Source organism: Pyxicephalus adspersus, chromosome 1 (assembly GCF_032062135.1).
Source record: "Pyxicephalus adspersus chromosome 1, UCB_Pads_2.0, whole genome shotgun sequence".
Lineage (NCBI taxonomy): Eukaryota > Metazoa > Chordata > Amphibia > Anura > Pyxicephalidae > Pyxicephalus > Pyxicephalus adspersus.
In genome coordinates this window covers 141,473,340-141,538,244 of record NC_092858.1, presented here as the reverse complement: position 1 = coordinate 141,538,244, position 64,905 = coordinate 141,473,340, and the positions used below count along the sequence as shown (strand labels likewise).

The 64,905-nt window shown below is 38.2% G+C and overlaps 2 protein-coding genes across 2 annotated transcripts in view; one reads left to right on the top strand and one right to left on the bottom strand.

Moving 5' to 3' along the window:
• Positions 1-4,169: 4,169 nt before the first annotated feature.
• On the bottom strand, positions 4,170-32,413 carry SCARF1 (scavenger receptor class F member 1). Its single transcript, XM_072429312.1, has 11 exons — positions 31,949-32,413; positions 23,183-23,244; positions 22,368-22,469; positions 20,757-21,279; positions 18,843-19,061; positions 17,891-18,019; positions 16,930-17,033; positions 14,832-14,949; positions 9,845-9,969; positions 9,536-9,673; positions 4,170-5,359 (listed from the first exon to the last, which is right to left on the bottom strand). The coding sequence occupies exons 1-11, from the start codon at positions 32,059-32,061 to the stop codon at positions 4,305-4,307; spliced, it is 2,688 nt and encodes an 895-aa protein (XP_072285413.1). The 5' UTR covers positions 32,062-32,413; the 3' UTR covers positions 4,170-4,304.
• Positions 32,414-48,340: 15,927 nt separating this feature from the next.
• The window catches only part of PRPF8 (pre-mRNA processing factor 8), a 23,491-nt gene continuing 6,926 nt past the window's right edge, over positions 48,341-64,905 (top strand). The window contains exons 1-28 of the mRNA XM_072429304.1: positions 48,341-48,470; positions 52,025-52,135; positions 52,941-53,109; positions 53,224-53,388; positions 53,874-54,092; positions 54,222-54,434; positions 54,528-54,653; positions 54,741-54,846; positions 55,765-55,955; positions 56,039-56,158; positions 56,242-56,431; positions 57,211-57,330; positions 57,587-57,721; positions 57,811-57,940; positions 58,034-58,230; positions 58,387-58,593; positions 58,702-58,865; positions 59,402-59,528; positions 59,628-59,820; positions 60,572-60,759; positions 60,956-61,194; positions 61,291-61,437; positions 61,830-62,040; positions 63,284-63,400; positions 63,547-63,794; positions 63,929-64,108; positions 64,202-64,337; positions 64,433-64,602. Coding sequence (XP_072285405.1) covers positions 52,036-52,135; positions 52,941-53,109; positions 53,224-53,388; positions 53,874-54,092; positions 54,222-54,434; positions 54,528-54,653; positions 54,741-54,846; positions 55,765-55,955; positions 56,039-56,158; positions 56,242-56,431; positions 57,211-57,330; positions 57,587-57,721; positions 57,811-57,940; positions 58,034-58,230; positions 58,387-58,593; positions 58,702-58,865; positions 59,402-59,528; positions 59,628-59,820; positions 60,572-60,759; positions 60,956-61,194; positions 61,291-61,437; positions 61,830-62,040; positions 63,284-63,400; positions 63,547-63,794; positions 63,929-64,108; positions 64,202-64,337; positions 64,433-64,602 — 4,508 coding nt within the window. The 5' untranslated portion in view covers positions 48,341-48,470; positions 52,025-52,035. The remainder of the gene's footprint in view (positions 48,471-52,024; positions 52,136-52,940; positions 53,110-53,223; positions 53,389-53,873; positions 54,093-54,221; positions 54,435-54,527; positions 54,654-54,740; positions 54,847-55,764; positions 55,956-56,038; positions 56,159-56,241; positions 56,432-57,210; positions 57,331-57,586; positions 57,722-57,810; positions 57,941-58,033; positions 58,231-58,386; positions 58,594-58,701; positions 58,866-59,401; positions 59,529-59,627; positions 59,821-60,571; positions 60,760-60,955; positions 61,195-61,290; positions 61,438-61,829; positions 62,041-63,283; positions 63,401-63,546; positions 63,795-63,928; positions 64,109-64,201; positions 64,338-64,432; positions 64,603-64,905) is intronic.

Here is a 64,905-nt window from a genome sequence, read left to right as displayed (position 1 = left end):
GAGGAAGGACACCTTAAAAATGGAAAGAAAGGAGGCAGAAAGGCTAAGGGTACTTGTAAGGCCAATGGAACACAAGATCATAGATTTTCCCGTATCCTGGGAAGTGACATGGGTACTACATATCTGAGCATGAGAACATTTAAGGGCTCATAAATAAACATAGTTATTGGTTTGGTGTTAAGTCCCACTGGATTCCAATCAAGAGAAAACAGGTTCCGGAAAAGTTTCCAAAGAAGCATGAACAAGCAAAATATTCCAAAAGCTTCCCCTTGATAAATTAGCATAGCTAGGGGTGGAGGAAGGCACCAGAGGACCAGTCAGTAACTGGATGGAGCACACTACGTATGACCAGAGATGTGAGCTTCCTTCAGTCTATAGTCTAGTTGGTCGACACTCCTATGGGGATGTCAATGCCTAGGTGCAAGTCAAAAGGGAATGGAAAACTGAGGTTCAGAAATGGTCCCATCTACATTTTTAGATCTGTCATGTCACATACAAAGCCATGGTGAGCGACAACATTCAGAGGAAACTGCAGGGTAATGAAGAACCACAGGAAACCCCACTTGTAGGACAGAAGAATTTACTCCAGTTGTTCAAGGTAAGTGACTCTAGTGGGGTTTTCTACTACCGATGGTACTAAAACATCATTCAAGTGATAAGACCATGGGGCAAATTCCTAAAACCATTTCCTACATAAAGGCACCGGCACCTAAAACTGCTGGAAGTGTCGCTCTAGGGGCCTTCAACTGCTGCTGTCTTTGAGGGAGAGGGGGTAGCCACACAGGGGAAGAAGATCCAAATGAAAAGACTCAATTATACAGAATTTGTCCCTAATTCCCCTATATTCAAACGGAATAAAAATCCCCAGCAATAAGTGGCAATAGCCTCTGTAATTGTATAGCCAGTAATGGCTTCAAATTAAATCTGGAGAGTTTTGCATGACACATCAGGTAGGTGTGTGATGTGGGCTCCGTTGAGCTCTTCTTCTAGGCTGCTCTCATGATAGTCTCCTTAATGTTATGGCAATAAAATCTGCATTGGATGTGCGGCTTGAGGCACTTTAGGATTCATGGAATGAGAGCTCAGCTTCTGTTTCAAATGACTTACAGCAGGCATGTCTAAAGTTCGGCCCGGGGGCAAATTGCAGCCCATGTTCAGATTTCCACCGTCCCGCAGCCTCTGACACAGGGAATCCCCTACGTCATAATAGTGAGCGTGTGCTGTGCCGGACCCGCAATGACCACGCCTACTCTGATTCCAAGAACGTCCTCTGCACAGAGCTCACACTCACACTGCACGTGCACAGGTAATTCCCTCTCGTCACCCTTGTTGGCATGTGCTGTGCGGGACCTGCTCAGACCACACCCACACTAACCCTGAGTACATGCTGAATGGTCGGCCCCCACACATTTTCACCTCACCAAATCTGGTTAGGTGAAAATTTATTTGCAAAATGTTTGGACACCCCTGACTTACAGTCACCCGATGAGTGGTCTCTAATTTAGCAATCAGGGCTTCCATGTCAGCTCTGGTTGGTAAACCCTGAATTAAAGTCTGCAATTCCCTGAACATTGATAGTTTTTTAACAAAAGTATAGTCTAAGAAAGCTTCAAACTTTCCAAGCACTCCTAAGATTTTTTGTCTTTAGATTCTGTGTTTGTTGTTACCATGTTAGCTCAATGTGTCAGAGTTCTAATAACTCCCAACTTGTGTTTTAGTCGGTGGTGGGACTTTGGTTTTACACTTGTTTGCACATGTATGAGAAACAAACAAACAGAAAACTGAGATTTTGACAGGGAAAATGTTGGAAGCAGTTCATACTTCATTTTTTATGACAGCTAGCTGGATTAGGATTGGGGAATTTTGTAATGTAAAAGTCTAATGACTTTCCTCACCTGTTCTATGTATACCTCTTCTTTGCTGGTAATAAAATTTGAGAATACATTTTTTTCCCAAGAGGTTCCTAACTCATTATAAATGCAAAAACATGTAGGGTAGAAAGTTGTGAAATCTTGTTTCATGACATCAAAGGATGTCATATGTTTGCCATGCAAATACGTGGGAGAAAAATTTCAAAGACAGATCTGAAAACTTTAACAAAAATTGCAACAATGTCAACAAAACAAAATGTTAAAGGACTTTGACTGAGGTGTGAGATAAAAAGTAGTTACTTAGTGAAGAAAGTAAAATGTTGCCTAAAGTCCATCAAATCTTTTTTTTTCCCCAGCATAATACACATACACAGGCTTTAAAGAAATGTATTTTGTCTTTTTTTTCAGTGTAAATGTGAATGTAGCTGAGGAGTACTGAAGGACATGGCTGTGACTGTGCGCAAAGCTAGGCGGGCCTGTTCACTGATAGAACTAACACGAATGCCTCAGTGGTTAGCATTCTCACCTTTGCAGCGCTAATTCCCAGGTTCCAATCTCAGCCAGAACACTATGTGCAAGGAGTTTGTATGTTCTCCCTGTGTTTGAATGGGTTTTCCTCTGGGTACTCCCATTTCCTCCAACATTAGGTTAATTAGCTCACATCGTGAGCCCTTTTCATGGACAGTTAGTAATATGACAATATCACTATATAAATAAAGTAACTAAATAATAAACATTTAAGTATCAACACATGATTGTACTGCAAAAGAAAGAACGTTGTCACCAAATTAAATAAAGACCCCTTTTTAGTCTTGCAGTTGCAGAACGTTGTTGGGAATGACTAACAACCTCCCCTCATCAAAATTGTAGGGTTTAACCCTGCCGTTGTTGTGTCACCCGTAGTTGCACCTTAAGCTCTGTGTCATGTGGTTGAGGTTTGTTGCTGTTGGTTTTTGTCTAAATGTATTCAAAATAAACAAATAAAGAGACATATATATATATATATATATATATACATATATATATATATTGTTGTAAACATGTTATGGTTGAAGTGACTATTTCATAAACAAATACATCAAAAAAATGTAAACAGCTAAACATCAACGATAATGTATATAAATTAACATTCAATAAATATTTAATATTCTTAGGTAGTTATATTAGAATAATATACAACTGAACAGAAGAAAATAGTATCAGGTTATGATGTGTATACAAAGGAATAGTAATGATACTTTAAAATTGTTTGTGTTTTGAATATATGGTTTTCACATTCATATAGAAAAAATTGAATGATAACACCGTGATACTGAAAGGCTGATAGGGTAATACATTCAAAATGAAGTATAGAAGGCTGGTATATGAAGGAATGGGCTGTATGTACCTTTCTATGAATAATAATGGGTTGTTAGTGTACTCAGGTTTGGCGAGTATAAAATAGAGAAAGAGTAATGAACAGTTTTATGACTTACTTTTGGATTAAATAGGCTTAAGGTAAAAAAGTGAAGGAGAGTAGCTTTAACTTAGTTCAGTGCTTCCATGTAGAACCTTAAGGATTTCTTTAAAGAAATGTAAAAGCAGAGGTTCATTTACAATCACCATCATGGATAAGTAGACATTTCTTAAGAAAGCACTGTGGTTCTTTTTGATGTCAGCATACAACTTAATTTAGTATGATGACATTAATGAAATTATTATAATAAAACGTTTATCAAAACAATATTATTATGTGGCTTCTGAAGCCTCCACAGTTGATTGGATTGGAGGCTTTTAGTGGCCAAATCTGAAGTGGTACACTAGTAACATTTGGGTTCTTAGACCTCCAGGGTACAATGGCTGACTAATTCTGTATAAAAAAAAAATCAAACAATGGTATAGGCTTCAGTTTATACTTAATGTGTGCGCTTTATTAGTGGGGCTTATTTTCACACCATCTACATGGCTTACCATACCTATATGCTCTTGCAGCACCAATCGTTCATTGTAACAGTTTTACCTGAAAAGTAGGGGGAAACCATAGGAGGACCAGATACAGAAAGGACCACCAACAGTATGTAAGCTGGGGTACCTAAACCATATTTATTTTGTGACTGCTTTTCTGAGATTTTACTTCAACAAACTGCATTATTTTTACAATATTAAAAAAAATAGGACGTCTATATTCTTCCTATTCTTTACTTATCTTATACTGTCATTTATTGTAAGACAAAATCATAACCTATCCAAGTCCTTTAAGGTGTAGTATCAAATTAAACTGATTAACAAATTTCATTTGTAAAAAAAAAACACACATCTACAAAAAAGGCCCCACCAAGGGAGTTTTATTATACATTTTTGTATTAAACACAAGGAAATGGCTCATATACCTCAAAGTTGATATAAAACCACATATAACTATATGACTGTGTTTTATATACAGTATATTGTCCTTTAGGAGCTGGGAGTCTCACATGTCAATTGTGCATCTTCATAAAGGGAAGCTGGATCTGGTTCACTGTCCGTAAAACTTTTTGGTATGGTAACATTTTCATACTTGGGCTCTGAATCTTCTCCTTCATCTGGGCTTTGGTAAATGTGTTCACTGTTTAAAGCTTGTTGCATGGGTAATGGTTCCTGCAGGTTAGAATACATGTTCTCAGGCTTCCCAGAGTTGCTAGTCCGCTCAGATCCATGTCCATCTTCAGGAATATTTTTCCTAAGGATGGAAGATTTTTCAATAACTGATTTCTTAGTTGTATTGTCCTGTAACTTACTAGCAAGAGATACTTTATTTGTGGTGTTTAAATCTTCCTCGAAAGTAGATTTTATCTGTGAAAGTTTGGAGTTTGAATGCTGCAACAAGCTTTTTCTAACAGGTTTTGGAATCCCTTTCTGAAAACTGCCAAAACGTTTCAGAACAGCCTGGACTGCCCCATCCATATTGCCTTCTGACCTTCTACGAGGTTTGTAAGGCTTCCGAGGAGGACCAACACTCACATAAACAGTTGTAAGGTTATGGCTTTTCTTTTTTGCTTCAGAACTGATATCTTTCAACCCAGAATCAGTTGACTCAGCTTTAAAAATTGGCTTTTGAGCATTAGACATTGTCCTTCTTCTTCCAGCTGGAGCACACCTCTGAAGCTTGGGATGATCTTCTGACTCTAGATTAGGGCTTACCTTGTCATAGAGATCAGTGCTGTCCTCATAGTGCTGTGAATTGTTTGCATTAGGTGTCTGAGATTGTATAGATGGCAGTTTTGGGAGGCTTATTGCCAGTTTTGGTTTTCTGGCAAGATTTGGTGTATCAGTTGTGGAAGATCTTCTGCTCTCAAATTTGGTCCCTTCAGCAAATGACACAGATGGTCTTTTGGCTTTGGCAATACTTGATGTCCTGGGAATAGAAAATGGAAGGCAACCCTCTTCTGCATTGAGAACCATTGCTTCGGGAAACACATTACATTTAGAACTTATTTCTTGAAAGCCATCAAGGTCAGCAACAGATACTCCTAAAAGGTAGAAGAACAGTTGACACTGGGTCAAATATCCAAGCATTCTTTCAATATATAGCTCTTTATATTAGGACTATTCCCTAAATAAATGCACACACTGCATGCATATCCCTACTACCAACATTCAGCTTTTTAATTTAATTGTTTGTCCACCAGAGAATGTTTAGTAAATGTCAGATTTATTTCTTTATAAATACAACTCCCCATATGCATGTTAAGTTGTTATTAGAAACTGATACCATTGTCATGAAAAGGTAATACTCATCTCAGACTGTCCTTTCTTTGTGCAGTGTGATGCATTCTTCTTCACAGTTTACAGGTATATAACATTTGCTGATATCTAGACAATATATTTGGGGGGGGGGGTAGCAGAAGTCTGAAAAGGTTAACTACTCTCATGGTATTAGGCTCGATACAAACTTACACATTTGCGCATAAGCTTTTAAGTGAGTTTTAGAAATTTGTCACTGATTTTAAGTAAAGAAGAAGAGAACACAACTCTAATACCCAGGTCTAGGGGATAAACAAATTAGTTTTACTGCCAGTGGGTTGTGCCAGTCTATTTTTATTTGGATGTGTCTATATTTTTGGAGAAAAAAAGTTAAGTATAGTAGTTCCACAAATGATATAAAGGTGATATATATTTCTAAGCCCTTTGTAATTATTTATGTATATATATTTTCAACAGAGTTTAAATAAATACAGTAAACTGGAATGTCTTTTGTGCCTGTCATGACGGCCATGTCTGTAGGCATCCCAGAATAAAGATGTTTGATGCCAGTTATTATTGCATTCTCTCCCCTACTGGCACTAGTTTACCTCACTACCAATTGCTTGTGTACCAATAAATTTCTCTACTTTTACTCTTCTCTATAGAAGGCTATTCCGTTGGCAAACTTCTCCATTGAACGCTACTGAATTTACACAATTTTCCATAAAATGCCACTGTACTGATACACCTCTCAATATAACTCCATTGTGCAGGAACAATTCTTCACTCTATGCCCTCGTGCTGGCACCTTTCTTCACACTATACCACAGTGGTGACACAATTCTCCACTTAACATTCTAATACTGAGACACTTCTCCACAGAACGTTGCAATACTGACACACATCTACCATGATACAATACTTCTCTATAGACAGCCATTGTACTGATAGGGGGATAGTTGCTTAATCACTGCTTCCTCCCATCAATTTAGAGTAACATTTTTAAGGAACAAAAAAGGAGGCAAATTATGCTACGGGGGTCATAAAAATTACAAAATGAAAAAAACTTTAAAATAAATAAAAGAAAACCCTTTTTTTTCAAATTTTATCTAAAACTACATACCAAGGAAATTACTGGCTATAAACTTTTACATATTACTGAGGAAACAAACAAGCAAAATAGCTTTTATTTCTAATTTCCTTTATAAACCATGCACACACCCATGCCGTGCAGCCACTCGATACTTTCCTATTGTTAAACCTCTTTGATTGAGCTTTGCACTTAAAACATTGCCCCCCTATTGGTTTATTTCACTGCCTTAGTTATAAATAATACAGCTGCAGCTGTGAACATCAAAGAGACTGATTACAGGATTCAATAAACAATATTAAAGGATAATGAGGAAGCTTAATTTATTTGTGATATATTCACGGCATTAACACATTGACACTTTTTAAATTAAATATCCACTTTCTGAACTTGTACTCACATGTATCTGGTTCTCTAATTGCTCACGTAATCAAGAACAGGACAAATAAAGAAGGTTTGTCTTCAACTTCCAATACTGCCAATAGGTCCGGTTTTAAACCTTTCATGACTTTTTTTGGCCAACCAGACCAAATTTAGTAGCAATGGTATATATCAGTTAACTTGGAAAACTGGCTGAATATTTAAAAGTTCCCACAACTAGGAATCCATAAGGATTGTTTTATAAAGCAGTAAATCTAACATTCACTGAAACATTCCCTGGTGAAGAAATGATTACTGTCATTGAAACTGGAAAATTCTCCACTGGGAATGTTTCAAATAATGTCACATTTTCTGCTAAATAAAACGACCCCGTAGAGTCACTCATTCCTTATTCTCTTATATGAAATGTATTAATATTTACATGACTAGGGCATTATATATTCAAATGTATAAAGTAATTTTGGGGTCTTGAATGAATTAAGGTAAACTCCAGTCAGTTAAAAAAAGCACTGTTATCTTTTGATAATTCCTAAATACCATAAGTATGATCTCAAAAATTATTTTAAATTGTCATAATTTCCTGCAATGACAAAAAGGAAAAGCGACTCTCAGCGCATGCGCAGAGAGCGAGTTGTCAATCAAATGGGAGGAACCTCACAATGGTGATGTCATAATGCCATAACCCAGCCCACTACGCCATCGGAGATCTGAGCCTGAGATGGGAGTGTGGGCGGGTTGTGTCGGGAAACACAGCCCGCCCACTTCCCTGAACCAGGGATTTGCACGGGGGACATGGTCCGTGGCTCTGGCTGGTGCGTCCCCCCGGTGGGGTCCTTCTCCTGACCCCACTCAGGGGTGCACCGGCCAGAGCGGAGGACCACCAACATCTTCTTGCAGACCACCAGTGGCTCAGGGACCACCGTTTGGCAACCGCTGGATTGGAATATTACATGTATCTGGGACTTAACATGTAAAACTGTAAGGAAAAATGGGGGGACATCACTGAAACTGTTAAACACATTTAAGGTATAAATAAGCTTAAGTAAAGCAGTATTTCGATATAAATACAGTGACAGGTGTCACACTTGGAAAGACAAGGCGCAGAGTCTAAGCGGCAACCAGGTCTTCCCTGGAGCCTCTAGTGGGGAGAATGTTGCGCTGCTGGTTTCCGCCAGGTTGCAGTTCTTGGGCTCACCAGGGTGGGCAGGAACATACAAGTTACCAAATTACAAGGCAGAAGAATTGTCAAGAAAGGCTGGTGTCAAGGCAGGCAGCAAGAGAGGTCAGGTCACAAGCCAGGGGTTAAATACCAGGGATCCAAGAAAATAGAAACCAGTGACACAGGGGCCACTGCAGACAAAGGGAACATGGGGGACACTGGAAGCAACAGGAAGCACAGATGACACATGAATATACACAGACAGAGAGGAACACTAGAACAGCACAAGGGAATAGGCTGGAAACAGCAGACTGGGCAACAAGGGGTAAGCACAGGAACAGGGTAGGGAAAGCACTGAGTTAAGCAACAGTTGTACAGCAACTGCTCAGCAGAACTTGGAGGCTTGGCACTAGTGGAGACTTATTGCACAAATGCTAAGTGCTGTGTCTGAGTCAGATAAATAGCCAGGAATGTAGAAAAGGCTATTTCTTGATTGACCGGCGGAAAGGGCGAAACTGATAAAGCTTGGGAGTGTAGGCACGCCCAGAGTCAGAATTGCCCCCATGCACAGGAGAAAAGTGCCTGCGCTTTAGTGAGGAATGGGTAAGTGTGACAACGGGACCTCTAAGAAAGGAGGGGGAAATTTTGAAACAAGCCTTAAAAAGTATTAGTTCACCAAAATAGTAGTTTATGTTTTGGGTAGACTCTCAACTAAAGCAGTGGGTTGATCAACAGTAAGTTATTACAAATTTGCATTGTGTAAACCCAGATCTATGCTCAGACAAAAAGGTTAAAAAACCCTCAAAAATTTTAAAAAGTCATGTATATTTACCTTTCTGGTATCCTGTGTATTTGAACTTTGTGAATATGCTGTTTCAAAATGTGCAAGAGCCTGTGTTTTTTCTTGCTTGTATGCCACTACAGAATGTATGAAGTGGCAGAAGAAACATCTGTGTGCTTTAGTAGGAGCAGGTACATGACACCTACCTGCAGTGTCCAGGGATCAACAGCACAAATTTAAAGACAAGAGTCACCAGAAAGGTAAGTATTTATGTCCCTCTTTTGAAGTGCTGACTTCACTTCTTCACTTTCGACACTGTTTTGACAGCATTTTGGAACTTGTGACATATTGACTATCGGAGAGCAACATTTGTATATCCTATACAGGTTATCTATACTATTATTTGTCCAAGACAAAGCATTTACAAACCTTAAGGCATTAATTAATATTACAAATATTTGAAATATTTCTAAAATATAATGAAAATTGTTTATCTGTAATTAGAATAAAGTAAATGAATAAAATCTATTTAAATTAGAATAAAAAGTTACCTTCTCTGGGAGGAACACAATAAACTGGACCTTCCTCATCAGTCTCAAATGAAGAAAATGAGTTCTCAGAAATCCAGCCAGTGGAGGGAGATTCAATAAAACTATGGTTGAAAGGAAGTTCTGCATCATGGTGAGAAACTGAAATATAAAAGCAACACAAGCTTATAAACGTATACCTTCAACTTCTCATAAAAGTTTAAGATAAAAATAATCATTGCTTGATATATTTATTTATTTTTAATTCACTATTGGAGAGTGCCATCACTAAGTACAGTAATCAATGATAAAGTACTGTTTCATTTTTCTTACCGGTAACCCAGGAAACTTTATTGTTCCCAACAGAACAGCACGGCAAGAGGGAGCTTATATTCACTAAGGCACCCTGGAAATTGTGCTTCATTCTCAATAAACACCCTTCGTCTCCATTAGACACGCTATAGAAAAAAGCAGATGGTAATGAGTATACCTCTGGGAGCCAGAAGTCAATACAGTCTCTAAAACAACAAATCATAATGAATATTTGTTCAAAGGAAATAAAACTAATGGAACTAAATCTAATATAAGTAAAACACAAATATTGGATCCTGCTGTAGATATACATAATAACATTGACTATGTGTGTTTGAGACATGGTAAAGTTTAACTCGGGGGCAGGAGTTGTTGAGTGGATGGAATAAATTAGGAAATGGGTAAGAAATCTTAGAGTGAATTCCCATATTGAAGCCATATTTTTATATCTATCTATTACTATCTATATATATCTATTTATATTTTCATATCTATTACTATCGGTGTAATCACTCAGTATTGCTTGTATTATGGAGAAGACACTATGCTTTTCCCTGACACATGATAGCCCAATACCTTTAGTGAACAAAAGCAAAGAGTGTATTTGAAGTCTTAGGGGATTGAATTAAAATTAATTTGCCTCCAAACTAAGAAATAATCCACAAACATGTCGGTTTTTAACATCTTTGCCTAATCCACTTCCTGTTTCATTGTCTTCAGCCATCATATTCGATCAGTTTGGGGTTATGAAACTCTTAGGCATGTTCATGCCCTATAGTATAGGGCACGAACAAACATAGGGCCTATACAAACATAGGAATAGGGCCTATACAAACATCTAATGGATTTTAGAGAATTGTTGCTGGAAATTATCTTTCACGATTGTTTCCAATGCCAGATGAACAAACGAGTAATGTTCACACAGTTATTTTGAACAGAGAAGCGGAGGATGAGTGAGTGGCAATCTGCTGTGCGCTTCTCCATAGAAGGAACACTGCGGTGGATCGATGAACAACATCACACTGTCCACCATTCGCCTGATGTGCGTGCATAGCTTTTAAGAGGACCAATACTAAGAGATTATAAATTGTGCCAAAGCTTTACTCATTATAAAAAATGCTAAATGCTTGGATGTAAAGCAGATCCTTTGGTTTCAGAAGTTTCAGTCACACCTCTAATACAAATATGCAGAGAACTGTACAGCAATGTGCCAAACACTTAAGCTGCATATATATTCTGAGTCAGTGATTCAGAAAGTATTAAAGATAGAAGATCAGAACACCAATAGACAAGCTGTATTTTTTGTAATACTAAAAGCAATGGTAGTTTAAAAAATATTTTACTCTAGGTCTTCCTAAACTCATCCTGGCACCAGGTCATTACATTTAGGTTTACTGTTAAGGTTTGGTGTTAGGTATTAAGTGTTAAGCATAACTAAATCCACGTGGCTCATCCATCCAGATTCCAATGTTGGGAGCCGCCATCTTTCTTCTTTTCTTCCTCTTCCAGGGGATCTTCAGCCATCTTGATTGGCTGTGCTGGGATGATATAATGTGCAATTAATTCATCCTAGTGCAAGGGATTTCCCTTGCGACCAATACTTGCACTGCACTTGCACAGCTCAGCTTTGACTTCAAAAACCCGGACTGATTAGGCAGATAAAATGCATTGTTGCAGAAAGGACATCGCCTGTCCCTTTCTGCAATAATGACCTAACTGATCATGCAAACTTAAAAGTTGAACTTTGGTACCACAATTGTCTATATTTTTCTGTGGTCTGACCTGTTACAATGCACCTTACTTTTTCTAGTTATACATTGATCTGAATACTTTCAGCTTTGTTTGCTTTAGCTATTTAGCTCTGTAAATAATGTGTTTCTTTCATCGGAGAAGGAAATCACATGTAAAACATTACAAAGGAGAGTGAAACATATAATTATAGAAAAAATAGATGCAGATAGATAAATAGATAAAGAGAACATTATTAAAAAAAAATATTTCAGTGTGTGTGTGTCTTTTTTATTAGTATAAAGCAGAGAAATGTTATAACCTTTGTCAGGTTTTTATTACTCTCAGAGTGCTAATTGGAAAGATCTTCCTATTTGTGGCAATGACATAAAAGGAGATAAATCCCTGTAACAGCAATACACACAGTAATAAAACCTGTCAAAGGTCCACATTGAATCTTTCACCACACTATACTTTTTATGATATACACCCTTAAGTGTAAGTATCTTTCACTTTCAGCCTCTGTGATCACACAGGAAGTTAGGGTAATCCCGCAAAAACCAGTATTACCCACATCTGCACACTTTACAGTTTTATAACTAATATTGTGACAAAACATGAGTGCTTTATTGTTTTCACCTGCAAAATGAAAGGCAGCTTGTTAGTGAAGTATAGGACAGTTAATGGTATATAGGACATCCTGACTCTTTTAGCTAAAGTTTTGGCACCCTATAAATGGCTTTTCCCCAGAATTAAGTATCAGTGTTAGGTTCAGGTTCAATGTTCATACACCTAGCATACAAGAGCAATCAGGCAGATCTAATGATCGGCAAACTATGTATGGGTGCCTGACAATTGTGATAAAGGAATGCCAAGCAGTTGTAACAGAAAATGGGGTGTTAATGGGCTGGCAAATCTGATACAAATTTATTAAACTGCAGGCAAAACTAAAATATATTAGGTGCTGCTACAATAAATATTTCTGTTAACAGATCCAGTTTATTGGTGTATGACTGTTAGGGCAGGTTTAGAACTGCCATGATTGATTGTCATGCCATGATTGATTGACTGATTGTCATGACTGAGCGATCCTGCACGGCTTCTGGCACCTTGCAAGTCACTTGGTCACTTACACTGCAGTACTGTTTTTTTTTTAAGAACCAGCATCTGCATATTTGACAGCTGGTGGTAGTAAGTGGTATCATTTACGCTCCAATGCATATATGGGGCTGCTGCAGGTAGAAGATAATTTCTTCCCTTAGGCTGCATTTCATTGGCAGGTGGAAGCAGTAACTGTACAACAACCTTACTGACAGTCTAAACATAGACTTCTTATTTCTCTTTTAAAACACTATACCTCCCCCAAGTGTTTCTTCAAAGTCATGTCACCTGAGAAATATTTGTGTTTCACATTTTGTTCTAAAAGATGGATAGAGTCCAAAACTTATTCACATTTTATCTAATTTTTCAGCATTTGGAAGTAGGTAATTTATGCCTTTGTGATCTTTAGTAAGATTATCACAATGTTTATGGTTAATTTTTTGCAGCTATGTTCAACAAACATTTTGAAACCTGAATAGATTACCTTCTGGTGTAGTTTGTTAAATCACCACGAGGTGACAGTCTGACACCATGTGCTGGAATCAATAACCTCTATTATCTAGCATCACATTTGGTTTTTAGCTACCATTGTATATGCAATATATCAGTGTCAAAACCATTAGAAATATTTGTTGTTTGCTATGTTTCTTTTACATTTATTATGGTTTACTTTCCCCCCTCTCCCACCTCACATTTGTACAGTCTCTCCTGTTGAAAATATAATTGTTATTGTATAATTTGTTAAATTTATAATATTATTAAAATAACATTTCTGGTACAGAATAAAGTTGAAAAAATGAACTAAAATGTGTGCATGGAATAAGTTAAAAAACAAAGTGAATTCAAACAGTTAGGTAATGGTTTAAAAAACAGAAATTAGGTGCAGAAAAAAATTATCTTGAGTGAGGGTAATGATTAGAGTTAACTAGGGGTAGGGAATTAACAAGGGGTTTAACATTTTTTCAATAATGTCACCAATTGGATGTTTTCAATATTATCATTTAAATCTAAAGTAACACATCTGATACAAAGTAAATACATCAAAACAATAATGTTACTTTGTATCTCTATATCACACCGTGTACTGTTTTTGAAAAGCAGCTGCAAGAGCAAATTCTGTATTTACTCAGCATGTCAGCAATTGCCCAGGAAGTGCAAGAAGGGGGAGATAGGATGTACCTACTTCCTGTGAACTTTTTCTTATGTTTTTATGGAGGCATAGTAGCATGCCTAATGTCTGCAAATGGTTCAGAATTATTTTATATTTCTCAGATTCCAGTTGACAATTTGGATCTAATATTGGAATTACTAAAACAAACAGTACAAAGTGACAGTGATACGATTTTAAACAATCCCTGGAAAAGTCTGTTGATTTTCCAATAACTAACAATGTCAATGTTGCTGAAAAGGCAGAGTAAAGTATTAAAACTTTAATAAATGCTCAATATGTACAGATAGAAGAAAAAAAAAGGTGGCTTTTTGAAGGGAACATTTAAAACAAGGTGTATTTTTAAATGGTTAAAAATGGACTCGTGACTAGACAAATTCGGCCTGTGCTATACAATAAATATTAAAATAAAGAAAAATAAAGCATACAGCAGAACACAATATTGTACTGAGTCCTTGTGTGTTTTTTTTGTCTCTTAAGCCCAACGCGTTTCGCCTATTGGCTTCTTTAGGGGATGTTTTTGGAGACTAGTATTGTGTTTTGAAGATGGGTGAAAAGCAGAAACAACTTTGTTATGTGAGGATTTGGGTACTCTGGCATTAGTATGATATTAGAATGGTTACTTATTAAGGATTGTGACCAATTAAGGTGATATTCCTAAAAGAAGTGTTTTGTTTTTTTCAGCATAGTTTAGTTTGTAGATGGTAGATGTGTAAACAGTCCAATTTATAGGGACTGGTTAACTTCCCAAGAAATGTTTTGTGTAGGAGGTGGTTTATTAGGTAGTTTGATAGGTCCTATCTTTATAGGGTTTAATTTGCATCCAAGTGGTTAGCTTATCCCAGTGGGGATGGCTTGGGTCCAGAAATTCCTAACGGATGTTTGCCATCCTTCCAGGCCTGGCTACTTTATTATTAACCCTACCTTCCTGGATATAATACCTCTTTAGTCTCAACTTCATTAAATGGCTATAAAAGACAAATTTGATTTGCAAAGTTGATTGCTACTTACCTGTGTTTACTGTCCATTTGATTGTTCCCACAGAAACAACAGCAGCAGCAGCAGAGGATGAACAGCAGGCACATGGGGACCAGAACTCCAGCAATTATTGCTCCTTTCTGGCTGGATGCTGTGCAGGAAGATCAGAGGTGTTTATTAAATATTGAATAATAAATACCACTATTGTCACAAAAACAATTCAAGGGGCTGATTTATTAAAGCTCCCCAAGGCTGGAGAGGATACACTTTCAATGGTGAAGCTGGGTGATCCAGCAAACATGGAATGGATTTCTTCAAAGCTACTTGACATTTGCTAGCAAATGTTTTGAATCCTTGACTAGATCCATTACAGGTTTGCTGGATCACCCAGATGCTGATGATCAGATGCTGATGAAGCCGATGAAAGTGTAACATATCCAGCCTTGGAGAACTTTAATAAATCAGGCCCAATGCAGCAATAAATCAAATGGCTATCCAACATTAGCAGAGAGCTCAAATGTCACTGACAATTGCCCAGATTCATAAAAGGCAAAGGAGTATGCCTCCTGATATTTGTGGATGTTGAAAGGTGGTAAACCATGTTGTTCTGCAGGGTCTGTACACTTTGATGGTTTCCAACAACAAATAAGAGACAACAATTTCTCTCCAATTGATTGGGAGATAAAACTTTAGTTTTAGGGCTCATGTAGAACAGCAGCTTTGTCAGTATAGTAATACATACAGTTAGGTCCATAAAATACTCGGATACTGACACAGTTTTCATCGTTTTGGTTCTGTACATCACCACAATGGATATACAAATAAACAATTGTGATCTTGTTGAAGTGCACATTTTTGGCTTTAATCTAATGGCTAGAACAAAAATGGTGTATAAACATGAAACTGGAGTCATTTTTATCCACAATTCATTTCAGGTGCTCACAGGTGGGTGTATTTGAAAATACCAATGTTAAATGTGTGCTTGATTTGGTTGAGATCAGGTGAGTCACTAGGCCATTGGAGAATATTCCTTTGATATAATAAACTCCTGGGCTGCTTTCCGTGAAAGTTTTGGGCTATTGTCCATCTATATTGTGAACTGCCACACAATTAGCTTGGCTGGACTTGAGCAGACAGAATGTCTCTGTAGGCCTCAGAATTTATCGGGCTGCTTCTGTCCTGTGTCACATCATCAATAAACATTACTGACCCAGTACCAATGGCAGCCATGCACGCCCAAGCCATCACACTGCCTCCACCATGTTTTACAGGTGATGTAGTATGCTTTGGATCATGAGCTGTTCCAAGCCCTTGGTAGAGATTGATCTTGATTTCATCTGTCTAAACAATAATCTGTGCTGCTTTTTAGATGTTCTTACCAAAGTCCAAACTAGCCTTCTATTCCTGAGGCTAATGAGTGCTTTTCACCTTGGGGTGAATTCTCTGTATTTGCTTTTATAAAGTCTTCTCCTTATGGTAGACTTGGATATTGATATACATACCTTCTGGAGAGTATTCTTCATTTCTCTGTATGTTGTGAAGGGGTTTTTCTTCGTCATGGAAATCATCCTGCAATCATCCACCACTGATGTCTTGCATGGACATCCAGGCCTTTTTGTAATCTTCATCAGTGCATTCCTTTTTTTTCACAAGTGTAGCGTTTGACAGTCCTAATATTCTTACAATTTTTCTGTTTTCACAGTTTCACCTGCATAGAGAGCTCCTTTGACCACATGTTGTAGGTTTACAGTGCTAACAACACACCTGGAATCATTCCAGATCTTTTATCTGCTTTATTGATGATGAAGCAAAGCTTATTTAGGTCCAAATATGTTTGGTTCCTTCAAAACGATGATAGTACATAATAAAGAGCTATAATTCCTGAACCCTTCTTCCACTTTGAATGTGGATACCCTCAAATTAAAGCTGGTAGTCTGCACTTTATGTCTTCATGCTTTTGTTACATAACAAAACTTGTGTGAGTATCCAAACCTAACTGTATGTCATATACAGTAGTAATATATACACTGCATATATTACTTAGAGGAACCCAACAAAATGACAGACGCATCCTGTACAGATACAATAATATGAAGACAGAAATAACATTTGTAGCAGGAAGAGGACTTACTGAGAAGACAAGTTCCATACATTGGATTACAAGGCCCACCATCACATTCACAGGGACTTGAACAGTTAGATCCAAAAAAGCCATGCGGACATGTTTCATTGCAACTAAGGAAAACGCAAAGATATTATAAAATGTCTTCAAGAAGTTTAACATACCTTTTCATACATAAAACATGGAGAAATCCATTGCAATCTGCTATATTATATAAAAAATGCACACTAGAAGACAATAAAGGAAAGTTGTGTGTGCTGCATTGGAATACTGTACATTGCTTCATTTATTCACACCATAGCATTAAAATATCATGGTAAAATCTGCATCGTACTGCAATAGTGCAATGCTGCATAATCCAACACATCTATAGAACTCACACATACAAAAAACAGCACATAACACTGCTTGGGGAAGGGGTAGACTCCAAGAAGAGTAGGAAATCATGTTTATCATTTTAATATTTTACACTCCCCACTACATTAACACCTTAACTCCATCAAGTCTAAAATATAATATCTAAAATATTCCTAATAATCTAATACATAAAAAAAATAATAAATAGCTTTGTTTGCTCTAAAATGAAAAAATAGAAACAATGCAACCCTTTAGTATCACAGGTAATACCATAACTGGAAAATGACTAGGCCTATAGCTGAAATCTAAAAATCAAGCTCAATTTGTAAAATAAAATTTGCAAATACGTAAAAACAATTTTGCAAGTGCTGGTTTTTGCCACCTATCAGAAAAGTCATGTGGACTGAAGCACAGCTGATTACTTCATGCTGCACTATTTTGTACTGGAAAAGGCTGATAGCAAATCAAACCATTATATCTTCCTGAAGTTCTATTTTAACAGAATGTCATGCCATAATCATAATTGTTTGATGGCTGACATCCTAATTTGTATTTTTTTGAGTTCTTTTATTTGTACTTGTATGTTGACTTTTTGTATTTGTATGTCTTTTACCTTGGTTTCCAGTGTCCCAAGTCACAGACACAGTCCCCCGTTACTGGGTCACAGATTCCGTGAATGCACAGTGGACACAGATGCTGGCATCTCTCGCCATAACTTCCCTCTGGGCAGCTGAATTCACACCTTAAAATGAGAATTGCACCATTAACACGTGTACCCTTAACCAAGAATTTCTAAAAAAAGGGTATGTTACTTTACCAAAACTTGTCATCTACACAATTAGGAAATCTGGTTTACAGAGTTGATGTCGTGCATCAATGACATTTGGTTTCTCTGGCACATTATTTTTATGGAGTGTGCCTGAAAATCTGGTGCTTCATATTTGTGAGGGTTGTGAGGTGAGGGTTGTCAGCACTCCAAGGCACAGCCCTGGCAATTAATTAGCTGGCAGGGTGCCTTCAAAAACATTGTCCAGTACACACATTAGGTATAGTATGCTCATGTCTACCAGTTGCAAACGCAAAAAGGAGGCTTTTTCTATGTATAGCTATGAGCCACTTATAATGAATAGAAATAACCCTTTTGAATAAAGCTATGTATACAATATCACAATGTTCTAAACCAGGTAAAGATCAGAAAAGCAAGTAAAGGTTTTGTATAGAAAATGTGATCCTAGCAGAGTGACGCTATGTAAGGCATTGTACATTTTTAACCTACAGGCTCCAGTTGTGAAAATCCAGCATTGGAAGAAAGCTTAAAAACCCAAAATGCAGTCATGATGGAGGTGTGTGGTACACCCATTGTAAGAAGTCATAACCCTCTGAATCGAGCCAGGAAACTCATATTAACCCAAGACCTCTACTTATAAATTTCTGGCATTTATTTTGGAATGTGCCCCTGCTGGGGGCCCTACAATGACTCTGAATAGAGGCGCCATTGTTTGCATTTATACCTCCGGAGCTGTATATGTAGGTCACCTGCTGTTGGGTTCAGTTATTAGACATACCGGGGTCCCATCCTTCCAGGATCACAGTTCTGACAGGTCCCTGTCCCTGGGCTGCATACTTCATTTGCTCTGCATTTTGGACATATTTGCGCACAGTTCTCTCCATAATATCCAGTTAAACAGGGAGTTTCACATCTCGTACCATTCCAGCCAGGTTCACATGATGAACAGAAGCCATCCACCGGGGAACACGCTTGTCCTTGTTTACATTTTCCACAGCTAAAGAAAAGAATATTGTTTCATATGCATATTTGTAGAATAAATACTATTGATAAGCAAAAACAGAAAGTCAATTTACTATTTTTCTGTACGCAGGTATTATTTTACCTTTTGAACATGCAAAACTCATGTCAGCCACATAGTTGTTAGGGGCATACTGAAGGGCTGGCAGGGGATTCAATGTGCCAATAGTATTATCAGCCTGTCACCTAAGCAAGGGGCCAGGCTACACTGGCAACATGACAGTGATGCTGGGCCAGATTCAAAATCCTGGCAGACTGGATTCAGTCCATGGGCCACAGTTTGAGTTACTCTAGCTGAAATAGCAATACAAATATTTAAAACCTGATAGAGTTTTTAACTTGTATTCCTATTAGAAGGTGACAAGTATGTCTTCCCCTTGATCAGGGGTGTCAATCTCTTGCCTGCAAGGTCCTTTTTTGGCCCCCCAAAGAATTCTGGAAATATATTAGATCTGGCATGCCCGCCTGCTACTACATATTGCAGCGAGTGATGCCGCTACTACAATTCCCGGCATCATTTGCGTCTATAGACCAGCGGCCTATGCGTGGCCCCGCATTGATGTTCTGTTCTATTCACTGTTTTATAGACGCAAGTAATTCCAGGATTTGAAGTCTCGGCATCACTCACGTCAATGGAACTGGAGGTGAGATATCTCTGCCCCTCCCCGCCCCCCTCCCACACATCACAGGCGCCGACAGTAATACATTGTAACTGTAGTTCTGCAATGCGGCACAGCGGTTAATTTGAATCTTCTATATCAGGCAGTACTAGCAGCAGCAAAATAATGGGTTAAATCATCCCAACTGTATTTCCTTTGATTGTAGTACATAGCTGGGAGGACTTACAGTCAGTATTAGGCTGAGGATCTAATATAGTATGCTGGAACATGCACAGAGAATCTCTATTCATTTCCTTACACATGGCAGGATCCACATGAATCTCTATGTTACCACCTCACATCATCATTTTCAATACATGCAATACATAAACATTATTCCTGTACACCCATCATGTGACACAAAGCCTAGGCAATGATCACATGGAGCCTAACTACCAGGGGCATTATGTTTGTTTCAATCCATTAGAGACTGCATAGTGTAATATTTAGTGTGAGACAAACTTGTGATGTGAGAGGATGAACAACACAAGGCCTGCATAGATAGATATAAATTAGTCTTTTCAACCCTAAAGTGTGCATAGAGGGGTTTGTTTTTGTTAGGTATGAATGAAGTAGTAAACTTCCTCATTTTTTTCAATAAATTTCAAGTTTGCCCTCGACTTGGTTTTTAATTTCGTCCCTCTGTGTATTTGAGTTTGACACCCCTGCCCTACATACTGCAGATCACCTCTATCATGATGGGATTATACCATGGAGTGGAAATGTGTATCTAGTAGCTGAGTGTTCACAAATGGTGGTTATCTGTCCCGGGTATTCCTAAAGATCAAACATAATAATAAATATAAGGCTGTGATTATAAGATGGACATTTTTGGGCCTGATTTATCACATCTCTCCAAGACTCCAGAAGACAGACTATCGTTGAAGATCCTGGCACATGATAGTCTATCTTCTCCAGTTTTGGACAGCTTTAATAAATTAGGCTCTTTCTGTCTAATATCCCAGCTCTCTTTGAGGTCAATGTCTATCTTCAGACTTACTCATGTCACTCACCTCTTTTCACATTTAGGTCCATAAGTTCCAGGAATGCAAGGCTCTGCACATCTCTTTCCTTGATAGCCAATGTGACAGTCACATTCACCATTTTGGCTGCATTTCCCATGCACACAATCACACTGGGATTCACATCTAGGACCATGCCAGCCTTCACGACATTTGCAGATTCCTTTGGTTTGCAGACAGGGTGATTTGTTGCAGTTGCACTTTATACCACATCGCTGACCCCACCATCCAATGTTGCATACACACTGCCCATTGGTCTGATTACAGTGTGAAGTTTCTAGGTTACATAAACATGGCTTATTGCAATGCTGGGCCCACCAGCCTGGCTCACATTGGCATGATCCAGTAAGAGGATCACAAGTTCCATGTTGGTTGCAGTGGCAGGTGTGCTGACAATCTGGACCCCAGCGGTTTGGATAACAGATACATTGTCCTGTCACTCCATCACATTTCCCATTAGGATAGCAGGAACATCTCTTTTTGCAGTCTGAGCCCCAGTATTGGTCAGGACAGGCTAAAAGGAAAGAGGATAGACATATTATTCTTCGTCTCTTCTCCTGGGTTCTTCATCCTACATCACCCCACTCAGGCACGAGATCAGGTGACATAGGATGGAAAAAACTTACCAATCTCACTGTGTATGCATAACATCGGCCAATTTTTTTGCGCTGAAGGAGCACTTAGGAGCCTCCCGGGATGCCTGACATAGGTATCCCAGGAGGCTTTGTGCTCCCATTTATTTTTGCTGCCCCCTTTTTTTTTTTTTTAAAGAAAAGGATGTGGCTTTAAAAAAAAAAATCTAAATTTTTACTTTACATAAAAGGGTTGTCTACCCTTTTATGTAAAGTGACATTTCTGAGTTTAGGTACGCTTGAAGTTTTGTAGCTTTGAAGGCTGCTGCAGAGCACTGTGTACCTGCAACAGCCTTCCTCCGCCAACTGAGTACCTGTAAAGGTAATTACCCTAATTCATTTTGCATTATAATCATGATCATGAAAGCCATTTTTTTCAAATCTCCCACATTTTCATGGCAAACTCACTTGTTGGTTAAATTTGATCTTGCAAAACAAATATAAAAATATTTTTCTTTTGCATCTAGGAGACAAGGAAATACTATTGTCACCTGTGAACAGGAAGTGACTGTAAAAGGACCTCAACAGGCTCAACAGGTATTATTTATTTTGGAGCTGTATATTTAAAAAGAATTTTAAATAACTAAGATTATATGAGCTTTATGTGATTGGTCATAAATCAACTTTAGGTCTGTTCTGACAATTACATGTTCATAATAAATGTATAAAATGAATACGAGGTTCTTTAAAAGCAACCAGTCTGCCATTGCTGACTTATCTTAAACTACTTTGCACCTAGCTGTCAAGTTAACCCCTCTTTTTTGCTTTTAAAGACTTAGAGCAGTCAGCTCTATCTTTGCCTGCTTTAAAAAATTCAGTTAGAGAGAGAGTCATTCTTACAACCAACAACTTCTCTTGTGCTCTCTCTGTAAAAACCCCAAAATAATGTTTGACATCAGTATCAATTGTGCTTTGGGCTTTTTGAATCAAATTGATCCCAAAGCATTAATCCAGTAATTGTTGTACTTACGTGAATTGCAGTCAGCACCAAAGTATCCTGGCTTACAGCGGCAAACTCCTGGCCTAATACATACTTCATCTTGCTTGCATTCATCGGCTCCTTCACATATAGCTAGAAGAAGATAATATACAAAATTACTACATATAATAAAAGCAGAATTACAAAGAGATAAATAAAAAAACAAACATGTTTTACTGTCAAAAATGCTGCTGTTACTTTTTGTCTCTATTTCCTAAATATACTAATAACTAATTAAAAGGATCATTTAACAAAAGAGAAAAGAGAAGTTCTAAATGAAATCTGATGAACTAAATCATTTTCTGGTCTTACAAATGTGGACTTTGGTGAAAGGACATCACTATAGCCCTACACATAAGGCCACCTTGACGTTCCTTGGCAGACATTCCACTAACACAAATGTAGCATACTATACTACAGGATATAATCGGGAACTTTATAGGTAAGATTTTACCACCACAATTCCAGGCCAGTTGGTGAATTAGCTTGACAATATCTTCTCTGTTTTGGATGGATTTAGGTCCTATAAAGTTTCCTTTATTATTATTTGCCAATGTGGATTATCTATGGATCTGCTAATAATAATTTATATAAAATATACATACTCACATACCAATAAATTATATAGTTTACAATGTATCATGTAAATTACTAATTTATACAATTAGATCCTGTTCTGAGAGGAAACACTGAGATTTATTCAAACTCAAAGTTGGCCCAGAACAGTTAGTTTCTTGTCATTATTATTCGTGGCATCCTATCATCTCACATTGTTCTGTTCACTTTTAAAGATCTGCATTACTTACCAGCTGTACACGCTCGCCCTTCCTGTTTCCAGCCAGGGCAGCACACTAAAGCCTTGGTGACACTAAGGGAAGGGAGAAGCAGGAAATAGATTAGTTTCACCATTTTGTTTTGATGACATCCTGGAATTAAAGTCCAGGCAGAGGAAAAGAAAGATGCCTCACTATTATAAGCATCTTCCTCTATTTCTTCACTTCCTAGTTCTCACAGTTTCTGGGTTTATGCAGATATCACATACAGATCACCATCATAAAATATTCTCATATCCCAGGAGACTACATATATAAATATATATTTTTTTTTTCTTTTTTTTAAAGCATGTTATTGATCTCTAATAGCTTCCCTAGTGTAGACATTCAAAAACCCTGAGACTACTCTTGGGAGCACCATCTTGTAAAATCAGCAGCCCCAGCAAACTCAGCACTGTCACCCCAGTGACATTCTATAGTAATCTATTTCCCTCCTTCTGTAACAGCCACGGCAAAGGTTATGTATAAATATATGAGGGGCTATGGGACTGCAAACACAAAGAGTAATTAAACGCTACTAAAGAAGAGAAGGCTCTGACATTGCAGGAGGAATTTATAGCCAAATTTTCTAGCAAGTTCAAAGGCATTTTGCAGGTGAATAAAAAGAACTTATGGAAAGAAAAACACTATGTATATATAACCCAGTAAGTAATTAAAATTTTAAAGTTTATGCTTTTAGCTGAATTTTTGTAGTTGTGAAAAAGTTCTCTTTAACTGACCAAACTAGGGTTGTCAAAGGAGATCTCCAGTAATAGAAGCACATAGACTACCATTGCTGACCTTTTTTCTGAAGAAGCTAATTACATGGATATCATTGTAATGCAACACAATCTTAACACATTATTAATAACCCAGAATAACTATACCACTACATTATCATTAGGGTTTGGTGACTCTAAAAATACAGGAGCACTGGGCCTGATTAAATAAAGCTCTCCAAGGCTGCAGAAGGTATACTTTCATCAGTGAACATGGGTATCCAGCATGGCATCCAGCAAACCTGGAATGGATCTGGTCCTAGATTAAAAACATTTGCTAACAAATAGCAAACTACTTTTAAGAAATCCATTCCAGGTTTGCTGGATCAAGCAGGTTCACTGATGAAAGTGTATCATCTCCAGCCTGGGAGAGCTTTAATAGATCAGGCTCACTGAATCAGTATGGCAGCCTACATGTTTTTCCTCCATTAGTTTACTAAAAACGAAACCCATTGGCATGGGGGAATTTAAAGACCAAGTTTGACAAATTTTTTAATCTAGTTTAATGAAATCAGCCTCTCATGACTTCTATTTTCATTCCATTAATATGTAGACTATTAAAGTAGCATGATAAAAAAAGCTAATCAGAATCATTAAAATAACCCTCTCACACCTATGTACTATTCCTGTCTGAATTTCCACAGTAATAATCCCGACTTCGTTTAGAATAAAATCCCCACAAAAGGTCTTTGTTATAGCCACATCAGCTGGGCATTGAATATTCTCTGGAGCTACAATCTGGGATGAAACCTTACATGTCTACCTGTTTACTTCCCTGATGCCAGATGATCAAAATCTGTCAAAATTTCCTCCCTAAAAGCTAGATATTTGGTGGGAAATTTGTGCCTCACTGTTTGTTGTCATCTAATATAATTTCTGCTTTCTACACTTGGGATATTCAGGCAACAGTCATAAAACATGCCCTGTAAACACCTTTAGTTTAATTTTCTTGAAGTGATACAACTTCTTTTAATATTTTTTTGTGTTTGAATTGCTAACTTTTTGAGTTATTTTTATGGAAATGTTTTTGCAGGCTAATATGTTGGCATTGCTCTTTGGCCTTTATCTTCATCACAACCATCACAAAATAAATATTCAGGATAATATTACAGATCTGTAGATCTATACAAGGGCCTACTTTGATTGCCTTTATCTATCATTTAGCATGCTCCCAGTTCTACTGCCACAAGACTGCTCCTTTATAAAGTATGGTGAGTGAGCGATGCCACCCTAGCACAGGAAGTGTATTACTGGCATGAAAAATTAAACGAGAATTAGCTAAAAAAAAAAAAAAAAATGAACAATACTACCCAAATAAAAGCTGAAATATTTTACATTTTGATTATTTGGTTTAGACACAGCAGCATTTAAAAATGGTACTTATTTCAGAGACTTTGTATATCCTATGTAAAGAGTGTAATCAGCAACTAGGCTGATAGGTTGAAGTACAATGTGTAGCCTGCAAGTTTCTTTGACTCTAATTCTGGTAGTAGCATTCTAGTATAGTTTTTGTTACTGTTTATTACTGTTTTGTTGCTGTTCGGACATCCACATTTTGAGCCAGTTAGCAGTGATTTTTCCAGACTGTATAACAATGAAAAAACACTCATGCTCAGCCTTAAGACATTTGTTATGATCTTAAGACTTCTTGATTTCCATAGTTGTATCTCATGCTACATACCACAAAAATACAAGTATGAAAAAAATCAATACTTAATGATATTGGAAGAAATCTAGCTGCAGAGCTTACACATCGGTACAACTACTCCCCCATCATTAATGAAAGTGCATGCCAGTCTGCAACAAATAACCCTTGCTCACTGCGGTAAAAGCTTAACATAACATTCCATTTGTAGGTAATGGCTCCTACTACTTTGAGCTTTGGGATTGTTTTATGCAGCATTGCCTTACTACATTGTAAAACAGAAGATACATGTTATCACTACCAAGCAAGTCTAAGGGGTTTATTATTCATGTTATTAGATGAGGCAAAGCTGATTCTTTTTTAGACCCATTGTAGCTAATCACTTACAACAAGAATTACTCTATAGGGCTTGGGGAGTATGAAAATAGGATAATCAACCTTTGGTTAGTGATGATGCCCATTTTAGTTGGTGGCCCATAGCATGATGTAGGGACAGGAGGAGGCTAGCCAGGGAATGGCAATTGTTCTTCTGTAAAAGGAAGCATTACAGTTATTCTGCCCTGCATAAACATCCCTTGCATTCAGGAATATTGTGCACAGCATATCAAATCTAGTTTGAATCTTCAACATCCAGACATAAGGACCCTGTACAATCCCACAAAGTATCCTTTATTTTGCAAGTTCCTAAATATATTGCACACTAAAAGTCATTAAAAGGGCTCAAAGTTCTTTCTCTGTAATTGGATTGAGTTTCATACTTTTTATTTCTTTAGAAATAATTAATGTTTGTTTATCAGATGTAGTTTCCTTCAACACACACTCCTTATATTTGTCATAAAGAGACGTCCAACTAATTTGCTTGAGATAAGAAATATTTCCTTTGTACCGAGAAATTTATTATAGCCATAGAACATCAGCTACCCATAGATGAGCATGTTAGAGATGAGATGACAGGTGGTTAGACATCTGCCTATGCATTGCATTTTGGTGTTTTCTCAAGCTCAGTTAGCAGATGTTGTTTGCATGTTGAAATAATAACTCCAATGTGTTTGTAGTAAAGTGCGGTTACTTTTATAGAAATTGTCCAACAAGTTAGAAAATCTTTTTGTGTGATAATGAATATTTTTAAATGTAAGAAACCTTTTATCCACTCCTATGAAAGCCTTTTATGGCCTAGTGCATCGGGGACATCTTTTGTGAGGACTGGAAAGTGCATGGACTGCATCAATCTGCTGTTCTTCAAAACCAACCTAAAGCAGCGGTCGCCAACCGGTGGTCAACGAGAACATTTTGGTGGTCCGCGGCTCTGGCTGGTGCACCCCCCTGTACAGATCGCAGGCTCAGGGAAGTGGGCGGGTTGTGTCTCTGGAGTTGGCAAGTTCTGGCATCATGACGTCACTATGGGAATTTTTTTCCCCTTTGAGTGACACCCTGGTTCCCCACGCATGCGCGGTCTGGAGTCAGTATATTTAGTGGTCCGTGGGTCCGAAAAAGGTTGGTGACCACTGACCTAAAGCATTATTACTGAAAACTTTTACAGCAGACCTAATACTTAAATGAAAGGTCTGTTTACACTGGCTAGGTCCCATCTTTTCCAATACCCCTACTATATGCAGGTGAAATATGTACCCAAAAAAGGGTAAAGTTAAAATTAAAATTGCCTTAGACCTACCATCTGGCCACAGCATCTATATGAGAATGAAATCACCATCTTCCTGGGCTGAGTCCTATAAAGTGTAGAGCATGTGAAATTTCTGAAGAAGATTGTTAGCACTGCAGGTCGTGCCGGCGCCACTGCTCCTAATCGTAGGCACGGGCGCCGGGTCCTGTCTTTCAGGTAACCCTCTTCCTATGTTCCATACCTGTGAGACTTGCTCTGGTGTTTGAGCTGGTGTGGGTGTGTCTCTCCTTGTCTAGGAGGTAACACACGCCCTCTGTTTTCCACGGCCTATGGGTGATTACCTGCAGGTATTTAAAGGCACCTCCTTCTACAGGAAGTTGCCTGAGCAATCTCTGGCTTACTCTGTGTTCCCTGTGCTATGGTGTGTTCCTGTTTGGCTTTACCGTGTACCAGACCTTGCTGACGATTTGCCACTGGCCTGGGGATTGCTCTGGAGTGGCACCTGGCAGCTACCCCGCAGCCCAAGCCTATCCTCACCATCAGAGGCTCTAGCGAAGACCTGGTAGCTGCTTAGTCACGCCCCTCTGGAGTATACCCGGTCAGTGGCACAGTGGGTCCACACCCGCTTGCATAACAAAGATTCTCTTTCAATGGACTGTAATATCTTCTCTCAAGGGTTTACTAACTCTACATTCCAAAGGGCTTTACCCAGAATGATAATGACATCATGCGAAGCATGAGATGAAGATTGAAATGAGATGATGATGAAATAGGAATTATTTTACTCTTACACTTTACAGATATGTTTTCACCTCTTTATAAAAGGTGATTTAGGAAAGGGAGAGGAAATGCTATGCATTTCTTCTTCTACCCGTCAAATTAAGGTTATAAATCAAAGACAGAGAAAAGAAAGATTGGACCCGTTATAAACACACTTAGACTTTTTCTTTTTTAAAGGAGTGACTTTGGGGTAAATACTATACACATAGGCATTCAGTGTACTGTTGACATGTTCTTATGGATAGATAAATACCATTTGCTTCTAAGCTAGAAACAACAAAGAAAACCTTGTCATGCAGTAATCATGCAGCAAATGTTATATAGCCATGCTTTTTTATCAATCATGATTGGTTAGGAATTGATAGTACTTGTTTTCTGTAAGATACAACCTCTTGCCAGCACTGCTATAACTATCTCATGTGAATATGGTGCCCTAATCACTGAGGGCTTATACGATGATAGTGATCAATCAATTAGTATACCCACAAGTTATATTCCACTCATGGGAAATTAAAAACAGACGCTAGTTACCTATTGTTCCCAAATATGTAAAATTGACCCCTCTTGCTGATTTTTGTACTGTGCAGTTACTGTTGGATGTGCCTTGTTAAAGCGGGACTAAACCTAAATTGTATAAAATTGCTAGCAGATTGCTTTTGCATTGACATTGACAGGTAATGTCCATTCTGCAATAAAATAAATTTATCTGCTTTGATCACAATTTTTTAATTACACTCACCTGTCCTCTCTCCATTGTAAATGCTGCCATGTTCACACGGTCCTCTTTCAGGTTCGGGATCTTCGTCCCTTGGACATGTGCACATGTGAGAGTTCATTCATTACAGGCATCCTTGGGTATGCCGGGGAAGTATATCATACACATGCACTGGGAGTTTGGGCAGCAACAGAATTGGAAAAAGAGATACCTTGTGCTGAATTGCTTCCTTTTTTTTACGTGAAGTACTGAGTTGGTGGCACTATATGTTGGTTGCTTGTGACACCCCATCTTGACTTGTTTTAAAAAAACTAAAGACTGGCAGGTAAGTCTTTCTTATTGCGTACGGGACATCACCTGTCTCTTTGGCAATAATGAACCTGCCTGCTCACAATTTTGTCTTTCTTGTGTTTATTTCCACTTTAAAAGTGCAGAGAGTAGGAAGCTAGAGCGCTTGTGTGGTGGATGTGTTCCCAGATGTTACAGGCTGAGATATAGGAAGAAGGAATTGTGGGGCAGATAAAGAACAACACACATTTTTTTTAAATGCGCCTGTGTTATATGAAAAAAACAGATCAGATCAGTGTTCCTCAACTTTTTTAACATGAGGGAACACCTTGACATTATTTTCGCGCCTTCAGGAACTTTTGCCATAATTACTATATCCACAGCTCACAGTACATTAGTGTGGGGGGTCAGTGGGAAGAATGTCACCCTACAGGTAGCCAAAAAGGTCATTGATGTCAGTTAATCTGACCTGAGAGAAACAGATTGCTCAAGGAACCCCTAACGGCTTTAGGAGCCCTCTGGTTCCACAAAGCCTTGATTTAGAAACACTGGTTAAGATGTTGTATCACCATACTCTGTGATCAATGCGAATAAACAGAAATGCCATTGAAAAAAATTCCTTCATCTTAATAATGGCATTACAGTGAAAATTTAAGCTATGATTTTTAAAGGGGAATGGAATGACTACTGGCCAGTCTCTGTTTCAGAAAAGGAGGTACAGGAAAAAAGAGAAATGTGAGACATTTAGTGACTACTGAGCAGAAGTGTGGGCTAAGATTCAATAAGAAAAAAGTGAGGAAATGTGATGTTATAGGGCTTGAGACAAAAGAGATTGTTATGCGCATATGCAGAAAAAGATGTCCGGCCGGGAGACTTAGAAGCATTGATTGTGCAGATCCCAGTGTATAGGCGGGAGATAAAGTGGGCCCAGAATACATTACTGACACCACTTTGCATATGTGTAGGTACAGCATAGCAGCCGACTCATGAGATCACATCTCTTACTATCAGCAGGTTCTTGACAGAAAATTTGAGTTCAGGGCACTTGATTGGCTTTCATTGCTGCCCCTCGGATTGCAAGAGTCTGTTATAAAATCAAATTCAGCCTTTTACACTAGTTACTCGGAAATACATTTATTGATAATTATTAAATACAGAACTGCATTATATTGTAACTATCAAAATAATAAATTCCTTTGGCAAAGAATACCCAACGCAAGCAAATGTAAAAAAAAAAAAAAAACTATCTTTGCATATGATTGAAATCAGCAGAGTTTCATCTCATTTACTAAGCTAAGTGAAATACCCATTGAAGCTTGATAACCTACTTGCTTCCTATATTCCTTTAGTAAATTACCACCATAGTGTGGCAGAACTGTACAACTCACAAAACAAAATAATTTCTTAAAGAGAATTTCAAACTTAGGGATCTGTATGTAATAGTAATTTTGGATGTGGACTCCAAGCTACCTAGATCAGTAGTCACCAACCTTTTCGGACCGGCGGACCACTAAAGTTACTGGCTCTGGACCGCACATGCGCAGGGAGCTGGGTGTCACTCAACGGGAAGAAACTTCCCCTTTAGTGATGTCATGATACCAGAACCTGCCATGAGCCTGTGATAGGAGAGTGGGCGGGTTGTGTCCAGAGACACAACCCACAGACCTGCTTGAACCTGCGATGCGTGGTTCTGGCCGGTGCGCCCCCCAATGGGGTCCTTCTCCTGACTGTGCTCGGGGGCCAGAGCTGCAGGCCACCAAAATTATTTTGTGGATCACCGGTGGTCTGCGGATCACCAATTGGCGAACGCTGACCTAGATGATACATTCATTTGCAAGCATGTAAAAACAGTGATACTGTTATAATCTGTTCCTTCACTTATTTTAAATATATTCTTTCTTTTATGAAAACATTTACCTTGAACAGACTACAAAATACTGTACTGATATGCAAATTTAGACTTTTTTTTCAGAGTCAACAGCTAAGTTGCTGCTGCATGCAGAGAAGAGAGACTCATGACTTTCTCAGGAAGGGCTGAAGTGTCTTTAATATTCTGGCTGTGATTGACAACATTACTTCCCCTTCACTACCTTGTGCATATGGCAAGATGGCGGGACCTAGCAGATTGACCAGGTCTTTGGGCAAAATCTGGAAAACATTTTTTGTTTGTTTACCAATTATGAACCTGTTATTTGCCTAAAAGCATATTTGCCAGCAGGTTCTGTAAAAGAATAGCATTTGAAAGAGTTGTTTAATGGCTCCTAGAAGAAGGAAAAAGTCTAGGGCCTGTTAAACATCTTTGCAACGCAGTGTGTTAGGGTAACACGTATTAGCATTTTGCATAGAACCACAGCGGTATAAATGGGCCCTCAATTACAATCAATTTTTAATTATTAGTTTACTGATGCAGACTCCAAAATACATTATATTATTAGTATATTATTTTTAGCAATACAGTTCTTTTCACTGTTTAATAACTAGGCGTATATACATCATCTCAAAATGTAGTTTTCATAATAAGCACTATTCAATTTAATGGTAATGGGCACTGCTTTAGCTCAATCAGTCAGGTTTTCTGAGTTCAATTTTTACAAATAAATCTCTAAGATAAATACTTAAAATGGACCAAGAAAAGGTTGTATTGTCAGTGTACGCTTGAAATAACTAACAGAGTACAGACAATAATACATAGCAATTATATAAATGTAACAATCACAGATGGAGTCTAGCTCTTAAACATAAAGTATACTATTATCCTTATACTCCTGCCATCTACTACACCCAATTATTTCACTTGAATGACCTTAAGACTACACAAAGTATCTGTTTCCAGGAAATACGAAGTTAGCCAGTGTTTTCATTTCCTAGAATATAGCACCATTTCAAAAACAAACCTTATCTAAGCGGTAGCTACAAAGTAATGATAGCTTACCTATCAGATATACAGACATTTTGCCCATTGGGATCCAAATCTTGAGAGTTTAGTCCAGGCAACCAAGTCCAAAATAATACCATGAATCTTAGCTTTGTGGTGTGAATGAGCATTGTCCCTGCTCATAGGGTCAACGTGAAGCCAAGAGTTTAGTATCCTAGGCAGATTGGAGATAGGTAAGGCAGAGGTGGTGCTGGAACTCCCAAATCATATTTACAACAGAGTTGACTCTTCTCTGCACTGTCCCACACTGAATGCCCTGTCCCTGGGATCAAGTTCCTTCTTCATATTTTTCCTGAGGAAGTATAGGAGGGGATGCAGAATTCCTGCCATTGAATCCAAGCAGTGGGAGGGGGATCAATGACACACAGGACCTGAAGTGCAGTAAAGACCTAAATTCCTGTATACAGCAAAATGAATAGATGCAAAGGTGACTCTATGTCTTTGTGTATATATTACAATGGAGTTGTTAATCTACAAAGAACAAAGGCTTGTTCCCTTTCTAAGGAGATCCGTGTACAGATGTTGATAAATATTTAAAATTTTATTAGATGTAAAAAAAATGGGGGTGAGTTTTATAAATTATATAAACTTTTAAATCTTCCTACATTTTACCATTCTACTCAAAAAAAATGGATTTGGGTGAATGGTATGTTTAATTGCTAACAGATGATAGTTGCCTTTCAATAAAGTGTTAGGATTTCATACATCATTTTTGATTTATTGGTAGCCATGAACACTGGCAGAAATTCTTTGTTTAATAAACTCAACTAAAAAAGCTGTGACCCCCCATCTGTTAAATCAAACCAATTTGTAAGTTACCAAAGTGGACTAATTTGTGTGATACAGTAAAGCTACGTACACACGGCAGATTTTTATCGCCCGATAATCGGCATCGGCCAATTATCGGGCGAAAATCTTCCGTGTGTACAGTCGGTGTCGTCCATCGTCCGGACGACCGACCTGCCGGATCCACGGACGATGGACGACAGCCGATCGTAATGAAAGGGAAGGGGAGAGCGCGCAGCAGGGTGCCGCTCCGTCGTTCTCCCCCTTCCCTCTCTATAGAGCATGAACGGTGCTGTATGTACAGCATCATTCATGCATCTTGCAGCCCCTTGTCGTTGGAAAGGATCGTGAAAGATCCTTTCCAACGACAAAAATTGCAAGTGTGTACGTAGCTTTACTTGCCAAATTGTCCACTATCTCATTTTAGTCTTTGTCCTGTGAGGGAAATTAGTTTTTCGTTTTAAGAAGGCTTTGTGAATGACTTTTTTGTTTTCTTTGGCCAGCCTTATCTTGTCTGGTTATACTTTTTATAAAAGTTCTGAGAGAGCTAAATAAATGTTTTCTGAAGTTATGATAAAAGAAATGTTTAAGGAGAACTTAATTAAAGACTGATATCTCTGAAGAAACAAACATTTAATGGAGCCTTGTCTATCTGCCTTTTTATTGTTATTGCAGGCAACCAACTAGCTCAAATAGTCAGCACTATAACATCAACCCACAATAGAAAAAAAAAAGACACAAATGCTGAAAAAATTCTCTGCATAAATGTATAAAAAAAGTGATGTCCCAAATGATATAGCACTCCTGAAAGACTTTTTTTTTTACAAACAGAAACCATGCTTACTAAAAAAAACCTAGTGGAGTGGTAGAAGACAGATTGTGTTTGCCGGAAAATATTTTACCGGTGCTTGATCCATCTCCCATGCAACATCCCACCCTCTGTCACTGTATGACCACTTGAGGTTTGATAAAGTTCTCTCACTCTTGCCAAATTTTCTCAGAAGGCTTAGCACACATGATAAGAAAATGAAATCAATAGGACAAAACATTCACTGAAGAAAGGACATAAGCTACAATAGATATTGGAAAAAAATTAGTGCATTAGGAGAGATTATCTAGTGTGTACTATAGGAAAGAGAGAATTGATTTCTCAAAAAGAGAACAAGCAAATATGTCAGTGAAAGTAACACTCTAGAAATACCAGTCTCTAAGAAAACTAGGTTTGAATGGACCCAAGCAAAGGAGAGTAAAGGTCTCCACATTTTCAGTCAATAATTATAATCAACTCTCTGACTTCAGGGAACCATAAAGAGAAAGTAAAAACATAGATTTCTTGAAGGAGAAAAAAGCTTCGCCAAGTTCTTGGCAAGGAAAACTATTATCCTCGATCGGTTGGCTCCTTCATCTTCTTCCATCGTCTCTTGGCTGAACCTAATGAACAACACTTTATGCTTTCTAAATATACTCTACAAACATAGTAAATGTTTAAAACATTCTGTATAATATGGACTTCTCTGATAGATTCCCCACTACCAATAAAAATATTTGTGACTTGCCACTCTGTCAGTGCTCACTTGTCCCTTGAGTTGTGGCCAAGAAACCTCATCTAATTTTCTTTTTGCTATTAGTGATGATTGTTCTTTTCTCTTCAATGCTTATTAATTTGACCTTTAATCTCACTGGGTTAGTTAAAGGGCTCACTGGATTTAAAACACTGTTCTGTTTTCTATGTATATTTTAGCACTTTAAATATTACTGCAGTATACCAGTTCAGATCTATTTTTACTAGGCTTGTAAAGACAGCTAACGCAAACCCCGGATTAAATGTAGAGTTCAGAGGTGATCATACATAGGATGGGGGAGTGTGGGTCCCCTATATGGGGGAAATGTGTATAATTTGATCTGTACTGATGTCTTGTTTCACCCTGTATTGCTATCATTGTTTGTTTCAATGTCCAGATCGGACGTTACTGTTAAAAGTCATATAAAATTTAATTCTCAAAAACCTAATAAAAATATATAATATTACTGCAGTAGCACATAATACCTGAATCATGATGCAGTATCATACTTGACTGAAAAGATGAAGATTTATTCCAATAAGCACAAGCCTCTTCATCCTATAAAGCAACACAATGCACATAGTCACTGTGGTACTCTCAATGGTTGAAAAATGGTGAAAGTACACAATCGTTCAAAGTCAGAGATGAACAAAATTAAAGTGCAACTAAACTCAAAATAAAAAAAACACACTTACCTTTACCTCCCTAGCAATACATTTCTGTCTAGATTTATATGTCTAAAGGCGGTACATTTAAAGCTAAATTTATTTTAAAGTATAATATAAAAGCATATTAAGTTTGAAACACAAAATCATGTAAAAATAATAAATTAAATAAATTAAAAAAACATTTTTTTTTAAATAAATATTATACTCCTTTATTATACTGTAAAATAAATGTTCATGAAAAAAGTGTACTGCTTTTACACATATAAATCTAATGTATTGCATTCAATACAGTTATTTTGTATTGAATGAGATACAAATGGATTTTGAATTTCCCACCCCGCCAGCAACGTACACACGCACCAACGTCACCGGGCACTCCCTCGATGACTCATCGTGTGCAGAAGACGCCGGAGGAGGCGGACAGAAGACAGGGAATGTGAAGATGGACAACGTGGGACGCCGGTGGATCAGGTAAGCGCTGTATTTACTAACCTTCCCATAGGTTTACCTACCCCAAGTGTGACTCAGGGTTACCGATTTCACCTTTTTCTACCCCGAGTCACACTAGGGGTTACCGCTAGGGAGGTTAATTCTGCAGGTTCGTCGGGAGGTTTCTTCGTTTGGGTCCCGCGTTGTTTCAGTATCTGTCTTCTCTCCGACATTTTCTTCTCTCTTCTTCTGTGTTCTTCTCCCTACGTTACCAATCTTGCACTGCTCAGGCCTAAGATTGGCAATCTTCTTTCTTCCGTTAAAGAAAGGGCTTTTTAGGGCATGCACAGAAGGAGCAGCCATGGCGATCCAGACAGAAAGGGGAGGTGGTGCAGCCTTATTTTTTGTAAAAAATATATATATTTTTCCTTCATGTATAAGGGCTGTCTACCCTTTAATGTAAAGTGAAAATGTTGAGTTTAGGCCCACTTTAAAGTCTGCTAATTCGAATTCAAATAATATGCTTATGGTGGAGGCAAAGCCTTCAGTTCCAAAACAGGGACAACCAGCAATAGGCAATAAAAATGCAGGACCTTTCAGGCCCTGATTTATGCCCATTGGCAATTTCTGAACCATTAGGGTACACCCAGTGCAATTGTCAACTGTAAAATTGTTTTTAAAAGGGCCGCTTCAGTTAAAAAAAAAGACACAGAAAATTAATTATTTTATGACATGTTGTGAATTTGTACTTGCCTCCCATTCAGTATCAGTTATTTTAAATACATTACTAGAAGATATTGGAGAATATTATTATTTTAATTAGTTCCTGACCTAAACGGTTATGGTTTTGGTCCCACACATACTTAACAGACATTGATTAATAGTTAATAGATCCTTGTTAATATGAAAAAAAAATGGTTTATTTCTGGGAAAAGTTCCAGCCTTGTAGAGCCTCAGTGATACACTTTGTAATTTAGTAATACCCCAGCCCCACTGATACCCTTGGTTATTTAGTAATAGGCCCAGTTCATTTTGGATCCTCATAATTCTGCAGCGTTCACCTGTAAGTTTTTGGTTGTATATTTTCCAGAACCCTATGGTCTCCATGGACTCATACAACTCTCTATTATAGGTTATTATTATTATTATTAATAATATTTTTATTATTAATAATAAGTAATAAACAGGATTTATTTAGCGCCAACATATTAGGCAGCGCTGTACATTAAATAGGGGTTGCAAATGACAGACTAATACAGACAGTGACACAGGAGGAGAGGACCCTGCCCCGAAGGGCTTACAATCCAGTAGGTGGGGTTATTTACACACAATAGGATGGGAGATACATAGTGATGGGAAGTAGTGATGGTTTCAAAAGACAGAAGATGGGTAGGCAAGTTTGAAAAAATGGATTTTGAGTGCTTTATTAATTGAGTAGAAAATAGGAGCAAGCTGAAGAGGACGAGGAAGACCATTCCAGAAAGTTGGGGCAGCTCTAGAGAAGTCTTGTATCCGTGTGTGTGATGAGGTTATGAGTGAGGAAGTCAGTAGTAGGTCATTGGAGGAGCGGGGAGAGCGGCTTGGGTTGTTTTTTTTGTACCAGGTCAGAAATGTAAGTGGGACAAGAACTGTGGAGGAATTTGAAGGCAAAGCACAGGAGCTTGAATTTTATTCTAAGGTGAAAAGGAAGCCAATGACGAGAACTACAAAGAGAGGCAGCGGAAGAGGAACGGTGGGAAGGATGGATGAGTCTGGCTGCAGCATTCATAAAAGATTGTAGAGGAGGGCATAAGGGGGGTAAATGAGAGAGCAGAATCAAAGGTGACACCAAGACAACGTGCCTGAGGGGAGGGACGAATAACATTGTTGTTAACAGTTAGGAATATGTCAGGGGGAGATTTGGAAGATAAGGTTTGTGAGGGTTACTGTCCAAAAAAAAGCAACTATCTCCTTATATGTTCCAAATATTTGTGTATTATGATAATCGCTGACCTGCTTTCCAAAAAACAGTCTATGTTGGTTTAACCTTTAACCTTTAATGCAAAAAAACGTCATCTGGAAAGTAATTTGCGACTATGGGCAACACAGACACTTTTGTCTTCTAGTTGGAATACATGTGTCAGCTTTTAATTATAATGCTTCTTACTACAAGATTCCATGGTTTTTTCTGATATTTAGGCATTTAGACTGAATAAGCCAATGTGTCCTTGTCAGGAGTTGAATAATGGTTGCTAGTAAATTTATGAATTTGTGTTACATGGCCAGAAGATATGAGAGATAAGAATACAATGGAACATTTAAATTCTGAGTACAAGGCAAGGTCATTGACAGATTCATGTACTGGAATCTGAGACCAGAGTGCTGCCTATTAATCAGATGCTGGCTAATCAGTAGAAAAAACAGTTTATTTCTTGTAATGAGTATTTTGGAATGTGGCACCCTAGGATAATGAAACTAGCTGTTCACCTTTGAATAAAACAATGGCTGCAGATTTTGGAAGTTGTTGCAATACTTAAGTTATTTTAAAGACAATAAACTTAATATTAGTTAAACATTTTCTGTAAATAAAGCTTACAAATGTGTTTCAAAAAACTTGTGGTTGAAAACGGCTGCTGTTAGCCTCTCCTGGCCGCCCCTTTTCAGTACTATGGGGTTTAACTCTGTAGTAGAACCTCAACTGCACTTAACTTCCCTGCCAAACGGTTGAGTGCAGTTTGCTGTAGTTCAATGGGAAGTTGATATATAAAGGGAGGCAACTGCAGTATTTTTCAACTGTTTTCATATTTTTGGGAGCAGCGATTTAATGAGGTTGCAGTGAATTCAATAGAAGAGGCTGGGCGCTCAAAGTTGGCTGGAAATAACATGTTGTATGTAGCAATCCTAACCCCCTGGCAGACGTTACTGGCAGGATTACCATGTGAAAATAAAGGGAAAAAACCCAGATAGAATAAAATTAATTCAGTTACAAATCTAAGGCCTGGTAAGCTTTAAAATATTCAATCTTCGTTTTGTGGTTTAAATATGTTTTAAAGATGTAATATACGTCAAATGACTATACAGGTAGTCCTTAGGTTACATACAAGATGGAGACTGTAGGTTTCTTTTTAAGTTGAATTTGTATGTAAGTCGGAACATGTACATTATTTTAATAAATGCACTTGGGACAGATGTTTGTCTTAACATATTATTAGGCAGAGTGGGGTCAGTAACTGTATAAAATTCTCACTGTGAGTTAATCACAAACAAAGCAATAAAAAAAAATATGGAGTCTAGACATTCATTACCTTCTGGAACAAGCTGTGCTTTGATATGCAAAAATAAACAACTGCAGAGTTTGTTTTGGTCATTAAAAAGTGACAAGATGTTCAGCCTCAGCTTTGTTTAGCAAAAGATTTCTTCTGCAACTCATGCAAACCACCCCCCTCCATCAAGCCTCTGTCCTGCACACTAACAAGCAGGAAAGCCTTGTTAGTGTGCAGGACAGATGATCCAGGAGTCATCCGTATGTCGGATTTGTCCTTAACTCTGGAACTAATTGTAATGGTACAAAATGTACAGAAAATTAAAGGGTTCTCTAACTCTCTAGGGTATTGTCAGTAGCCACCCCTAGTGTAATTAAACATAAAACAGACGTCAAACCCCTGTCTTTTCTGTTCATTCTTTTTTTATATAAAGGTATAAAATATATATTGTCTTGTATGTATATATCTGCTTTGCAATTGCAAAACAAAATGTTCATCCAAAAACAAATTCATTTACATTAAAACCTAAATTAGTATGTCTGACTAGGGTGCCAGAGGACACTCAAATACCTTGCCCATGTACAGGAAAAATGAAGAAGAATGAAACCACTTTCCAAGTAATTGATCAGTAAATATGGAACCCTTGAATACAATTTAAAGGTAAAAAAAATTAGCACACATTCTTAAATATTACATTACATTTCAAACATATATATATAAGTAAATAAATATATATATATATATATATATATATATATATATGCGTGTGTATTTATATATCATTTAAATAGTAATTTTGTATCTCCCAACATACAGTAGTTGTGAGCAATATAGTCACATACACTTTCAATTGTATTCCTTGTAAAAATACTGACTACTGAAAAATGAGACAGCTGATAAAGTATTATTATTGGACTTTTGTCAACATCATCACCACCAAATCATCCAAAACATATCAACTTGGAAGTAATTTAAAGAGCAGACACAAGATAGCTCAAAGTCCCATCAAACGCCTGCACTTCCCTCTTTCTTATTGTTACAAACACAGCTTCTCTTGCTCATGTTGGAGCAGCCAGAGCAGTCAGCATTTCGGTAGGAAGCACCTTTTTCCTGAGTATATCAGCACATCAGCCAGGCTCTTCCTGGCAGCCTCATTCTGTCCTTTGAGTTTGCACATAGTATACACAGCTTTCCCTTTAGTCTTCGGACCAATAAATGGCCCTAGGTTGGAATCATAAGCAACAAACAAATGAATTATAAAAATATATTAAAAGAAAAATAAATCTTGTGCCTAAATATAGCTATTCTACAGGGCAGCTGAACAATTGAGTGACTAATAGGAAATCGAGCACGCATGTCTAGGATTTAGGTTTTGTGTTGTTTTCTGATGAGCCAGATTGTCTTCGAGGAAAGCGTAGGAAGTGTGTACGCACAAGAGGAAGGGAATACCGACTTTTTACTGGCTGGCTGGGGAATGACTCACTTTGCCATTGTGTCTGAAGCTAAGGACAAACATGTATGTCGTATTAGGACATCAGACAGGTATTAATGTGTGTATAGCAACTGTACATAGGTTTGTGCACTTCCCCACATTGTGCATGCAGTATTCAATAACATCAGTTTTCCTAGGCCTACACACATTTATGCCTGTTATTATTGTACTTTTGTACTCCAAGTTTCTAGTTTCGAGTGTTAAAAGCTGCACAAAATTTATTTGGCTGGTACACTATATTATATAACGCCAGTCTTATAGAATTTCGAATTTTTGTGATGCCTCTGTTAAATAGCACAGTTGCTGCAGAAACAAGGGCCAAACAAAAAAGGTGTGAATCTACTCTATGCAAGTTACTGCCAAAATATGCAACATGCAGAATTAAAACTAAAGCAATGCAGTTCAAGTAGAGGTATGAACAAGTTTCATTGCAATTGAAAATTTGATGAAAATGACTTGGTTTTTACTGCACATTAATTGGCCACACTTTAATGATGGCTCCTCCTAAGCATATTTACCAATGTTCTAGAAAATCAATTTAAAAAATTGTAATATGTACTACCTATTTAATGGCTTATATCAATTGTGCCCTAAAAAATGCATGAAACCAAAAGGAAGGGCCTCATTATAAGCCTCAACTTCCTTTGGTTAAAGCATTTCCTTGTGTTAAAGCATTGAAGTGTCAATCAGAAGAATGCAATATCAAGAGCCTTGCAACAAGGTTACTGAGAAAGTCTTAACAAGAAAACGTGTATTTATATAGAATACAACACTGACCTCTAGTGGAGAATGGTAATATTTATCATGTCTCATCAGAACTTTTTAGCATTTACACTAAAGCTAAAGTTTACTGCATATATAATACATTTATAAAGTTTTTTTTATAATTTATTATGTTTTTTGGTTATTTTGCCCTCTCTGGTTCCTTCTTTCCCTCATATTGACATGTTAATAAAATATTAAATACAACTTGCTTTCATTAATAATAATTTACTTTAGATGCAGTGGCATCAATGCTGGATATTTGTGCCTCTCTTTGAAAAGGAAGCAGATTAGAGATGGTGGGATGGACTGGCAGGGTGCCAAACTTAGCTTCCTGAAAACAGGATACAGTAGTTATGTTGTCCCTCCATAATTAAAAGAACTGAAATCCAATGTCTGAAAGAGGTGGGTCCATACGGTAGGGGAAGAAAGGTGTATATAATCCTGGATGTCCTCTAAACTAGAAAGAAGGCTGGCATCTGATTTGCTGCAGCTTCTAATTCACACTGTGAGAAGCCCATAGTATGCAGTAAAGTGTAATCAAATTCGAATGCAAAGCAGAGGCCTGTAAGGCTGGAGTTATGATTTGATGTATCACAATAAATACTGCAATATATACATATTGGATTAAAATGTTGGCCACCAATGCTATCTAATACTGTCCCTTCAATATATATATACCTTGGGTTACTTAGGTATCAACATTAAATGACCTCTTAATAAAAAAAAATGTGCTGAAGCACCTTATTGTATGTGCATCTGCATTAAAAGTTTTCTTCTAGTTCCACAATACCAGTTGATCCTGCCAGTGAAGTCCTTCTAAAGCACAATGATGTGGTAACAATACTGCACTCCTCCTGAATAAATACAGTGGTACCTTGGTATAAGTCCTTAATTTGTTCCAGATCCTTGGACTTATACCAAACAAATTTTTCACATAAGAAATAAAAGGAAAATGATTAATCTGTTTCCATGAAAACAATCCAATTGTTATTGGCAAATTATACATTGATGGGGCTTTATGAAATAATTTAAACACTGAAATAAATGAAAATTTACCCTCACTTTACCTTGCTGAGAAGGGAGGAGGAGGAGATGTTATGTAATTCACAGAGAGTTATAGCGCGGGTTGATCACTGAATGGTAGCCACTGGCGTACTGACGCTCCTGGGCAGTCGCGGCTTTGTCTCCAGAGAGGTAAATAAGGGTAGTGTGCGGTATTATGACTCATTTTGACCCATACAAGTTCTAGCAGAAAGATTGTATACCAAGCAAAAATTTTCTTGTCCAAACAAGTTGGACTTTTTCCAAAGCGGACTTATACCGAGGTACCACTGTACCTCGCTCCAGCATCACTCCTAGTCAGCTGCAGTCTGCACGAGTGAGTCCTGAATGAGGAGCACTATTGTCACTATCATGTAAGTTGTGCCTGCCTGCACCACAGTGGGAAGAGTTATTGTTGGATAGAGGAGGGCTATCAAGATTCTAAATGCCTGTATCTTGGCAATCAACACCTGGACACACCCAGCCACACCCACTTCTTTCTAGATTGACAATACTGCCACTTACTGAAACCCTGCTTCTGTGATCTGCAGTGTCTGGGAGGTAGAACATGTGAAACACAAATGTAGTAAAATAGCAGCTTAGGAAGGGAAGGTAAAGAAGGATTTTTGTTTATATTTTAAAGCTTGTGCATTACTGCCATAATAGTTTCATCGCCGGTGTCTTTGATGGAGTTACCAATGTACTGAATGGTGTATCCTCTCGTTTTGGCTACATGCATACCAAAGCTGAGAACTGAGGAGCAGAAACTAAGGAACCATCTGGTGTTCACCAGAGTACCCTGCAAGGGGTAATAAACTTGGCTGCGAGTGGCTTCCAGGTTGTGGCCCTCAGACTCACTTGTGCAGACAGCAGCTGACTAGGAGAGATGTCGGATCAAGGTACCAAGATGACAAATTATTTGGAGCTGGAGACAAGCCAAGCGTCAAGGCAGGTAGCGAACAATTGAGCTATAGATTAAATGAACTATAGTAGGATCTCACCTATCCGGCTCGCGATTACCCAGCCTCTGTACTATCCGACCTAGTACAGTGTCCGGAAAAAAATCTTTATTCTAAAATGCTGGGGCAGCGCGGGCAGACGTCCGCTGCGGTGCTCTTGCATGGCACACGTTGCGACGTCACTGCTGCCTGCTCTGGAACTGTGAGCAGATATCCGCTGGTGCGGAGAGAGGAACACTGCCCGTGTGTGGAGGTGAGTATTATACTCACCTTCTATACTTTTTTGCTATTCGACCTACCCTGCCGCCACATTAGGCCAGATAGTCCAGAGTATACTGTATAAAGAAAGCTCTTGGCACCACACAGTTATAAAATCGAATACACTATCTCTATAACCTGAATGCAATGTATAAGGCTTAAAATCAATCAAGAGATTGATAGCAATTCAGTATCAATTCCTTTTAACCTGTAAGGCACATAATAATTACAAACGTCCTTTTGCAGGTATATATAGGCCATACTACTTCCTGGCCTACAACACTGCATACTGTTTTAAATCTTAGTTTTTTAATCTGGAGTTTATTGCCCAGAATTGTATTATTATGATAGTCAAACATATGCAGGATTTTGTTAACCAATAAATATAACATACTTATAGCACACTTCTGGGTGTGAAAATTACCTGCAGTGGAAAAAACAGACATTCATCTTATGTCTTTATATTTGCCAATATAGAGCTTTTGAGGCAATGGGCCTGATTTATTATAGCTCTCTAAGGCTGGAGAGGATACACATTCTCATCAATGAACGTGGGTGATTCAGCAAAACCTGAAATAGATCTGGTCTGTTTGGAAATGGAAAACTCCACACAGTAAGCAATAAGCCCATGTCTTCCCCTGCTGTTGGAAGAAGGATGCCAAATTCATTGTAGAAAATTGAGCCTAATATTTTTGTTATGATAAAAGGCAGGGCTTTAAAAGGGCTTTAAAAGCAATACCAGTGGCCTGTCTAGCAGTCTGTAATTAAGCTGAAGAGTGGGGTTATGACAGTGAGGGGCATTTATTAAAGTAGTTACATATTAATTAATGTACAAAGGTGGCAAATCTTTACAGAGTATTTGGTCATCTCACTAACAGTCTCTCAGAGGAGGTCACAATCCAATGTCTCTACCATAGTCCAACGTCCACTACAAAGTATAAAAGTACATACAGAAGCTAGATTTTTATCACCCATATTCATCTGTGGCTAACAGTTTGGATCCGATTAATGGCGAAAATAGACAAAAATGGGAGAACCTGTGTGATCCAGCAAACCTGGAATGGATCTGGTCCAGGACTGAAAACATTTTCCAACTAATAGCAAATTAATTTAGGAAATCCATTCCAGGTTTGCTGAATCACCCAGGGTTTTCCATTATAGTCTATCTTTTGCAATATTGGAGAGCTTTCATAAACTCAAAGAGGAAGAAACCTCCGCCATAGTGATGTCATGATGCCAGAACCCACCCAGAGACACAACTTGCCCACTTCCCTGAGCCTGCGATCTGTATGGGGGAAATGGTCCATGGCTCTTGCCAGTGCGTCCCACAAAGCCTGTGGACCACCAAAATTATCTCGTGGACCATCAGTTGGCGACTGCTGAGCATAGTTTACAGTCGGGTGTAATTCTGTCATCTGCCACTAGATGTCACACGATAGTGTGTTACTATAAAATGCTATCAGATTATAGAGCAGCCTTTCTAAACCTTTTTAAAGTGGACCTATCACTCCAATGTTTACTTTACATAAAAGAGTAAATAACTTTAAATAAATTAAAAATGTGTTTGTATTTTTTCCTAATTAACGTTAGCGCTCAGCTGTGTTTGGTCTTTACCATGGGGGAAGATTGGGCATGCGCAGCAGGGGCTTTTCCCCTGCAATGGAAAAAAAGCACGCGCAGTGATATTGGAACTCTTTTTTTTATATATAGACATTTATCTCACCCAGTCTCGCATCTGCACATCTGAGATTGGTTGGTGTAAGCAGAAGGTAGATGGAAAAAGATGGAGCCTGCCAGCAGTTCTTCCATGCCTGGACAGCCTGGAACTGAATCAAAGCCAGCTGTGGAGGGATTGAGGGCTCTGCGGAAGTAAAGGTAAATGGTATTATGTTATTTTAATGACAGTTTCACTTTAACCTGGCGAAACACTTGAAATACCTCTCAGGTCCTAAGGGAGCCCCTGAGTATCCACAGCTCACAGTACATTAGTGTGGTGGTCAGTGGGGAGAATGTCTCTTACATTGCTGCCAGTGGGAAGAATGTCACCCTTTACACTGCAGTTTAAAAAAATATGAGTCTTGCATGGCTTATAGACTAACCCAGTGTTTAGCAGTAGTGCGGGGTAGGCCATTCACCAGGAGCCATACCGGAGTAACTTTTCCCGTTGTGGATGTAAAAGTAGCCCAAAGGGTTTTGAAACCTGAACATACAATGACACTTTACAAAAACAAGTGAGCGACCTAAGCTTGCATGAGATTATAGTGGAAGTAAAGTCACACTTTACAATACAGGTTCAGGCAGATAGTTATTGCAGAAAGGGACAGGCGATGTCCCCTAATATTCCATCTTACCTGCCTGATCATGCCGGGGAAATGTCAAAAAATCTGAGCATTCGCACCTCAGCAGTGGCAATCTCGGCTTTCCTTGCATGTACAGGGAATGAATAAATTATGTTATCCTGGCATGTGAATGTGAAATTAAAATGTGAATTGTACGCAACAATTAAATAAAAACAGAAAAGTATAGGTAATGTTTAAACATATTGAATGCATCAGGCTTACAGAGTATTTCTTAAAATGACATCAAGTAAACATATCTCCAAACATCAAGGCAGTCTCTGTAGTGTTGCTTGACCTGTCAACAAATAATAATTAATTAAAGGAAAAGGTAGTTTGGGGGGAAGGGGGAGGGAAAGAGTGTGCCCACATCAGGAAGGAGAACAACAGTGAAGTCGAGGAACAGTGAACAATCCATGGATCCCACGTCACTTCAAAGGCATGAGGGGTATCTTTAACCTCCCGAGCGGTAAGCCCAAGTGTGGCTTGGGGTAAAAAAAACAAGCTGAAAGCAGTAACCCAAGCCACACTGGGGGTAGCTAAAAAATTTAAAAATAAAGGCTTACATGGTCCCATTGGCATTCTCCGGTGTCCTCCAGTGTCCTGCCATCCTCTGGCCGCATCCTCTTTCTCGATCTGTCCCCCGGCGAGTGCGCTGATGTTCCCTGGGAGTTCCCGGTGACGTTGGCGCGTACAGCCGTCACTAGGGGCGCTGCGGAAATTTCAAATTATTTTGTACTGAATTCAATACACAATAACTGTATTGAATACAATACACTGGATGTATAAGTCTAAAATCAGTACATTGTCTTTCATGAAAATTTATTTTACAGTATATCATAATAGTATGAGTATAATAAAGTTTGAAACACAAAATAATGTTAAAGTTTATTATTAAATTTATTATTACATTTATTTATTTTTTTTTAATTTTTTAATTTATTATTTTGACATGGTTTTGTGTTTCAAACATTTATCATACACATAATATTATAATATACTGTAAAACAAATTTACATGAAATACAATGTACTGCTTTTAGACATATAAATCCAGACAGAAATGAACCGCCCTAGAGAATAATAGTACAGGTGAGTCATTCACCATTATCCAGTTTAGTTTTACCAATGATGGAGCCATTGGTATTGAAGGTGACTTCCAAGCTCTGGAAAGGGTGAATCTACAAGCTAGAAGCAGATAATTACAACATTTTCTTGTGTATCCTGCCAATGGTGTCTCGATTTTTTGTCGATAGGGCACATTCCGGCCTAGGGGAGGAGACAACTTTTTATTTTTAGGCAGTGTATTGCTCACCAGGGCTGGGGTTTGTAATATACATACAGGTATACAGTTTTATTCATAGATATTATGTTTTAACCATTTCCTGCTTATTCACTGGCCACTCGATCATACCTATTGTTTGGCACAGCACGCTTTACACGCTGCAGCCTCTGTATTTGTTCTTTTGGACACTTTTAAATGTTAGGAGATAACAAAAAGAATATATAGAAAATTAAGGGACTTTTAAGGCATTAAACAATTGATTATTCGTATATTATGAATAAAACCATTATTTATTATACAAAATATACAAATAATCTTTTATCTAATACGGTAAAAGTTGCTTATTTTGCTATATTTTCAGATTGTTGTCGATTTTTGGGATGCGGCATTGATCAAACTGCTGGTTGGGGAATCATTCTGTTTGAAAATGTTAGGAGAAAATAAATGAGGTACATGTGTTATGGTGACAATAGAGGAGCACAGTTTAGTAATGTTGTCACCTGTAACAGGAAGTACCTGAAAAAGAAACTTCATGGCACGATCTCCAGGTTGTTTGTTATTTGGAGCCGCAGATTTATGGAGATTAAAAATTAATTATGAAATTGCATTATATGTTTAGGTATATATCCTAGATTGTAAGCTCTTCGGTTCAGGGTCCTCTTCTCCTCCTGTGTCACTGTCTGTATCTGTCTGTCATTTGCAACCCTTATTTAATGCACAGCGCTGCGTAATATGTTTGTGCTATATAAATACTGTATAATAATAATAATAATATAATACAATCCTAGTAATTGGATTTACATAAACTTTAACCTAGCCATACTTTTTTCTTTTGTTATGTTGGTATGATATATATTTCGATTTTTTTTAAAGCGTAGCTAAACTCAGAAATTTCACTTTACATAAAAGGGTAGACAACCCTTTTATGTAAGGTAAAATATCTGTTTGTTTGTTTGTTTGTGCACTCTTCTTTTTAAAAAAAAAAAAGGGAAAAAAAAGGGAAGGAGCATAGTCCCCTAATTCTCAATCGCCTAGACGATTGAGAATGAATGGGAGCGCAAAGCCTCCAGGGATACCTATGTCAGGCCTCCTGGAAGGCTCTTGGGTGCTCTTTCTGCGCATGCCTTAGCATCTTCGGCATGCGCAGAAGGAGCCCTTTCCTTAGAAGCGAAAAATTTACATGCGTAGTGAGATCGGCAAGTTTTTTTTCAACCTACGTCACCCGATCTTGAGCCTGGGTCGGGTGACGTAGGAAGAAGAACCGGGGAGGAGAGGAGAAGATGGCGGCGCCTGGCAATCCAGCTTGGAGACAGATGCCGGGACGACGCAGGACCTGATGGAAGACACCTCGACTGCACTTCGGGATTGAAGGTAAGTGGATTTTTTTTTGTTTTAGGCATTTTTGAGTTTAGTTCCTCTTAAAGGGGAATTGAAGATAAATCTAAATATTTGCCCTCCAACCAAACTTCATATTCATTGAAGCACAGGAAAGTTCATCAACAACCTAACTTACAGCACGCTGACCACGCCCCAAGGCTAGCGTGCTGTGATTAGTGAAACGGAAGGCGGTCACGTGGCGTCACGACGTAGCAAGCTTTCACTTCCGGGTCGCAGTTCGGATCGTGGTGGTTGCGTATTTTTTTCCGCCGTCGCTGTGTCCCGGGAGGAAGTCGGGTCTGGCAAGCCGGAAAGTCGAGGTGAGTGCGGAGAGCTCGGTGTGTGATATTCACGGAAGGCGTAGCATTTGATTAATGTGTGAGGGCTATCTACGCGTTCGGAATGGCGTGGGCTCGTGTTGAGGCCTAAAGTGCGGGAGCAGAGCTGCATGAGCGAGTTACATCATTGTGCCTCGCAATGTGTTCTATACAGATATGATTTTAATACTGTGCAATGAGGGAACACATATAGATTATCTGCTATACCTCAGAGCTCATAGTGCACCACGTGTGTCCTCTGAGCTCCATTTGTATGGCTGGGCCAGCATTGTGCAGGGAAAACATTCGCCTCATATGAGCTTTGTATTGTACAAATAATGAAGACATTCTTACTGGTGTTGCCTTGATCAGTTTCTTTTTTTTTTCTAATAATATTTGAAATTGTTAAAATTTTGCCTTTTGTATGGTAAACAATAGTCTTTGGTAAAAAAAAAAAAATAGTTTTGTTTTATTTTATTTTATGTGCTGTGGTGATTAATCTTCAATTCTAGTAAGTGTATGGGGTAGTTTTTTTTGTTTTGGTTTTTTTTTTTTTTTTTTTTTTTTTTTTTTTTTTTTTGCAAAACTGGTGACAACACTGAAGATGTATTTGGTAAGCGTTGTCACTCTGGAAAAAGTAACTGTAAATGTTTTGCTAATTTAAGTGAAAGTTATTAATAGCTTAAACCACATTTACTTTCAATCCAACATATCAGTCTGTCAGTCAGGAGGTTTCTTCCATTAGGTCCCGCGTCGTCCCAATATCCTTCTTCGGGCCGGCGAAAAGGGAGCACCAAATTCTCCTCTCTTCCTGGTTCTTCTTCCTATATCACTCGATCTCGCACTTCACAGGAGCAAGATTGAGATACGTAGATTGGGAAAAAAACTTTCCGATCTCGCTGCACATGCATGAGATCAGCAATTGTTTTCCCTATTGATGAAATGACTCCGAGCATGCGCAGAAGGAGCAGCCTAGAGCCTCCCGGATGTGTGATGTAGGTATCAGGCAGGCTTTGTGCTCCCATTCGTTCTTGATTGCCTAGGCGTTCAAGAATTAGGGGGGCAGTGCTACAAAATATCTACTTTAAATAAAAGGGTTGTCTACCCTTTTATGTAAGGTGTAAATTCTGAGTTTAGGTAGGTTTAAAAAAAAAATGGTGGCCATTGATAAAGCTGGAGAGGAATTTGTCTGTTCATAAAAGTGGCAATCAACTGATCCACACTTTTCTTTCATAACAAGATCTCCAGTCGGCAAATATTTCTGTTTACGGCTGGTGCTCCTCCCACCACATTTTTTGCTGGTTGGTCAAATAAAAGTGTGCACCTCTTACCGGTAAACACCATTGGTCAAAGTATCGAACAGAAGTGTGTGTGTTCCAAATACCCAGATCACCACTTAGGAGAGGTGTTCGCCATGTTAATAAAGACAATCTGTTTATGTGCCTGGAATACTGATCACCACTTTAGGTATTATGTTCTAGCCAGTGTTCCCCCAGCCCCTTTTAGTTGGACGCACCACCCAGCACTTTTTAATAACCACCCGGCTATTTTTGGGTGATTACTGGTTATAGCAATGATTGATAATGTAAGTCTGATCTTTCTATTAATGTACTGCTATACAAGCTTTGATTTGGGTAAAACAAAGTGGTGTCTGTTATTAGGTTGTCACTATATAAATGTGGCTTCACATCTTGCTAATACAGGATATGTGACACAAAGTATCTGTTTGATTTAAGCATAACTAAAATATGTGGGTGGTGAGCTTCTGCCATAATCAGATACTTGCCAATTATGGTGCATTCTTACTCCATACAGTCCCTCTGCAGTGATGACTGGTCCATGAGCTAAAACTCCTGTGCGTTATTCCTGGCGGCTGCACACTGAGCGGAACGCTAAGGTATACAGCGTATGCAAAGGCACCAGGAGCCAGGGAATTAGGCTATGTACACACGTCAGATTGTTTTCGTCTTATAATCGCCTCAGGGCTGTGTGTACAGCGCTTGCCCGTCCTGGTGGATCAACAAATGATAGTAATGGAAGTGAAGGGGAGAGCGCAGCGGGGTGTCGTTCCGTTGTTCTCCCCTCTCCATAGAGTAGAACTGCGCTGTATGTACAATGCTCGTTCTGTCTTTTGTCATTGGAAAGAATCTTTCGTGATCAACAATTATTGAACGTCATAGTTCTCCCCAGACGTTTTTAGCCGGTTGCTCCGCCCGGCTGATTTGAATACCCCGCCCAGCTCTGGGCAGCTCTCATCCTCGGATGTACGGATATCAGTGAGGCTGCTCTGTGTTTTCCATTCAAATGATTGCTGCCGTCCGAGCACACAGCTAAGCCTTCATGTGAAGGAGACACAGGCAGCCCCGCCCCCATCTCATAGCACGAGCTCTGCCTGTGAAATGTATCCAGTGTGTATAAAGTATCCATGTCATTCTGCATCCTCACAGCTCTGTGTACAAACCTCCATATCTCCTAGGAGAAGGTAGAACACTGAAACAATAAGAAGTTACTGGATACCCGAGCCATAAACAACTTGGAGCACTAAATTTGCCGTGTTTTGCCACACCCCCTTTTTTACCACCCGGCTACAGCTTCCCACCACCCGGCTGAAAAAAATTTCTGGGGAGAACACTGAACGTGTATATGTAGCCTTAAGCTGCACACACGTGCAATTATTGTGGTTGGAAAGGATCTTTCACGATCATTTCCAACGACTAAGGACTACACGATGCATGAACGAACGCTGTACAAACAGCAATGTTCTGCTTTATGGAGAGGGGAGGGGGAGAACGACGGAGCGGCACCCTGCTGCGCACTCTCCCCCTTCCCTTGCATTAGGATCGTCCCTGAGCCGATTATTGGGGCGAGAACCATTGGACGTATGTCTGTAGCTTAAGTTATGTGACAAAAGATAAATTGCATGTCTCTTGTAAAAAAAAAAAAAAAAAAAAAAAAAAATACTTCCTCCTGGTGGTTTCTTGTTTCACCTTGTCTGCTTTAAGTGTTTGAATTTGTATAGTAATATCCACAAGAAATCAGGCAGGTTCTATCTCACTTGCTTAGATTCTAATTCACACTGTGGAAAGCTCACAATGTGTCGTGAAACAAGAATACATAATTTCTGTACAAGAGAGGGATCTGCATACCAAGACTGGAATAAAGGTGAAGGGTTTGAAGTTATTGGTAAAACACTTTGCCTGATTATTCAGCATTCATTAAAAGCTGGAATTCTGTGTGCTATAGACTGAAGATGATTTTAGAAATGAATATCGGTGTTTAGTTTAATGTTCTGCAGGATAAGTTACTGATAAATAAAACGATAAATTAAAAAACGTTAAATATTTACATATGAAGAGAATTGCAGATGTAAGCAGTCCTATTGATGTTTGAAGGTATAGGAAGGAAGAGCATGTTGCTCCCTTTGTCCAGAAATGTTTTTTTTTTTAATATCCAGTGATTACTTGTTTTGTTCTTTTGCTGAAAAGATCTTCATGCATCCCATATTGTTTGTCACTTTGTGAGACTAATTCTTATTTCCCTTTGCCTGTTTTTCCTAGCTTGAAACACCATGGCTGGGGTGTTTCCATACAGACCGGGGGTTCCCCCTATGCCTGGCCCACCACCAGTAGCACCAGACTACATGTCTGAAGAAAAGTTACAGGAGAAGGGTGAGTTATTTTAAGATTTACAATATTATTAAAATGTGCTGCTCATCTTTTTACACTTCAGAAATGTGTAAAGTGTGAAGGTCTCTAAATGTATAGGAGAAACACTTTTGAAGGTCTCTAAATGTATGGGAGAAACACATTTGAAGTATGATGATAGAGCTGCTATTTCTTATTGCATTCTAAAAAAGTAATACTACAGGTTTTACCAGAGGCAACATAGTATAAAATCTGAATTTTGGTTATCCCTTAATGGTCTGAATATATCAGTAATGTTGAATGTCAAAGCAGTTCCTTACTGTTTAAATTTCCTGCCCATTCGCACCCACCAGCGCATCTCCCCCGCACGCTCACATGTCTCACTGATCATGCTGTGGGATGACACGTGCTCGTCGGAACCAAGTAAGTCCTTTACAATGCCACTCAGAGTGTGGCTCAGGGTTATTGCTTTTGGTAATGAAAATTAACCCCGAGCCACACTTTGGAATACCTCCAGGAAGGTTAAACACAGCAGAATCATTCTAACAGTGACACCTTGGTTGGAAGCCAAACCTATTTACAGATTTTTCTGATGACGATTGCTCTCACACCAACCCATGATTTTGTTTCCCCATCAGATAGTTTTAAACTAAATTTGTCCACTGTTGTAAAATCATAATCATTTTAGGTCACTCTTTGTTAACTTGTATTTACCTTAACTTTAAATGTTTTATTATTTTTATTATCATCTCTTTAGTACAGACCACAATAATAAAACTTGTTTGCTAAAGAATGAGGTCTTCTTCATTTTTATATTTTTCACTAACAGCTCGGAAATGGCAGCAGCTGCAGGCTAAACGTTATGCAGAGAAGAGAAAGTTTGGCTTTGTCGATGCCCAGAAAGAGGACATGCCCCCAGAGCATGTGCGTAAAATCATCCGTGACCATGGTGACATGACCAACAGGAAGTTTCGTCATGATAAGAGGGTGTACCTTGGGTATGTCTGCATATGATTATTTTATCTTTTAATGACAATCCTATACTTGCCTATGTATCTATTGCTATATTACATTGCAGTTAAGTTATTTGGATTGTATCTTTTGGTTTTTAGAGCTCTGAAGTACATGCCTCACGCAGTGCTGAAATTATTGGAAAACATGCCCATGCCTTGGGAACAGATTAGAGATGTGCCAGTGTTGTATCATATTACTGGAGCCATTTCGTTCGTCAATGAGATTCCTTGGGTTATTGAGCCTGTTTACATATCACAATGGGGGTAAGAAAAACTTTAGTTTATTTTACTTTGGTATTATTATGCATTGCTTAGTAACAGTGGTTGATTTTTAATATCTGATATAAAAAACGGTCACACGGAGGTGCACATGCTTGCATTTACCAGGCAAATCAGACACTTTCTGGTAGTATCATTTGTTTGGACATTGCAAGCTGCTTAAAATTGATACTTGATTTGAAACTTGGTAGCAGTCAGCACAATATTTCTTTAACTCTTTATGGAGACTTTAAAATCATTGTTTTAAATATCCATTAAACAGTGTGTGCGTTATCGTTAACATGGAAATCACTTGCTCATTTTTTTTGGAAAGTAAAACAAATCTAAGGGCATAGGTAAAATTACTTTTCCCATTTTAAACTTTGGCTACCTGTGACTCACTTTCAAAGTAGCTTTTACTTTTTTTTTTGTTTGTTTTGTTTTTTACCTCTGGTGTGTTGTGATTGTTTCAAATACAATTCTTCATGCAGGTCAATGTGGATTATGATGAGGAGGGAAAAAAGAGACAGACGTCATTTCAAGAGGATGAGATTTCCTCCCTTTGATGATGAAGAGCCGCCCTTGGATTATGCTGATAACATTCTTGATGTGGAGCCACTGGAGGCTATCCAACTGGAGTTGGACAATGAAGAGGATGCCCCAGTCATGGACTGGTTCTATGATCACCAGCCACTTAGAGACAACAGAAAGTAAGACTTGCATTTGACATCAGCATTTAACTTTTTTTGTTCTGCTTTAAATGGCTCTAGTGTAACCTGACTGGACTCAAGCCATGTTTTTACTTAAACTATCCTTTTTTATTTATTTTTTTTTTGTAGGTATGTGAATGGTACAACATATCAGCGTTGGCAGTTCACGCTTCCCATGATGTCTACACTGTACAGGCTGGCCAATCAGCTGCTCACAGATCTAGTTGATGACAACTACTTCTACCTGTTTGACTTGAAAGCTTTTTTCACATCGAAGGCTTTAAACATGGCAATTCCAGGTGGACCAAAATTTGAGCCGTTGGTTCGAGATATAAATTTGCAGTAAGCCTAAAACATTTTCCTGAAACAATTTTTTTTTTGTGACCCAACATTGCTTTTTGATTCCATTCATGAAATTCACATTGTTATTTGCAGGGATGAAGATTGGAATGAATTTAATGACATTAACAAAATCATTATTCGTCAGCCAATTCGCACAGAGTACAAGATTGCATTTCCATATCTGTATAACAATCTCCCACATCATGTACATCTGACATGGTAAGGACTAAATGCGTTTTTTTTATGATAACATCTGTTTACAATGCTTAGGTTGCTGGATCATAAAAATGGTATGTTGTTTTACAGGTACCATACACCAAATGTGGTTTTCATTAAAACAGAGGATCCTGATCTGCCAGCTTTTTATTTTGATCCTCTTATCAACCCTATATCACATAGGCATTCTGTAAAGGTGAGTGCTAAAGTTATGTTTAATTAACCTTTATCCTTTAAAAGGAACATGTGTATAACGTGGGGTATTGGACCCCCTTATGACCTAATTTAAGGTCTAAAAATATTCATACCATGTTAACTCTACTAAAAACTCAACTTTTCTGAGTTTTCAAAACATTTGAGTTGTAGTTTTATAGGATTATGTTACAGTATATAATATGATATGGTAAGATAATGCTAAGTAAACACTTCAGATAATTCTCGGACGATATGAGCCGTAGGGCTTGTCTCGTACAAGAATCTGACGTGTGTACAGAGGCTGTCCGTTGTTCATGGATCCGTCCGGGCAGATCCATGAAGGAGAAAAGACGAATGACTTCAATGGAAGTGAAGGGAGGAGAGTCTTGCGGAGTGCAACTTGCTCTTTCCATAGGACAGAACTGTGCTATATGTACATTGCACATTCATTCGTCTTTCAGTCATTTGTCGATGGAAATGATCGTAAAAGATTGTTTCCAACAACAAAAAACTAGTGTGTGTACATAGCCTTACTGTGACGATTATAGTATGACTATAAAGATATGACTGTGGTAGGGACATTAAATTACGAGTAAACTGTTATACTTTTTTTACGATGGCCTCCAATTCAGGTGGAAAGTTTCATGTTTTAGTCCAATAGTAACCAACCCCCGCCCCCCCTACCATGTTTGATTGTGTTTTTCTGAGCTATTTATGTAAAATTGAAATCCAAAGCGGACTTTAAATAAACACTAATCATTAACATTTTTGCATAATTACTTTCAGTACCTACCTACCTACCTATTCATTACCCTTATTCTGAGATTTACACAAATACTGGTGACCTTGGTTTGTGCATTCTTAATAAATAGACTCATGTTAAGTATTCTTTAAAGTAACCCGAATCTATGCCTTTTAGAGTCAGGAACCTTTACCAGATGATGATGAAGAATTTGAGTTACCAGAACATGTTGAGCCATTCCTTAAGGATACTCCACTATATACAGATAACACAGCCAATGGCATAGCCCTTCTTTGGGCACCTCGTCCATTCAATCTGAGGTCTGGCAGAACACGTAGAGCCGTTGACATACCACTGGTAAAGAACTGGTAAGTGTGGTCACGAAATTTAAATGTAAAAATTAATTGAAGTTTAAAGGTGTTTTCTAAGTAGTCTTCTTTAATTGTTATAGGTACCGAGAGCATTGTCCAGCTGGGCAGCCTGTTAAAGTCCGTGTCTCCTACCAGAAATTATTAAAGTACTATGTCCTCAATGCTCTTAAACATAGACCACCTAAGGCCCAGAAGAAGAGGTTAGTTGCTGTTTTTTGAGTGTGTTTTTTGTTTTGTTTTTTTCCCATTCCCCTGTATCTAAATTACCTATTTATGTGTCCAGGTATCTCTTCCGGTCATTCAAAGCTACCAAGTTTTTCCAGTCCACTAAGCTGGATTGGGTAGAGGTTGGACTTCAGGTTTGTCGTCAGGGTTACAACATGCTGAACTTGCTGATCCACAGAAAGAACTTGAACTACCTTCACTTGGACTACAATTTCAATCTGAAACCTGTGAAAACACTGACCACCAAGGTATAACTAGATATATGCTGTTACTTATTGTTCTTAATGTCCCTATGTAAGAACGATGAGCTTTAAGAAGCTTTATTGGGTGAAATATCTGCACTACCTCAAATGCTTTAATAGTAGAGCTAGACATCTCTGTCTCATTTAACAACTTGGATCTTGGATGTTGTAGCACAAACCTCGAGTAGGCAGCTTATGGATTGCCAGCCAAAACTAGAATTCTCGTTTTGCCCTGTCTTTTCTTTGACAATTTTGGAACTCAATGGAAGATATGACTAGATTGTAAGCTCTTCGGGGCAGGGTCCTCTCCTCCTGTATCACTGTCTGTTTTAGTCTGTCATTTGCAACCCCTATTTATTGTACAGCGTTGTGTAATATGTTGGCGCTATATAAATCCTGTTTAATAATATGACAAAAGTAGAACTTGTTCTAGAAAGAGCATGATGGTTACCATTGCAGCCCAATTGTCATGCTTACTTGGCTTCTGTTATTTTAAGCTACTGAACAAGCTGGTCAGGAGTTTTACTTTATGTTCTATTTGCTTGTTCTTTTGTGATTTGGAATGTATTGATGTCCGGGGATCAACATTCTAGGCTGGTAACTAGCATTTTAGCAATAGCAGCTTCTAGGGTATTTTTTTTTTCAGTAGGTGTTCTTCTAAGGACCCGGTTACATCTTTTTAACTTTGTTAGAAAAAAACAACACAATTGTATTTGTGTGTATCCTTAACTGCTTTATTACTACTCTATAAACTACTAATATCCTTGTATTTTTTTTTATGATAGGAACGTAAAAAGTCTCGATTTGGCAATGCCTTTCATCTGTGCCGAGAGGTTCTTCGTTTGACCAAACTGGTGGTGGATAGTCATGTGCAATATAGGCTTGGTAACGTGGATGCTTTCCAGGTAAATCGAATTGTTCTCTTATACAGTTTAAACTTCCTTTTCTTTTCAGGTTGACTATTTTATATATATATATATATATATATATATATATATATATATATATATATATATATATATATATATATATATATATNNATAAATTTTTTTTTTTTTTGGTGTACACGTACATTCTTTTATGGTGCAGACAGCTATAATTTAAAGTTGACCACCACTGCAAAAAATTTTCAATGGAGTAACTTGTGTTTTTTCTTTTTAGTTGGCAGATGGACTGCAGTACATCTTTGCCCATGTGGGCCAACTTACAGGCATGTACAGATACAAGTACAAGCTCATGAGACAGATCCGTATGTGCAAAGATTTGAAACACCTAATCTACTACAGATTCAATACAGTGAGTGCAGTTTACCTTAAGCTTAGTTGGGCTCCTGACACATTTTGTTACATGTTTTACAATTTTTTTCCCCTCCTGTCTTTAATTAGGGTCCAGTAGGGAAAGGACCAGGTTGTGGCTTTTGGGCAGCTGGCTGGAGAGTTTGGCTCTTCTTTATGCGTGGTATCACACCATTGTTGGAAAGATGGCTTGGAAATCTGCTGGCTAGACAGTTTGAAGGTTGGTAATTATATTCAATTTCAATAAAATTGCATAGCTTGTGTTAAAAGGATTTTAGGATCTGGTTGGTATTGATGTGTTCCCTTCTCCCAGGCCGTCATTCCAAGGGGGTTGCAAAAACCGTAACGAAGCAGAGAGTTGAGTCTCACTTTGATCTGGAGCTGAGAGCAGCCGTCATGCATGACATTTTGGACATGATGCCAGAAGGTATTAAGCAGAACAAGGCAAGGACTATCCTGCAGCATTTGAGTGAAGCCTGGAGATGCTGGAAGGCAAACATTCCCTGGAAGGTGGGTGCAGTAAACTGCAATATAATTGCTTTAAGTACTTGGCACTGTAAAAACTCCGCTAGCATAAAGGCTTTCCCTACATATTTAGATCAATTGTTAGTCATAAAGTTGTATCGCATTACCCTGTTTAATGTTTATCTATTTTTTTTTCTTTAGGTGCCAGGTCTTCCTACACCCATTGAAAACATGATTCTCCGTTATGTGAAGGCAAAGGCTGATTGGTGGACAAACACTGCTCATTACAACAGGGAGCGTATTCGTCGTGGAGCAACTGTGGACAAAACTGTATGTAAGAAGAATCTGGGCCGCCTGACTCGTTTGTACCTGAAGGCCGAGCAAGAGAGACAACACAACTATCTAAAGGTGAGCACTGAATGCTGGAATTACTGGTGTGTGTTTATAAAAAAAAAAAAAAAACACTGAAATGCAGAATATATTTTGTTTCTTGCCTAACTCTTTTGTGGTTTATAGGATGGTCCCTATATAACTGCTGAAGAGGCTGTTGCAGTGTACACCACCACAGTTCATTGGCTGGAAAGCAGGAGGTTCTCTCCTATACCATTCCCACCTCTTTCATACAAACATGATACCAAATTGCTTATCTTGGCTCTGGAGAGACTGAAAGAAGCGTACAGGTAATTATGTGGCCCTTATAAAAACATTAGTGGCTTTTTTAGCAACCCTTTACAATGAGCAGATTTGTAGATATAATTGTTTAGCAAGTTTCAGCTGTCTGGCTAGTGAAAGCAGATTTTACAAATGTTCAACTCTTTAGCATTATCAACTTAATTCTCAATGTTTTATTGGAAGTTCAAACTTACAGATAAAATATTTGTAATGTTTAATCACTTTTTGCAGCTATGAGTGAACTCATAACTGTTCTTTTGTGCAAGGAGTTTATTTGAATGTGCAGATAGCTTTAAAAAAAACTATAAGTATTACCGGACGTAAAAATACAGCTGAAATCTTTGTATTCAAAATGATTCAGCTCTTAAAAAATAATGAATATTTTGGGAAATTTAAGTAATCTTCAGGCTTAAATGAGGATGTTATGTATGCATGTAAAAAAAATAAAAATAAAAAAAGTACTGTAAATGAAGCGCGCAGTTCTAGGTTCTCCCCCCCCCCCTATTTTATGCATATACATTGAAACACCATTCTTATTGTTTAGTGTGAAGTCCCGTTTAAATCAATCTCAGAGAGAGGAGTTGGGTTTGATTGAACAAGCGTACGATAATCCTCACGAAGCTTTATCCAGAATCAAGCGTCACTTGCTCACTCAAAGAGCTTTCAAGGAGGTAATAAGCAATATTATATATTTTAGCTTTGATTGTTTTTATAAAGACTTGTAAATTACAAGGTTTTGTTTTTCTTTTTTCTTTTTTTACATTTTTAAGGTGGGAATCGAGTTCATGGATCTTTATAGTCACCTGGTTCCTGTGTATGATGTAGAGCCTCTTGAAAAGATCACAGATGCTTACCTGGATCAATATCTGTGGTATGAAGCAGACAAGAGGCGTCTCTTCCCTCCATGGATCAAACCTGCAGACACAGAACCGCCTCCTTTGCTTGTGTACAAGTGGTGCCAGGGTAGGGTATTTAAGTTTTATTTATCACTATAGGACCTCTTTGGGCAGCTTCTGACATATTTTCAACAATTGCTTTGTGAGACTTTATTCGGTTTCCATTGACAGAGGATTTTTTTTCCTAAGAAAGCAAAGTTTAAATTGCCTTCGCCAATTACAAATCGTGCACATTCATATGCCAAATACATTTTAGGAAAAAACTTTTTTTTAGTATTTGCCTTTTTCAAAACCATGATGTCATTGCTATTGCTCCATGCAAAGCAGACAGATCGTGGTCGGTGGAAGGGACTGGCAGGTGCTATACATTGCTTCCTGAAAACATCATGTCACCCTGCCTCAGTAATCATTTTAGGAGCCCAGTCCTGATGCAAATTGGCTTGTAGGAGTAATTATTTAAATGCCTGGAGTATTTTACAGCTAGGTTAGAGAATTTAAGACATTGCAAAGCCAGGAAATTGGGCATGCTCATTCTAATTTACTGCAGCTTCTAAAACACTTGAAGGTATCGGTGTGCTGTAAAATTCATGTAAGCAGTGTCAGTACATCCGTCTATTTAGCTCACTTTTTTGTTCATTTTACATAATCTGGCCTCTACGTTAATACCACCGGATTAATCGCGGTGAGAACCAGTTTGGTTCATTGAGAAACTTGCACCAAGGCACAGAAAAGAAATAAGGTGTTTGTTTAACCTATTCGACATGCATATTCAAAATAATAATTGCTGATAAACTGACTTCATTCTTTGCATATTGAAGGTATCAACAACCTGCAGGATGTGTGGGACACCACTGAAGGAGAATGCAATGTTATGCTTGAGTCTCGCTTTGAGAAAATGTATGAAAAGATTGATTTGACTCTGCTGAATCGACTTCTGCGTCTAATTGTCGATCACAATATTGCTGATTACATGACGGCCAAAAACAACGTTGTGATCAATTACAAAGTAAGTTATTGAAGGTTTAAATATTTGGAGGGTGGGAGACACACCTTGATATTGGGATATAATATTTTGAGTCTTACAGCAGGAATAATTTTTGAAAGTGTCTGGGTGCCTTTTGTCACAAGCTTATTAAAAAAAACATTTTGGTAACCAATATTGAAGGGTATATACTCACTTTTCAAATTTTTAACTCTTGTAGGACATGAATCACACTAACTCCTATGGCATTATTCGTGGACTCCAGTTTGCATCTTTCATTGTTCAGTACTATGGTCTGGTGATGGACCTCTTAGTTTTAGGTTTGCACAGAGCCAGTGAGATGGCTGGCCCACCTCAAATGCCAAACGATTTCTTGAGTTTCCAGGATGTGGCCACAGAAGCTGCTCATCCTATCCGCCTCTATTGCAGATACATTGATCGCATCCACATTTTTTTCAGGTATGCCACATGTGAACAGTTTAACAAGCACCTAATGAATATTTATTGTTTTGTGTTCAGTGTTAAATGTTTGTTTGTTTATTTATGTTTTTTTAGATTTTCAGCTGATGATGCACGCGATCTCATTCAGAGGTATCTTACAGAGCATCCAGATCCCAATAATGAGAACATTGTGGGGTACAACAATAAGAAGTGTTGGCCAAGAGATGCCAGAATGCGACTTATGAAGCATGATGTGAATCTGTAAGTAGTATTTTGCTTTAGAGATAAATACTCTTTGTGGAGGATGATGTGAGTTTTCCATTGTGGGGGAAAAAATATAACCCAATTTAAATCTGCTGGATACAATTAAGCTAAGTAGATACACACACAGTGCTTGCTTATGCTGCATTTTAGATTCAGTGATTTCTCAAAAGCATAAATTCTAATGCAAAAGTTTTGTGCTTGGTTAGTGTTTTTTCACACTGTTAACAGACCTGCATCAAAGTGAATTCAAATCTAAAGACTTAATTTATTTGTGTAAAAAAAAAAAAATTTGAAGTTTGTGTTTTCTATAAATATATATATGTATTCTAACTCAGTTTGAAGTACATATGCTACTGCCAGCCTAACTAGATTATTTTTCATCTTTGTAGTGGTCGTGCTGTGTTTTGGGATATTAAAAACCGCCTTCCACGTTCTGTCACTACTGTACAGTGGGAGAACAGCTTTGTGTCTGTGTACAGCAAAGACAACCCCAACCTGCTCTTTAACATGTGCGGCTTTGAGTGCCGAATTCTGCCCAAGTGCCGTACAAGCTATGAGGAATTCACTCATAAAGACGGAGTCTGGAACCTGCAGAATGAGGTATGCTATATATAGTACGTGCAAAACGGAGTGTGTTAAATGCATGTTTAAGTAATTTTTAATTTAAACACATCTAAATATTTATATACCATAGCTTCTAGTTTAGTCAACTGGTTAATGCATCTTTGCTTAACAGAGTTTACAGCTGAATTCAATTTCCCTAAAAAGCCTTTGCTGCCGTCAGTTAAGAGACATTATCCATCTAGTATGTAATATACTGAATTATATGGACAAAAATAGTCATGTGTTTGTACAATAGCAAAGTTTGGGCAGCTGCTATTTTCTATATAGGAAGCGTGTGATACTCCATGGATTTTATTTACAGCAGGTGACACTACTTGCTTTTTGGCAAATGGTTTTTAAACTTGATCAATATTCATTCCACGTTTGCTGGATCACTCAGGTTCTCCAATGATAGACTATTTTCCCCAGTCTTGAGCTTTGATAACTTGGGCGCATTGTTGAGATTTATTACACTTCCTTGCGTACTGCTGTTTCAGCACAAGAGTACCTATTGTCAATATTTGCTTATAGTTTTGTTCCTGAAGGCGTCTGTGTAATTTAAATGTTGGGTAATTTTAAATTTCAAGAAAATATTGGTAACTGGTGTCATTCTCAGGACATTGAGGTTTCCCTAAATAAACTTTTATAGAAGTTAACTTTCAGACCTCAAAAATACACAAAATACCTTATCAACAAAGTCTCTCAAACCCAGAGACAAAAGCTTTTGAAGATGATTAGGTGGTTAGGAAAAGTGTTTTCTTGGGTAGTTACTGAATAGTTGGATCATAATACAGAGCCTGCCACCCACCTACAACTTCTTCCCACCCATCTTGAAAAATATTCTGTGGCGAATACTGGTCTAGGTCTCTAAAACTGACAGCATTGGAAACAAAGTCTAGGTGTAAACTGGCTAAGGACTCTTAAGCACAATTTTGAGTGAACTGGGACATACACAGTACAATATGAGGGATTCAAGGGCATGCCTTATGTGTGCACTATTTGAGAGATTTATTTACGGTTTTTGCACTGAAGATCTTGTGATGTACAGTTAGCCAGTCCACCCTGGCTAGGTTGCCTTGTGTATGATCAATCTGGCTACCCATTTACAAGTATTTTAGCAATATGCCAGACTGATCAGACTGGACTTCTGAAAAAGCCTAATAGTTATTTTGGGAATAAAATTACCTACAAAAATCTCAATTGGACTATGGATATAGTTTAAAAGTATTGTCTTTTGTAGGTGACCAAAGAACGTACAGCTCAGTGTTTCCTGCGTGTGGACGATGAGTCTATGCAGAGATTCCACAACAGAGTTCGTCAAATTCTGATGGCTTCAGGATCCACTACATTTACAAAGGTAGGTTGTGATTTTTTTTTTTTATCAAGTGTTTACCTTCAACCCTTTATAAGACTTTTTTGGCTTGGATTGCTCATACACCTCTTGATGTTTTAGTAGTCCGTTTATTGATGATCTCACTGAAGTTAGTAATTTTGTCTGTCTAGATTGTGAACAAGTGGAATACTGCATTAATTGGCCTGATGACTTATTTCCGTGAAGCTGTGGTCAACACACAGGAGTTGCTTGATCTGTTGGTGAAATGTGAAAACAAAATCCAAACTAGAATTAAGATTGGTTTGAACTCCAAGATGCCCAGTCGTTTCCCACCTGTAGTCTTCTACACACCCAAGGAACTTGGTGGTTTAGGGATGCTGTCTATGGGACACGTACTAATCCCACAGTCCGACCTCAGGTAAAATCTTTCAATTGGTGTGATGTTTCATTGATGTCTCTTTTTTTGTATAATCAATTCCCAGGCTGTTCATACCCTTGTGGAATATTACTGCACAATGGTAATTTTTGTTTTTTATTTATTTTTTAAACTAGGTGGTCAAAGCAGACAGATGTTGGCATCACCCACTTCCGCTCTGGTATGAGTCATGAGGAGGATCAGTTGATTCCTAACTTGTATCGTTACATTCAGCCCTGGGAGAGCGAGTTCATTGACTCTCAGCGAGTCTGGGCTGAATATGCCCTGAAGAGACAGGAGGCCATAGCCCAAAACAGGTCAATATCATGAAGTTTGTTTACTAAAATGTCTCAATTATGGTCTTAATTTTATATTAGGAATTACATTTTTGTATGTTTTGTTTGATTCAGACGACTAACACTGGAAGACTTGGAGGATTCCTGGGATAGAGGTATTCCACGAATCAACACCCTTTTCCAAAAAGACAGGCATACCTTGGCCTATGACAAAGGCTGGAGAGTCCGTACAGACTTCAAACAGTATCAGGTACTAAGCTTGTCTGTTTTGATCACATCATTTGACATATTCTTCTTACTTTCTGTGAATTACCCAGTGTTTTTGTTTGTTTTTTTCCCCTCCAGGTACTGAAACAAAATCCATTCTGGTGGACACATCAAAGACATGACGGAAAGCTCTGGAATTTGAATAACTACCGTACAGATATGATCCAGGCACTTGGAGGTGTAGAAGGGATTCTGGAGCACACCTTATTCAAAGGCACATACTTCCCCACATGGGAGGGTCTCTTCTGGTAGGAATGTCTTCATTCTTTTAATGATGCGGCCTAAATACTGTAAATGTTCATCTCTGATCTTAGCCATTAGTCTTGGGACTGTGGTAAATTATAAAGTTGGCAGTCTATTTTATGACAATTTGTTAATCATGATTCTATTTCTCTAATCACAAAGGAATATAAAAGAAACCTTGTAAAATGTTTTAACCTTCCATATATCTTGATTGAACACCAAAATCATAGTTGGTCAAGTAAATAACATAAGTCCATGAAGCTCAACCACTAGGGAAAACAACAAACACATCCTAGATAAAACCCCTT

Bases quoted from the DNA above. Each gene is read 5' to 3' on its own strand.
- SCARF1 (XM_072429312.1), bottom strand. From the start codon at position 32,061: ATGCTCATTCACACCACAAAGCTAAGATTCATGGTATTATTTTGGACT. The intron at 18,020-18,842 runs GTATGTCTAATA...TCTCATTTTAAG, and splicing joins CCTGGAAGGATGGGACCCCG to GTGTGAATTCAGCTGCCCAG. The intron at 9,674-9,844 runs GTAAGAAAAATG...TTTATATTTCAG, and splicing joins TAAAGTTTCCTGGGTTACCG to TTTCTCACCATGATGCAGAA.